We start from the raw sequence: 62199 nt of genomic DNA, 5'->3' as shown, positions 1-62199 counted from the left end.
AGGATTTTGGCCCTCACCAGCCTAAAAATAGCAGCCCGCAGCCACCCCACAACTGACACATCCAAAGATGCGCTAATTGTGGCACTTTACCCTGCTCTTCCCACTTGCCCTGTAGCGGTGGCAAGTGGTGTAATATTTGTGGGGTTTATGTTACCTTTGTATTGTCAGGTGACATCAAGCCTATGGATTAGTAATGGAGAAGCGTCTATAAGACACCTATCCATTACTAATCCTATAGTTACTTGGTAAATAGACACAGCTAGAATAAAATCATTTTTTAATCTTAATTAACCATACTAACTGCATCACCGAATCCCTCAATCTCCTGCAACAAAAATAAAATAATAAACCAACACAAATACTTCCTGTCCGCCGTAGTTCATTACCGAGTGTCTCACGATGAGTCCAGCTCTGCTACATCTGGATGTCTTTGGCTGAATGGTGACATTATGCCACCATCCAGCCTGACATCCAGACACAGCGGAGCTTGTAGATGACCACCGGACATAACTCGGTCTACGGCAGTAACGTACAAGGCATTTCTCGCGGTCAGCTGAGCTCATCGCGAGAACTGCAGTGGATGCGAACTTCTGGCTGAAGCAAAGTAAGGCATTATTAAATTAGTACACATGCGTAGTAAGCTGCGTTTCCACACTTACTACGCATGTGACTATAAAGATAATGCAGTTTTACCGCATGTAATGATAGTCTATGGGAAATTTATGCTGCGGAGACTGAGCATCTCCACTACATAAATGGACATGCTGCGGTTTGGAAAGACCCTCCGCATGTTCGCCTACGCAGGGCTGCCGCATGCGTCTCTGAACGCATAGTGGAGATGGGATTTCTTGAAATCCAACCCATTATGCTGTAACATCTGGACGCTGCAGATGAACACAGCGTCAAACCCGCAGCGTTTACTGACCGTGGAACCATACCCTCAATATTGTACATATTTTGCTTGAAAATCAACTCTTAATAAACATCAGAGCAGTCACACAAGGGAGAAGCTATTTTTATGTTCAGAATGTTGGAAATGGTTTAACCTCTTTCTGACTTTGGACGGGATAGTACGTCCAAGGTCAGATCCCCTGCTTTGATGTAGGCTCCGGCGGTGAGCCCGCATCAAAGCCGGGACATGTCAGCTGTTTTGAACAGCTGACATGTGACCGCAATAGTGATGGGTGGAATCGCGATCCACCCGCCACTATTAATTAGTTATATGCCGCTGTCAAACGCTGACAGCGGCATTTAACTGGGGCTTCCGGCCATTGGACCGGAAATCAGTGCATCACTGACCCCCGTCACAAGATCTGGCATCAGCGATGTGTCGGTATAGTAACCAGATGTTTCCATGAGACCTCTATGGTTGCTGATGCCGGCTTGCTGTGGCTCATAGCAAGCCTGTAATTCAGCTCGCTGATGATCGTTCCCATGTAGCTGAGCCGATCCAGTTGTGCCAGCTTCTAGCCTCCCATGCAGGCTATTGAACCATGGCAAAAGTAAAAAAATAGTGAAAAAAATAAAAAAAATCTAAAAGTTTAAATCAGCCCCCTTTTGCGCCATTCAAAATAAAACAAAAAAAAAATCAAACCTACACATATTTGGTATCGCTGAGTTCAGAATCTCCCGATCTATCAATAAAAAAAGGATTAACCTGATCGCTAAATGGCGTAGCGAGAAAAATAACAGAATTCCTTTTTTTGTCACCGCGACATTTCATTAAAAAGAAATAACGGGCGATCAAAAGAACGTATCTGCACCAAAATGGTATCATTAAAAATGTCAGCTCGCCGAGCAAAAAATAAGCATTCAACAGACTCCAGATCATGAAAAATGGAGACGCTACGGGTATTGGAAAATTGCACAATTTTTTTTAATTTTTTTTTTTTTTAGCAAAGTTTGGAATTTTTTTTCACCACTTAGGCTAGGGTCACATTGCGTTATGTGACCGCGTTTAACGGACTACGTTACACCGCGGCATAACGCGGTGTTAACGTAGTCCGTTAACGCCGCCATAGCCTGTAATGGTGAGCGCGTCGCTAGCGCCCGCCCACATTGGGCGGGCGCTAGCGATGTCGCGTCATTTGAGTGACGGACCTCGGACGCTGCTTGCAGCGTCCGCGGCGCGCCCGAGGTCCGTTCCTCGCTAGTGCAGATCGGGGATCTGCGCTAGGGGGGACACCGAACGCGGACCCTAGGGAAGCATTGCGTTAGCGCAACCCGCTAGCGCTATGCGCTTAACGGATTGCCCTAACGCAATGTGACCCTAGCCTTAGATAAAAGAGAACCTAGACATATTTGGTGTCTATGAACTCATAATGACCTGGAGAATCATAATGGCAGGTCAGTTTTTGCATTTAGTGAACCTAGTAAAAAAGCCAAACAAAAAACAAGTGTGGCATTGCACTTTTTGTGCAATTTCACCGCACTTGGAATTTTTTTCCCGTTTTCTAGTAGACGACATGGTAAAACCAATGATGTCGTTCAAAAGTACAATTCGTCCTGCAAAAAATAAGCCTTCAAATCGCCATATTGATGGAAAAATAAAAAAGTTATGACTCTGGGAACGAGGGGAGCAGAAAACAAACACGGAAAAATGGAAATCCCAAGGTCATGAAGGGGTTAACCAACAACAACCCCTTGTCATTCCTCATGTTTGGCCTCGTTAAAATAAAAACACTCATCTCTTCCTTGCCGGCGCTATTCCAGTGGTGTCAGGACTCACATTCCCGAGGCTCACTGAGGGTGTTGGAAAATAGAGGATGTCCCAATAATAAAACTTAATTTTTAATAATTAGTTTAAAACCAGAAAAACAACTTATAAATAACCAAAAAAGTGCTCATGTGAACCAGTGCTCAAAAAATAAAAATTGGTTGGATCTCACCAATAGTAGCAGAGTAGTATGCCTCTCCAATAATAGCGGACGTGTAGTCACAGGGGTACGCCTCTCTGTATCCTCAATTAGGGGTCCGCACTTCAAACATAGGGATAGGGACTGGGGGTAGGGATACTTCTCTCCTTCCCTGTTAAACCCATTCAAACTCCTGTCCTCACAAGGACAGGCCCCAAGTGGTCCCTAACTATGGACCCCACCAACAAATGGCTCGTTTCATATCCAGTAGCAGAGACTCATCAGAGGAGCGCAATTGCCATCAAGGCATTGACAACAGTCCAATACAAAGTCCATTAATAGGCAGAGCCCTGCAGTGGCAAGGTGCCCATAGGCCACGGTCAGCCGCCCGTGTTGACGGTACAAATCCTTAGCCCCACTCAGCCGGTGTGTCCTTATATAATAATACATCCCCAATTATGCTCTGCCCCTACACCTGGGGGCTCATAATTGCCACACACCTACATGTGTACCCAGCGTTGGTCTCAACATGAGAGGGAGGGGATTACCACCAAGAGTACTCACACACCACGTCGGCGCCATGCTTCGCCGCCCAACTCACGTGTGCGCGGCTTGCACTCCAAGCTATGGAACGCTTACCAACCGGAAGTGTCATTGCCATCTTGTATGTTTCACGTCCGGTCATGTTTAACCATCTATCGCATCTTCTATGCGTTCCAACCCTGGAGCGCACCTTTGCCAAGAACGGCTGTGCAGTGCTGCACCCATCGCCGCTAAAGGATGGACGCATATATTAGACAACGTGGTATTATTATATCCAGAAAGTACCCTGTTGCTTCCGAGATATTGGAAAAATATACCTCCAAGTTGGGGATAAATATCCGCATTATTACACATGTATATAAACCGTGTACCACAAGATAATATTCAAAAGTCCTAAGCTGACAAAGGGGCGCGGCTAGGGATATGTGTATGTATAACCACAGCGCCGGGACCGGAAAGTGAAAGCACAGCACAGCGGTGACGTCACCGCTCTGCTGTTAGGGCCGGCACTCAGTCAGTGCGGGAAGCGGATGCCGGGGGACGTGAAGGTGAGTATGTACTGTTTGTTTTTTTTACTTTTACGATGGTAACCAGGGTAAACATCGGGTTACTAAGCGCGGCCCTGCGCTTAGCAACCCGATGGTTACCCGGGGACCTCGGCATCGTTGGTCGCTGGAGAGCGGTCTGTGTGACAGCTCTCTTAGAGGAAACAGGCAAGATTGAGCTGATCATTCAACCCCCGAGGGTGACAGGAGTCCAGGGTAAATATCCATTTTGCCTCTCTTTGCGAGAGTAACCTGTCCAGATCTCCTCCCCTCGGGGGTATATTGATTTTGTCTATACCCATGAACTGCATCACTTTCATGTCTCCCCCATGCATACCATTGACATGCCTGGCAATGGGGGTATCCCTGTGATTACGTATATCCCCCAAATGTTCTCCTACCAGTCTCCTAAATTCCCTAATGGTCTTTCCAATATAGGTCATACCACATACACAAATGGCTTTGTAAATTATACCTGTGGTTTTACAAATAATAAACTCATTTATTGTAAATGTTTCTCGTGTGTTTTCATTGAATTATTCCTTCCCCCCTTGAATAGAAGCGCAAGCAGTGCATGTGCCACATTTAAAGCATCCCTCTGTTTTTTGGGGTTGCCAGGTCTCCTTTCTAGGTGTACTGAAATGGCTGTGTACGAGCCCATCACCTAATGTTTTACATTTGCGGTAGGTAATCTGAGGCTCCTCCCCCACAGCATCCCTGAGGTCCTCATCCATCCTCAAAATCCCCCAATGACGTTTCAGAATTTGTTTCACTGAAGATGCCCCATTATTGAAAGCAGATATTGATCTCACTTTCTTTTCTGTCCCCCCTTCCCTTGTAGAAGGTGTTAGAAGCGATCCCCTACATTGTCTCTTGGCAAATTGAAAAGCTCTCCTCAATACCCAATCTGGATAACCTTTACATAAAAATCTCTGTCTAAGGTCATCAGCCTTCCTTTTGAAATCCCCCTGGTTGGAACAGTTCCTTCTCAATCTAAGGTACTGTAGCTTAGGAACACCCTTCCTAAGGGGGTAGGGATGCTGGCTGTCCCATCTGAGTAATGAGTTGGTTGCCGTGGGTTTTTTATAGATGGTAGTTTGTAAATTTCCACCACTCTCCATTTTCCTAATCATGATATCCAAGAAGGGTAATTCAACCTCCTGTATCTCGAAGGTGAATCTCTATCCAATCTCATTATGATTCAAGGAAGTAACAAATTTACCAAAAGTCTCCTTGGTGCCTCTCCATAATACAAAAATGTCATCAATATATCTGACCCATAGGTCAACAGATGCTGTAAATTCTTCATGGATCTCTGAGAAGGCAATCTTGTCCTCCCACCAGCCCAGGAACAAGTTGGCATTAGTTGGCGCACATGGGCTACCCATGGCAGTGCCCCTGAGCTGGTGGAGGACCTTGCCATCAAAGCAGAAGTAGTTATTCCTGAGTACAAAATTAAGGAGGGTTATAATCAACTCGTTATGGGCCAGATATTGGCGACCCCTAGTATCAAGGAAGTGTTGAACTCCTCGAATCCCCTAATCATGTGGGATTGAGGAGTAAAGGGCCTCAACGTCAATACTTGCCAGTAGGGTGTTTGAATCTAGTGAAATCCCTTCAAGCCTCTGGAGGAGGTCCATCGTGTCTCTTATATAGGATGGAAGTGAGGTGAAAAACGGTCTTAAGACACTGTCAATATACGTGCCTATATTCTGTCCGATACTCCCAATCCCAGACACGATGGGCCTCCCCCTCAGAGGATCCAATCCCTTATGAATCTTCAGTAAGGCGTAGAAGGTGACCATCACCGGATGCTGGGGAAGGAGAAATGAATACTCATCATCACTAATCAATTTGTCCTTCTTAGCCTTTAACATTATAGGAGCCAGGTCACTCAGACATTTGTTGGCTGGGTTATACGTCATTCGAGCATATGTGATCTGATCATTGAGGAGTGCATAACACATTTCCTTATACAGTGGGGCAAAAAAGTATTTAGTCAGTCAGCAATAGTGCAAGTTCCACCACTTAAAAAGATGAGAGGCGTCTGTAATTTACATCATAGGTAGACCTCAACTATGGGAGACAAACTGAGAAAAAAAAAATCCAGAAAATCACATTGTCTGTTTTTTTTATCATTTTATTTGCATTTTATGGTGGAAAATAAGTATTTGGTCAGAAACAAAATTTCATCTCAATACTTTGTAATATATCCTTTGTTGGCAATGACAGAGGTCAAACGTTTTCTGTAAGTCTTCACAAGGTTGCCACACACTGTTGTTGGTATGTTGGCCCATTCCTCCATGCAGATCTCCTCTAGAGCAGTGATGTTTTTGGCTTTTTGCTTGGCAACACGGACTTTCAACTCCCTCCAAAGGTTTTCTATAGGGTTGAGATCTGGAGACTGGCTAGGCCACTCCAGGACCTTGAAATGCTTCTTACGAAGCCACTCCTTCGTTGCCCTGGCGGTGTGCTTTGGATCATTGTCATGTTGAAAGACCCAGCCATGTTTCATCTTCAATGCCCTTGCTGATGGAAGGAGGTTTGCACTCAAAATCTCACGATACATGGCCCCATTCATTCTTTCATGTACCCGGATCAGTCGTCCTGGCCCCTTTGCAGAGAAACAGCCCCAAAGCATGATGTTTCCACCACCATGCTTTACAGTAGGTATGGTGTTTGATGGATGCAACTCAGTATTCTTTTTCCTCCAAACACGACAAGTTGTGTTTCTACCAAACAGTTCCAGTTTGGTTTCATCCGACCATAGGACATTCTCCCAAAACTCCTCTGGATCATCCAAATGCTCTCTAGCAAACTTCAGACGGGCCCGGACATGTACTGGCTTAAGCAGTGGGACACGTCTGGCACTGCAGGATCTGAGTCCATGGTGGCGTAGTGTGTTACTTATGGTAGGCCTTGTTACATTGGTCCCAGCTCTCTGCAGTTCATTCACTAGGTCCCCCCGCGTGGTTCTGGGATTTTTGCTCACCGTTCTTGTCATCATTCTGACCCCACGGGGTGGGATTTTGCGTGGAGCCCCAGATCGAGGGAGATTATCAGTGGTCTTGTATGTCTTCCATTTTCTAATTATTGCTCCCACTGTTGATTTCTTCACTCCAAGCTGGTTGGCTATTGCAGATTCAGTCTTCCCAGCCTGGTGCAGGGCTACAATTTTGTTTCTGGTGTCCTTTGACAGCTCTTTGGTCTTCACCATAGTGGAGTTTGGAGTCAGACTGTTTGAGGGTGTGCACAGGTGTCTTTTTATACTGATAACAAGTTTAAACAGGTGCCATTACTACAGGTAATGAGTGGAGGAAAGAGGAGACTCTTAAAGAAGAAGTTACAGGTCTGTGAGAGCCAGAAATCTTGATTGTTTGTTTCTGACCAAATACTTATTTTCCACCATAAAATGCAAATAAAATGATAAAAAAACAGACAATGTGATTTTCAGTTTTTTTTTTTCTCAGTTTGTCTCCCATAGTTGAGGTCTACCTATGATGTAAATTACAGACGCCTCTCATCTTTTTAAGTGGTGGAACTTGCACTATTGCTGACTGACTAAATACTTTTTTGCCTCACTGTACTTCTCTATTCCCATAACCACGATATTCCCCCCTTTATCCGAGGGTTTCAGGACAATATTTTTGTCTGTTTCTAAAGTCCTAAGGGCATTCATCTGTCCTTACTTAAATTGTGCCTCGATTGATTTTGGGCCTGTTCCTTAATATCGTTTGTGCACAAATTCATAAACACATCTATAGCTGATAGATCTCCTCCAGCCGGTGCCATTTTTTTACTCTGATTTTTTAGATAAGTAAAGGGACCACACCCATTATTTGCCTCTGGTATATTATCCAGACCTGCCAGTAACTGTACATCTTGCAGCATATCAGGAGAGATGTTATATTCCTGACATGTCTTTTTGTCCCGTTGTTTGTAAAACTTATGCCATCTGAGTTTCCTGACAAATTTAGATCTTTGATCATATCAAATAGAATGAAATCCGTGCTAGGCACAAAGGACAGTCCCTTATAAAGAACTGCCATCTCGATGGTAGTAAGTTGCCTTAAGGCCTAAGGGACTGTCCTTTGTTGCCAGGCATGTCAATGGTATGAAAAAAACAAGAGTATTCAGCTCACCCATGAAAGTCCAAAAGCTGTGGTTATAGCATCCGAGCAGGGAAAAGACATCTCCGCTGTAACGTGGATGACGCACCAAACAAAGCAAGATTTCCAGCTCCAGGACGTAAATATAAAAATATTGTATCTTAATTCCATAATTTGCTATTTTAAATTATGGAATAAAGATACAATATTTTTATATTTACGTCCTGGAGCTGGAAATCTTGCTTTGTTTGGTATGTCAATGGTATGCATGGGGGAGACATGAAAGTGAAGGAACTTTTTTTCAGGAGATTGCACCTGAGGGAATATTTCAATGATATGGAGGATTCAGAAAACACTCGGACTGAAGGAAAAAGGATCCTACCATCTAAGAAGAGGTCAGACTGAACACCTGCACCTGGATGCAACCCTCATTTGGATAAATATATAGACTCCTTCAGACATTTTATAAAATCCACCATCATAGACACTAACAGGAGACAAGCATCCAACATCAGTGCCCAGGAGAGAAAGGCCATACAGTCTCTAAAAACCAACAAAGAAAACATAATTAAACCTGCTGACAAGGAAGGTGCAATAGTCGTGATGAACACATCAGACTATATGAAGGAAGCAAACAGACAACTTATGGACACACGCTACTACAAAAAAATTGGAGTCGGCTCCTACATAGGACTATTACAAGGAACTAAACAAGTTAGTATCTTGTCTGCCCGACAAATCCATAAGAGCCGATGACCTGATACCAGGAAGTCCAAGAACAGGAACATTCTACATGCTTCCCAAAATCCACAAATCTGGAAATCCAGGAAGACCAATTATTTCATGTGTGGGCACCCTTACTGAGCAGGTATCTGGATGGGTAGAGGTTATTCTTAAACCCCTGGAAAGGATATACCCAGCTTCATTCAGGACACAACTGACCTATTGAATAAACTATCAGCAATAGGTCCTCTACCAGAAGGAACCATCCTGGCCACCATGGATGTGGAATCTTTGTACTCCAGTATCCCACACCAGGATGGATTAAATGCCTGCAAATTCTTCCTGGAAAACACAGGGACTGATGCGGATTCTGTGGTGAAACTAATAAAATTCATCCTCTCCCACAATTACTTTGAATTTGACGACAAGATATATCTACAGAAGACTGGCTTGAAAGCGACTTTTTGTCCTCAGGTCCCATCAGGCCCCTGGTCTACTACCGCCACATGATAATTTATTCATCTGGACGAAGTCTGAGCCACAGCTAAAGACGTTCCATGAACAGTAAAAATAATATTTTAACAATATTTATACCTGCGCTAAACTTAAAGTACACTAGTCCACATTCACAATGGTAATTTACTTGTTTGATGTGGAATTTGTTAGAGGTTTTGCTTGTGGGCGTATGTACCGGATCAGGGATTGATCGTGGGAAGGGACTGGAGAGGGAAACAGTAAGAATTGTAAAATAAGGTCACAGATACTTAGTAACTCATGTGTCACTTGATTAATACAAAGATTAAAAAAATACCATATAAAATGGTTCGTGCACTATATAGGACTACTACCGATCCGTACGTCCTAAAACACTCATGTGAAGATTAAAAGCTAACACCCTGCAAGTGCGTTTAAATGAAAGGTGCGTGCTTCTCCACTTAATAAAATAAGCTGCAGAGTCCAATACCTGTAATGCTGGCGCTTATAGGAGAAAAGGAGAAACAATGTCCGTATATCCTTGGCGATATTAATGAAATAGGTAAAGCAGTTTTACTTAGCTTAGCTGGATGGGTGCTTTCCTTGTTGCTTCTTAGGCGGCTTATGCAGGCGCCGTCCCGGCCGGTGACGAGCGCTTGCGCGCCTGTGTTCTGTGGATCTCGTGTAGTGCTTCGCAGGACTCTGGTATTGGACTCTGCAGCTTATTTTATTAAGTGGAGAAGCACGCACCTTTCATTTAAACGCACTTGCAGGGTGTTAGCTTTTAATCTTCACATGAGTGTTTTAGGACGTACGGATCGGTAGTAGTCCTATATAGTGCACGAACCATTTTATATGGTATTTTTTTAATCTTTGTATTAATCAAGTGACACATGAGTTACAAAGTATCTGTGACCTTATTTTACAATTCTTACTGTTTCCCTCTCCAGTCCCTTCCCATGATCAATCCCTGATCCGGTACATACGCCCACAAGCAAAACCTCTAACAAATTCCACATCAAACAGGTAAATTACCATTGTGAATGTGGACTAGTGTACTTTAAGTTTAGCGCAGGTATAAATATTGTTAAAATATTATTTTTACTGTTCCCTTTCTTTCTCCTTCTGTGTGGCAAGGAGCAATACCCGCAGCTATCCCCATCCATCCCACGAGCGCCGCTACCTCACATATACGTTCCATGAACAGTTTAATCAATTTCTTCCCACCATCAACTTAACACTCAACTACTCCTGTACAGAAACTTACTTTTTGGACACCATCATTAAGCTGCAGAACAATGAAATAGAAACATCCCTGTATCAGAAGCCAATCGACCATCCAACATACCTTAAATGGGACAGTTTCCATCCAAAACACACAAAAATCTCTACTGTCTACAGCCAAGCCATCAGATGCAATCGTATATATTCCAACCCCATGGATAGAGATGAACACCTTGGTCGCCTTAGAAAGACCTTTTTGAATCAGGGCTACCATCCAAGAACAATTGAAAACCAGATTACAAGAGCCACCAGAATATCAAAGAATCACCTGCTACATTACAAAGCTAAGGAGGAAAATAATCGGGTACCTCAAGTAGTTACCTACAATCCAAATCTGGAGGTGCTAAGGGGAGCTGCATGGAAATTACAACCTTTACTACAAAAAGATGCCTGATTGCAATCCATTTTTCCAGACCCCCCACTACTGTGTTTTAGGCAGCCCCCAAATCCAAGAAACATCATTGTCAAAAGCTCCCTGTCCTGTCCAACAGCTGCAGGTACCTTTCCTTGTAATCAGAAATGTAAAACCTGTCCATTTATGATGACCACGGACAATATAAAGATCCCCAATTCACATCAGGACTACAAGATCCCAGGTACTTTCAGCTGCGTCACTTCTAATGTGGTGTACCTAATTATTTGTACTAAATGTACAACTGGGGATCTGTATGTGGGGGAGACAGGGCAGAAACTGAGAACAAGGATGAATTCTAACCGCCATACAATAAGAGAAAAAAGAATGGATTTACCCGTGGCAATACATTTCTGTCTACCGGATCATAACATTATGGACATGAAATTACTTGTATTAAAAGGTAGCTTCAAATCTAAGAGACAGAAGAATATGGGAATATAAACTGATGATGACCTTTGACACTCTTAGTGCAGGAATGAATGTGTCGCATGGATTTATGTCTTTTTACATCAAATAAGGAACTAAGGAATTTGCCCCTCAGACCATGTGGGGTCATCAAAACAGAACCAGACCCCAATCAGAGGACAAGAAAACATTCCTTATCTAAGAACTGGTCCAATATTTATGGACATAACTGTTTATCCCTCATGGTAATTCTGCTTCATGTCACCTGTCTTATCCATGTTTTTTTCTCTGTGATGTTTTGTTCATAAATATGTGATTCTCCAGAATTTCTTTTAATCTATGCCTGATGAAGAGACGTATGTAGTCTCGAAAGCTTGCAATTTGTTACCATCTTTTCAGTTAGCCATTAAAAGGTATCAACCACTGAGGACTCTCAATTCTAAATATTTTTCTAAGTGACATCCAGACACCCCTTCTTGATGACCTCACGTGGGCCGGGTGGTGGGATGTTTTCAGCCCTTCAGGATTTTATAAAATTCCCAACATTAACAATATCTTCCCTCCTGGAGACCACAGAAGTTCAAGATCGCCGCTATGTTTTTTATCACAATTTTACCTTTCCATATAGATAGTAAACATGACATGGCTGGAGTCAGCGATCTGAGCACTACTGATTTGGGGCTTATAGGCAGGTGTTGCTGTATGGATTTTAATGTTTTCTATAACAGTCTTATAGTCAAAAACACTATGGTAAGTTGTAAAGTAATTTCCCTTTCTCATTTAATTATACGACTGTCTGTTATATCTTTTTGTACAATTTGTCAATAACCTATAATATGATTTTCCAGTAATTCATTTTTCACACTCTAGGTATGATAATGGATTCTCTCTGTGTGGCATTTTCCAGCAGTGTCGGCACTTGTATCCCTGAGGTTCATGTGAGGTTGTTACATCATGTAAAACCTGCCCCCAATCAGCACTGGCGTCACCATCCCCACCTTCAGACAAATCAAACATCACGAGGAAGTCAGAGAGCAGCCGCCGCCCTGGCTGCCAGTTGATATTCCATTCATCCAAAGGCGGGAACAGTACAGCCGGCAGTGATTGGGAGCAGGGCTCGTGTGATGTAACAACCTCAGTGAGCCTCGGGAATGTGAGTCAGGACACCGCTGGAACGGCGCCGGCACAGAAGAGGAGTGTTTTTATTTTAATGAGGCCAAGCATGAGGAATGACGGGGTTGTTGTTGGTTAACCCCTTCATGACCTTGGGATTTTCCGTTTTTCCTTGTTCGTTTTCCGCTCCCCTCCTTCCCAGAGCCATAACTTTTTTATTTTTCCATCAATATGGCGATGTGAGGGCTTATTTTTTGCGGGACGAATTGGACTTTTGAACTAAATTATTGGTTTTACCATGTCGTGTACTAGAAAATGGGAAAAAAATTCCAAGTGTTGTGAAATTGCAAAAAAATGCAATGCCACACTTGTTTTCTGTTTGGCTTTTTTACTAGGTTCACTAAATGCAAAAACTGACCTGCCATTATGATTCTCCAGGTCATTATGATTTCATAGACACCAAACATGTCTAGATTCTCTTTCATCTAAGTGGTGAAAAAAATTCCAAACTTTGCTAAAAAAAAATTTTAAAAAAATTGCGCAATTTTCTAATACCCGTAGCATTTCCATTTTTCGTGATCTGGGGTCGGTTAGTTTTTTGTTCACCAAGCTGACATTTTTAATGATACCATTTTGGTGCAGTTATGTTCTTTTGATCGCCCGTTATTGCATTTTAATTAAATGTTGCGGTGACAAAAAAAAGTAATTCTGGTGTTTCTAATATGCTTCTCGCTACGCCGTTTAGCGATCAGGTTAATCCTTTTTTTTATTGATAGATCGGGCGATTCTGAACTCGGCGATACCAAATATGTGTAGGTTTGATTTTTTTTTTTCTTTTTATTTTGAATGGTGCGAAAGGGGGCCGATTTAACCCCTTAAGCCCCGAGGGTGGTTTGCACATTAATGACCGGGCAAATTTTTACAATTCTGACCACTGTCCCTTTATGAGGTTATAACTCTGGAACGCTTCAACAGATCTTATCGATTCTGACATTGTTTTCTCGAGACATATTGCACTTCATGATAGTGGTAAAATTTCTTCGATATAACTTGCGTTTATTTGTGAAAAAAATGGAAATTTGGTGAAAATTTTGAAAATTTCGCAATTTTCCAACTTTGAATTTTTATGCCCTTAAATCACAGAGATATGTCACGCAAAATACTTAATAAGTAACATTTCCCACATGTCTACTTTACATCAGCACAATTTTGGAACCAAAATTTTTTTTTGTTAGGGAGTTATAAGGGTTAAAAGTTGACCAGAAATTTCTCATTTTTACAACACCATTTTTTTAGGGACCACATCTCATTTGAAGTCATTTTGAGGGGTCTATATGATAGGAAATACCCAAGTGTGACACCATTCTAAAAACTGCACCCCTCAAGGTGCTCAAAACCACATTCAGGAAGTTTATTAGCCCTTCAGGTGTTTCACAGGAATTTTTGGAATGTTTAAATAAAAATGAACATTTAACTTTTTTTCCACACAAAATTTATTTTAGCTCCAATTTTTTGTTTTTTACCAAGGGTAACAGGAGAAAATGGACCCCAAAAGTTGTTGTACAATTTGTCCTGAGTACGCTGATACCCCAAGCACTGTTTGGGCGCATGGCAGAGCTCGGAATGGAAGGAGCGCCATTTGACTTTTCAATGCAAAATTGACTGGAATTGAGATGGGACGCCATGTTGCGTTTGGAGAGCCCCTGATGTGCGTAAACATTGAAACCCTCACAAGTGACACCATTTTGGAAAGTAGACCCCTTAAGGAACTTATCTAGATGTGTGGTGAGCACTTTGACCCACCAAGTGCTTCACAGAAGTTTATAATGCAGAGCCATAAAAATAAAAAATCATATTTTTTCACAAAAATGATCTTTTTGCCCCCAATTTTTATTTTCCCAAGGGTAAGAGAAGAAATTAGACCACAAAAGTTGTTGTGCAATTTGTCCGGAGTACAACGATACCCCATATGTGGGGATAAACGACTGTTTGGGTGCATGGCAGAGCTCGGAAGGGAAGGAGCGCCGTTAGACTTTTCAATGCAAAATTGACTGGATTTGAGATGGGACACCATGTCGCGTTTGGAGAGCCCCTGATGTGCCTAAACATTAAAAAAAAAACACAAGTAACACCATTTTGGAAAGTAGACCCCCTAAGGAACTTATCTAGATGTGTTTTGAGAGCTTTGAACCCCCAAGTGTTTCACTACAGTTTATAACGCAGAGCCGTGAAAATAAAAATTCTTTTTTTTTTCACAAAAATGATTTTTTAGCCCCCAGTTTTGTATTTTCACAAGGGTAACAGGATAAATTGGACCCCAATAGTTGTTGTCCAATTTGTTCTGAATACGCTGATACCCCATAAGTGGGGGGGAACCACTGTTTGGGCGCATGGCAGAGCTTGGAAGGGAAGGAGCTCCATTTGGAATGCAGACTTAGATGGATTGGTCTGCAGGCGTCACGTTGCATTTGCAGAGCCCCTGATTTACCCAAACAGTACAAACCCCGCACAAGTGACCCCATATTGGAAACTAGACCTCCCAAGGAACTTATCTAGATGTGTTGTGAGAACTTTGAACCCCCAAGTGTTTCACTACACTTTACAGCGCAGAGCCGTGAAAATAAAAAATCTTTTTTTTCCCACAAAAACGATTTTTAGCCCCCCAAATTTTTATTTTCTCAAGGATAACAAGAGAACTTGGACCCCAAAAGTTGTTATCCAATTTGTCCCGAGTACGCTGATACCCCATATGTTGGGGTAAACCCCTGTTTGGGTGCACGGGAGAGCTCGGAAGGGAAGGAGCACTGTTTTACTTTTTCAACGCAGAATTGGCTGAAATTGAGATTGGACGCCATGTCGCGTTTGGAGAGCCCCTGATGTGCCTGAACAGTGGAAACTCCCCAATTCTACCTGAAACCCTAATCCAAACACACCCCTAACCCTAATCCCAATGGTAACCCTAACCACACCCTTAACCCTGACACACCCCTAACTCTAATCCCGACCCTAATCCCAACCGTAAATGTAATCCAAACCCTAACCCTGACTTTAGCCCCAACCCTAACCCTATTTTTAGCCCCAACCCTAGCCCTGACTTTAGCCCCAAACCTAGCCCCAACCCTAGCCCTAACCCTAGCCCTAACCTTAGCCCTAACCCTAGCCCTAATCCTAATGGGAAAATGGAAATAAATACATTTTTTTAATTTAATTATTTTTCCCTAACTAAGGGGGTGATGAAGGGGGGTTTGATTTACTTTTATAGCGTTTTTTATATCGAATTTTTATGATTGGCAGCTGTCACACACTAAAAGACGCTTTTTTATAGCAAAAAAGTTTTTGCGTCTCCACATTTTGAGAGCTATAATTTTTCCATATTTTAGTCCACAGAGTCATATGAGGTCTTGTTTTTTGCGGGACGAGTTGACGTTTTTATTGGTAACATTTTCGGACACATGACAGTTTTTGATCACTTTTTATTCTGATTTTTGTGAGGCAGAATGACCAAAAACCAGCTATTCATGAATTTCTTTTGGGGGAGGCGTTTATACTGTTCCACGTTTGGTAAAATTGATAAAGCAGTTTTATTCTTCGGGTCAGTACGATTACAGCGATATCTCATTTATATCATTTTTTTATGTTTTGGCGCTTTTATACGATAAAAGCTATTTTATAGAAAAAATAATTATTTTGGCATCGCTTTATTCTGAGGACTATAACTTTTTTATTTTTTTGCTTTTGATGTTGTATGGTGGCTTGTTTTTTCAGGACAAGATGACGTTTTCAGCGGTATCATGGTTATTAATATCCATATTTTTGATCGCGTGTTATTCCACTTTTTGTTCGGCGGTATAATAATAAAGCGTTGTTTTTTGCCTCGTGTTTTTTTGTTTTTTTTTGCGGTGTTCACTGAAAGGGTTAACGTCACAGATCGCTGATCTGACAGTTTGCACAGCACTCTGTCAGATCAGCGATCTGACTTACAGCACTGCAGGCTTACCAGAGCCTGGTCTGCACCCGGAAGTAATCCCTGCAGGACCCGGATGCAGCCCCGCGGCCATTTTGGATCCGGGGCCTGCAGGAATAGGAGGTAAGAGACCCTCGGAGCAACGCGATCACATCGCGTTGCTCCGGGGGTCTCAGGGAAGCACGCAGGGAGCCCCCTCCCTGCGCAATGCTTCCCTATACCGCCGGAACACTGCGATCATGATTGATCGCAGTGTGCCGGGGGTTAATGTGCCGGGGGCGGTCCCCCAGTGAGCGCTGCTGATCGCGCTGGACGTACTATCCTGTCACTGGGAATTAAGTCCCAGGTCACCTTGACTGGATAGTACGTCCAATGGGATTAAGGGGTTAAACTTTTAGATTTTTTTTATTTTTTTTTCACTATTTTTTTACTTTTGCCATGCTTCAATAGCCTGTATGGGAGGCTAGAAGCTGGCACAACGTGATCGGCTCAGCTACATGGGAACGATCATCAGATTGCTCCTATGTAGCTGAATTACAGGCTTGCTATGAGCGCCAACCACAGGGTGGCGCTCACAGCAAGCTGGCATTAGCAACCATAGAGGTCTCAAGGAGATGTCTGGTTACTATGCCGACACACAGGGCCGTATTTGCCACTAGGCACGTGAGGGCACGTGCCTAGGGCGGGGAGGCGGCACCTGAGCAAGGTTTGTTGTTTTTTTTTTAAAAGCCAGGTCACCACCTGAGCCATGCATACAGGGGGGAATATGAGCCATGCATACAGGAGGGGGGAATATGAGCCATGCATACAGGAAGGGAGTCATTATACAGTATTAAGCATCATGTGGGATCATTATACAGTATGGAGAACTGTGTGGCCATTATACAGTATGGAGCATCATGTGTGGCCAATGGCCATTATACAGTATGGAGCATCATGTGTGGCCATTATACAGTATGGAGCATTATGTGTGGCCATTATACAGTATTGAGCATTATGTGGGATCATTATACAGTATGGAGAACTGTGTGTGGCCATTATACAGTATGGAGCACTATGTGTGGCCATTATACAGTATAAGCACTATGTGTGGCCATTATACAGTATGAAGCACTATGTGTGGCCATTATACAGTATGGAGCACTGTGTGGCCATTATGCATTATGGAGCATCATGTGTGGCCATTATACAGTATTGAGCATCATGTGTGGCCATTATACAGTATGGAGCATCATGTGTGCTGGCCATTATACAGTATTGAGCATCACGTGTGGCCATTATACAGTATGGAGCATCATGTGTGGCCATTATACAGTATGGAGCATCATGTGTTGCCATTATACAGTACTGAGCATCATGTGTGGCTATTATACAGTATGGAGCACTGTGGCCATATTTTTTTGTTTATAATTATTGTATATAAAACAGTGTGATCAGCAGTGCTAAATGGCTGTGGTTGGGACGTGGATATGGGTGTGACTAGTTGTGAAATGGGTGTGGTCAGAGGCGTGGCCTAAAATTTGCCACGGCGCACTACGCGCGCCGCAAACTTTATACCTCCTTCCCTTTTTCAAAAGTTAGGAGGTATGGTACCGCATTTGTTGTGAACTCTATTTTTGGGCTCCCTCTAGTGGTCACAAGCGGTACTGTGTAGTGTTGTCTTTCTGCAGGTTGGCAGCATCAGCTGGTTCGTTATCCTTGGTTGGTTTCCTATTTAGCTCACCTGGATACTCAGTTCCTTGCCTGCTCTCAATGTATTCAGTGCTCTTCAGATTCCTTGTGACTACCTTGCTCCCAGTCTCTCCAAGTCAAGCTAAGTTTTTGTTTGTTTATTTTTTGATCATCAGCATTTATCATGTTTCTTGTCCAGCTTGCTAAAATGTGATTTCCTCGCTTGCTGGTTGCTCTAGGGGACTGAGTTTCTCCCCCCACACCGTTAGTTGGTGCGGGGGTTCTTGAAATCTCAGTGTGGATATTTTGTAAGGGTTTTTTACTGACCGCACAGACCCCTTTACTATTTTCTGCTATCTAGTATTAGTGGGCCTCATTTGCTGAATCTGCTTTCACCCCTGTGTATGTGCCTTCCTCTTACCTCACCGTTATTATCTGTTGGGGGCTTCTATATCTTTGGGGATTATTTCTCTGGAGGCAAGAGAGGTCTTTCTTTCTCTCTAGGGGTAGTTAGTTCCTCAGGCTGGCTCGAGACGTCTAGGATTTTCAGGCACATTCACCGGCTACTTCTAGTGTGTTTGGATAGGTTCAGATTTGCGGTCAGTCCAGTTTGCCACCTCCCTAGAGCTTGTCTATGTTTGTTACTTAGCTAGAGTCATTTGTGATCCTCAACCACTAAGGATCATAACAGTAGAGCAGGCCTAAAAGTGTTTCATGCATCGCAGAAGTGGGATAAAAAGAAGACCTGAGTACATTTTTATTTTTTTTTTCTCTCCTCCTGCTTTTCCTTTGCTGCAGTCTGTGTAGCTTCTTTCATCCCCTTGAACTCTGGGTGGTTTTGAGCTCAGCTGCAGACATGAATGTTCAGACTCTGATTTCTAGTGTGGATCATCTTACTGCACGGGTGCAAAGTATTCAGGATTTTGTTATTCATAGCCCTATGTCAGAACCAAAGATACCCATTCCTGAGTTGTTTTCTGGAGATAGATCTAGGTTTCTAAATTTTTTAGAATAATTGTAAGTTATTTCTATCTCTGAGACCTCGTTCCTCTGGTGATTCCGCTCAGCAAGTTAAAATTGTTATCTCCTTGTTGCGTGGCGACCCTCAAGATTGGGCTTTCTCTCTGGCGCCAGGAGATCCTGCATTGCTTAATGTAGATGCATTTTTTCTGGCTCTTGGACTGCTTTATGAGGAGCCTAATCTTGAGAATCAGGCAGAAAAAGAGTTGCTGGCTATCTCTCAAGGTCAGGATGAAGCAGAAGTGTATTGTCAAAAATTTCGGAAATGGTCGGTGCTTACTCAATGGAATGAGTGTGCCCTGGCTGCAAATTTCAGAGAAGGTCTTTCTGAGGCCGCTAAGAATGTTATGGTGGGGTTTCCCACCCCTACAAGTCTGAGTGATTCTATGGCTTTAGCCATTCAGGTTGATCGGCGTTTGCGGGAGCGCAAATCTGCTCATCCTTTGGCGGTATTTTCGGAACAGAGACCTGAGTCTATGCAATGTGATCGAACTCTGACCAGAATAGAGCGACAAAGTCATAGACGTCAAAATGGGTTGTGCTTTTACTGTGGTGATTCTACTCATGTTATCTCAGCATGCTCTAAACGCTTAAAAAAAATCGCTAAACCTTTCACCATTGGTACTATACAGCCTAAATTTATTTTGTCTGTTACTTTGATTTGTTCTTTGTCGTCCTACCCGGTTATGGCTTTTGTGGATTCAGGTGCTGCCCTGAATCTGATGGATTTGTCGTTTGCCAGGCGCTGTGGTTTTGTCCTGGAGCCTTTGGAATTTCCTATTCCTCTGAGGGGAATTGATGCTACGCCATTGGCTGAGAATAAGCCTCAGTATTGGACGCCAGTGACCATGTGCATGACTCCCGTACATCAGGAGGTGATTCGCTTCCTTGTTCTGCATAATTTGCATGATGTTGTCGTTTTGGGTCTGCCATGGCTGCAAGCTCATAATCCAGTCCTAGATTGGAAAGCAATGACTGTGTCAAGTTGGGGTTGTCAGGGAATTCATGGCGATGCTCCGTTGGTGTCTATTGCTTCTTCCACTCCTTCTGAGGTCCCTGAGTTTTTGTCTGACTACCAGGATGTATTTGATGAGCCCAAGTCCAGTGCCCTGCCCCCTCATAGGGATTGTGACTGTGCTATAAATTTAATTCCTGGTAGTAAATTCCCTAAGGGATGACTTTTTAATTTGTCTATACCAGAGCATGCCGCGATGCGGAGTTATATAAAGGAGTCTTTGGAAAAGGGACATATTCGCCCATCCTCTTCCCCTCTTGGTGCAGGATTTTTTTTTGTGGCCAAGAAGGACGGTTCTTTGAGACCTTGTATAGATTATCGTCTTCTGAATAAAATCACAGTCAAATTTCAGTATCCTTTACCACTATTGTCTGATTTGTTTGCTCGGATTAAGGGTGCCAGTTGGTTCACCAAGATAGATCTCCGTGGTGCGTATAACCTTGTGCGCATTAAGCAGGGAGATGAATGGAAAACAGCATTTAATACGCCTGAAGGCCATTTTGAGTACTTGGTGATGCCTTTTGGACTCTCTAATGCTCCTTCTGTGTTTCAGTCCTTCATGCATGACATTTTCCGAGAATATCTGGATAAATTTATGATTGTTTATCTGGATGACATTTTGGTCTTTTCTGATGATTGGGAGTCCCATGTGAAGCAGGTCAGGATGGTGTTTCAGGTCCTGCGTGCTAATGCTTTATTTGTGAAGGGCTCAAAATGCCTCTTCGGAGTACAGAAGGTCTCCTTTTTGGGTTTTATTTTTTCTCCTTCTACTGTGGAGATGGACCCAGTCAAGGTCCAGGCTATTCATGACTGGACTCAGCCCACGTCTGTTAAGATTCTTCAGAAGTTCTTGGGTTTTGCTAATTTTTACCGTCGTTTCATCGCTAATTTTTCTAGCGTGGTTAAACCTTTGACGGATTTGAGTAAGAAGGGTTCTGATGTGACTAATTGGTCTCCTGCGGCCATGGAGGCCTTTCGGGAGCTGAAGCACCGGTTTTCTTCAGCTCCAGTCTTATGTCAGCCAGATGTCTCTCTCCCCTTCCAGGTTGAGGTTGATGCTTCTGAGATTGGAGCAGGGGCTGTTTTGTCGCAGAGAAGCTCTGATGACTCTGTGATGAAGCCATGTGCTTTCTTTTCAAGAAAGTTTTCGCCTGCCGAGCGGAATTATGATGTTGGTAATCGGGAGTTGTTGGCTATGAAGTGGGCATTTGAGGAGTGGCGACATTGGCTCGAAGGACCTAAACATCGTGTGGTGGTCTTGACTGATCACAAAAATCTGATTTACCTTGAATCTGCCAAGCGCCTGAATCCTAGACATGCTCGTTGGTCGTTGTTTTTCTCCCGTTTCAACTTCATGGTCTCATACCTGCCTGGTTCGAAGAACGTGAAAGCTGATGCACTTTCTAGGAGTTTTGTGCCTGACTCTCCGGGAGTTTCTGAGCCGGCTGGTATTCTCAGAGAGGGAGTGATTTTGTCTGCCATTTCCCCAGATTTGCGACGAGTGCTGCAGAAATTTCAGGCGGATAGACCTGACCGTTGTCCACCAGAGAGACTGTTTGTCCCGGATAGATGGACCAGCAGAGTTATTTCCGAGGTTCATTCTTCGGTGTTGGCGGGTCATCCTGGGATTTTTGGTACCAGAGATTTGGTGGCTAGGTCCTTCTGGTGGCCTTCCTTGTCGCGGGATGTGCGTTCCTTTGTGCAGTCTTGTGGGATTTGTGCTCGGGCTAAGCCTTGCTGTTCTCGTGCCAGCGGTTTGCTTTTGCCTTTGCCTATTCCAAAAAGGCCTTGGACGCACATTTCCATGGATTTTATTTCGGATCTTCCTGTATCTCAGAAAATGTCTGTCATCTGGGTGGTGTGTGATCGTTTTTCCAAGATGGTCCATTTGGTGCCCTTGCCTAAGTTGCCTTCTTCCTCCGATTTGGTTCCTCTATTTTTTCAGAATGTGGTTCGCTTGCACGGCATTCCTGAGAATATTGTGTCTGATAGAGGATCCCAGTTTGTGTCCAGGTTTTGGCGGACTTTTTGTGCTAAGATGGGCATTGATTTGTCTTTTTCGTCGGCCTTCCATCCTCAGACTAATGGCCAAACCGAGCGAACTAATCAGACGTTGGAAACTTATTTGAGATGTTTTGTTTCTGCTGATCAGGATGATTGGGTGACTTTTTTGCCATTGGCCGAGTTTGCCCTTAATAATCGGGCTAGTTCTGCTACTTTGGTTTCGCCTTTTTTCTGCAATTCTGGTTTCCATCCTCGTTTTTCCTCGGGTCAGGTTGAGCCTTCTGACTGTCCTGGGGTGGATTCTGTGGTGGATAGGTTGCAGCAGATTTGGAACCATGTGGTGGACAATTTGAGGTTGTCACAGGAGAAGGATCAGCGCTTTGCCAACCGCCGCCGCGGTGTGGGTCCCCGACTTCGTGTTTGGGATTTGGTGTGGCTGTCTTCTCGGTATGTTCCTATGAAGGTCTCCTCTCCTAAATTCAAGCCTCGCTTCATCGGTCCTTATAAGATCTTGGAAATCCTTAACCCGGTGTCTTTTCGTTTGGATCTCCCAGCATCGTTTGCCATTCATAATGTGTTCCATAGGTCTTTGTTGCGGAGGTATGTGGTACCTGTGGTTCCTTCTGTTGAGCCTCCTGCTCCGGTGCTGGTCGAGGGCGAATTGGAGTACGTGGTGGAGAAGATTTTGGATTCTCGTATCTCTAGACGGAGGCTTCAGTATTTGGTGAAGTGGAAGGGCTATGGTCAGGAGGATAATTCCTCGGTTGTCGCCTCTGATGTTCATGCGGATGATTTGGTTCGTGCCTTCCACGCGGCTCATCCTGATCGCCCTGGGGGTCTTGATGAGGGTTCGGTGACCCCTCCTCAAGGGGGGGTACTGTTGTGAACTCTATTTTTGGGCTCCCTCTAGTGGTCACAAGCGGTACTGTGTAGTGTTGTCTTTCTGCAGGTTGGCAGCATCAGCTGGTTCGTTATCCTTGGTTGGTTTCCTATTTAGCTCACCTGGATACTCAGTTCCTTGCCTGCTCTCAATGTATTCAGTGCTCTTCAGATTCCTTGTGACTACCTTGCTCCCAGTCTCTCCAAGTCAAGCTAAGTATTTGTTTGTTTATTTTTTGATCATCAGCATTTATCATGTTTCTTGTCCAGCTTGCTAAAATGTGATTTCCTCGCTTGCTGGTTTCTCTAGGGGACTGAGTTTCTCCCCCCACACTGTTAGTTGGTGCGGGGGTTCTTGAAATCTCAGTGTGGATATTTTGTAAGGGTTTTTTACTGACCGCACAGACCCCTTTACTATTTTCTGCTATCTAGTATTAGTGGGCCTCATTTGCTGAATCTGCTTTCACCCCTGTGTATGTGCCTTCCTCTTACCTCACCGTTATTATCTGTTGGGGGCTTCTATATCTTTGGGGATTATTTCTCTGGAGGCAAGAGAGGTCTTTCTTTCTCTCTAGGGGTAGTTAGTTCCTCAGGCTGGCTCGAGACATCTAGGATTTTCAGGCACGTTCACTGGCTACTTCTAGTGTGCTTGGATAGGTTCAGATTTGCGGTCAGTCCAGTTTGCCACCTCCCTAGAGCTTGTCTATGTTTGTTACTTAGCTGGAGTCATTTGTGATCCTCAACCACTAAGGATCATAACACGCATTTGCCAGATCATGGCAAGTGCCGCAAATCCCATAAGGAATGAATGAGGCCGAACGCAGTGTTGCCGTAAGTGATCCATTACACGGCAGATGCAGAAAAACTGCCCGATCTGCTGCAAAAGGCGACTTTTACATCAGCGATTCTTGCCAAAGTCACTGCCGATAGTGTCATACTCACCAAAGGGGGAGGCAGCACTAAAAGTGCCTAGGGCAGCAGAAACTCTAAATACGGCCCTGACGACACATCGCTGACGCCGGATCATGTGACGGGGGTCGGCGATGCACTCATTTCCGGCCCGATGGCCGGAAACGCTGGTTAAATGCCGCTGTCAGCGTTTGACAGCAGCATATAACTAATTAATAGCGGCGGGTGAATCGCGATTTCACCCGTCACTATTGCGGGCACATGTCAGCTGTTCAAAACAGCTGACATGTCCCGGCTTTGATGCAGGTTCACCACCGGAGCCCACATCAAAGCAGGGGATCTGACCTTGGACGTACTATCCCATCCAAGGAAAGAGGTTAAACCATTTCCAACATTCTGAACATAAAAAAAAGCTTCTCCCTTGTGTGACTGCTCTGATGTTTATTAAGTTGATTTTCAATCAAAATATGTACAACATTGAGGGTATGTTTCCACGGTCAGAAAACGCTGCGGGTTTGACGTTCATCCGCAGCGTCCAGATGTTAAAGCATAATGGGTGGGATTTCAAGAAATCCCATCTCCACTATGCGTTCAGAGACACCTGCGGAAGCGAACACGCGGAGGGTCTTTCCAGACCGCAGCATGTCCATTTATGTAGCGGAGACACTCAGTCTCTGCAGCATAAATTTCCCATAGACTATCATTACATGCAGTAATACTGCATTATCTTTATAGTCACATGTGTAGTAAGTGTGGAAACGCAGCTTACTACGCATGTGTACTAATATAAATAATGTATTACCTTGCTTCAGCCGGAAGTTCGCATCCACTGCAGTTCTCACAATGAGCTCAGCTGACCGCGAGAACTGCCTTGTAAGTTACTGCCGTTGACAGAGTTATCTCCAGTGGTCATCTACAAGCTCCGCTGTGTCTGGATGTCAGGCTGGATGGTGGTATAATGTCACCATTCAGCCAAAGGCATCCAGATATAGCAGAGCTGGACTCATCGTGAGACACTCGGTAATGGACTACGGCAGACAGGAAGTATTTGTGTTGGTTTATTTTATTTTTGTTGCAGGAGATTGAGGGATTTGGGGATTAGGTGATGCAGTAAGTATGGTTAATTAAGATTAATAAAGGATTTTATTCTGGCTGTGTCTTTATTTACCATGTAACGATAGGATTAGTAATGGATAGGTGTATTATAGACGCTTCTCCATTACTAATCCATAATCCATCACCTGACAATACAAAGGTAACATAAACCCCACAAATATTACCCCACTTGCCACTGCTACAGGGCAAGTGGGAATAGCCGGGTAAAGTGCCACAATTAGCGCATCTTTGGATGTGCCAGTTGTGGGGTGGCTGTGGGCTGCTATTTTTAGGCTGGTGAAGGCCAAAATCCATGGGCCTCACAAGCCTGAGAATACCAGGCCGCAGCTGTCTGCTTTTTCCTTGCCTGGTTAACAAAAATAGGGGGACCCCACACAGTTTTTTATTTTTGGAGGGGATCCCACTATTTGTGCTAACCATCCAAGGTAAGCAGACTGCTACGGCCTGATAATATCAAGCTGGTAAGGTTCATGGATATTGGATCCCTACCTGTCTCAAATATCAGTCCCAGTAGTCTGCTTTACTCTGGCTGGATAACAAATATGGGGGACCCAGACCATTTTTTTTCAATTATTTATTTATTAAAAAGGAAAGGACCTCTCTGTGCTTTGCTTCACTTCCTGTGTCATGTACTTCTGGCTGTGTCAGGAGATTCACCATTATATAAATTAGTACACATGCGTAGTAAACTGCGTTCGCGTACTTAATACGCATGTCACTAGGAAGATGTTGTGGTTTTACCGCATCTGATGACAGTGAATGGGTAGTTTACCCAGCGGAGAAGGAGCGTCTCCACTACATAAATTGACATGCTGCAGTCTGGAAAGACGTGCTGCATGTCCGTCTCTGCGGGTGAGCAGTGGGCGTCGGTGCACGCATAGTTGACCTGGGATTTCTTGAAATCTCATCCACTATGCTGTAAGCCTAAGTTCACATTTGCGGTCAGCGCCGCAGCGTCGGGCGCCGCAGCGGCGCCGCATGCGTCATGCGCCGCAGCGGCGCCGCATGCGTCATGCGCCCCTATATTTAACATGGGGGCGCATGGACATGCGTTGTGCTGCGTTTAGCGCCGCATGGCCGCAAGCGTTGGACGCAAGAAACGCATCAAGTTGCATTTTTTTTGCGTCCAACTTGCGGCCAAAAACGACGCATGCGGCGCAAAACGCAGCGTTTTAGCGTGCGTTTTGCCGCGTTTTTGTTTGCGTTGTGCGCTGCGGCGCCGACGCTGCGGCGCACAACGCAAATGTGAACGTAGCCTAACAGCTGGATGCTGCTGGTTGGACACTGCGGATGATGCAGGTTCCAACCCGCAGCGTATACTGACCGTGGGAACATATCCCAATATATCTGCAAACAGGAAATCACTTTTTTTCCTTCCTAGAAGCCAACTTTCAATTAGCTTTATTCCAAATTACACAAAAAAACGCATGCAATTAAAAAATCCATCAAAAACACATGTAAAAACGTAGGTAAAAAATGCAGGTGACCAGCCAGTGACCTCAGGTGCAGATTTTACCTGCATCAAATACGGAGCAAATATGGAGCCATTTGTGAGATGGAGATATAAAAAAGGATTCTTCCCTATGAGACTTTTATTGTGACTAAGAAGAGATATTTTCTTCACAAAACATTAACCACATTCTGAACATAAAAAGTCTTCTCCTCTGTGTGGGTGCTTTGGTGACCAAGAAGAAATGATTTATTTACAAAACATTTCCCACATTCTGAACATGAAAAAGACTTCTTCCCTGTGTGAGATTTCTGATGTTTGAGAAGACGCGATTTATCTGGAAAACATTTCCCACATTCTGAACATGAAAAAGGCTTCTCCCCTGTGTGAGTTCTTTGATGTCCATCAAGATGCGATTTACGGTTAAAACATTTCCCACATTCTGAACATGAAAAAGGCTTCTCCCCTGTGTGAGTTCGCTGATGTTTGAGAAGACTTGATTTCTCTGTAAAACATTTCCCACATTCTGAACATGAAAATGGCTTCTCCCCTGTGTGAGTTCTTTGGTGTCCATCAAGAATCGTTTTAAGGTTAAAACATTTCCCACATTCTGAACATGAAAAAGGCTTCTCCCCTGTGTGAATTCTTTGGTGTCTATCAAGATGCGATTCACGGTTAAAACATTTCCCACATTCTGAACATGTAAAAGGCTTCTCCCCTGTGTGAGTTAGCAGATGTGTGATAAGATGTGTTGTAGTTTTAAAACAATTCCCACATTCTGAACATGAAAAAGGCTTCTCCCCTGTGTGAATTCTTTGGTGTCTATCAAGATGCGATTTACGGTTAAAACATTTCCCACATTCTGAACATGAAAAAGGCTTCTCCCCTGTGTGAGTTAGCTGATGTGTGATAAGATGTGTTGTAGTTTTAAAACATTTCCCACATTCTGAACATGAAAAAGGCTTCTCCCCTGTGTGAATTCTCTGATGTTTGAGAAGACTTGATTTCTCTGTAAAACATTTCCCACATTCTGAACAAGAAAATCGCTTCTCTTCTGTGTGAGTTCGCTGGCAACAAACCAGATGTGATTTCTCATTAAAACATTTCCCACACTTGGAACAAGAATAGTTATTCTCTACTGTGTCAATTTTTTGTTGTTTAACAAAGGATTTTTTGAAAGGAAAACTCTCTCCATATTCTAAACTTGAAAATGATTTTTTTGCTTTATGACCAGTTGGTTTTTGAATGCTTATTTTGTGACTTTGATTTTCCTTAGTAGTCTGTAATGAATCAGAAGACAGGACCTGTTTGAAAGGATCAGATGAGAGATCATCGCTGTGAAGGGATGTTGGTGTATCTGGAGTAATGGCATTTACTTTAATTGTATCCTGTGGAATCTCTAGATCATCTGATTTAAAAATTGAAGATGTCAGCTGTCCTTCTGGTCTCCTGGTACAGTCATCTGCCAAGAATAAAATCAAACAAATTTTGAATAAAATATCCTTGACTTATATGTTTCAACATTTCTAGTTAACTTGCTATTTTACAGACAGTTTATGTAACATATTGATTTACCAAGACAATGACAGCTCACAGGCTTATAGAAAACCTCATAAGATGCACGAGTAGATCATGGTGCTCCACTGTTTGTTCACTCTGCTTCCCAAATATCGAATAAAAAGCCACCAAACTGTATTGCAGGCAAAAATAATACCAATAAAAACTCTAGTCATCTGAAATAAAGTCCTCACTCGGGTCCATCATCGGTCAGTGGAAAAACAGGTTTCCACATTATTAGTGGCTCAAAGTCTTTTGAAAAGCAACATGGCTTCAATAAACCAATCCAGCAATATCAGCGCTGCTGGAAGGTGCCAGGTGCTTATTCTCCTCTGGTTCAGTCCTCTGTGCTCAGCTCCTGGCTTCTGTATTAATTACCTGTTGTGACCCTGACCCGTTTACTGACTACTCTTGCATCTTCTGATTAGGTATTTTCTCTGCCTTCCTGGTTCTGACCCGGCAACCTGAATATTCTTCTTCCCATCTCATGCAACAGAACAGCAGGTAACAACGTGGCACAAGCCTAGGGGTCTCTGTGTAAGTCCAAATCCATGTATATCCTTTAAAGGATGATGAGCAAGGCAATTTCCTTGGATACGAAGAGCAAGGGAATCCCTGGGATATGGAAAACGGAGTAGATAGCACCAATCCTGTTAGTAGTAGCCATCTTTTGAGCTGCCAGGTGACCATGAACAGCGCCCCCAATCTATTTTGAGGGGAGAGAAGGGCCCAGAAGGGGTCGGCTCTCTGGTGCCACCACTTGCCTCAAGTCAGGGAACTACACTGAGGGCAAATAGTCACCGGAAAGGCTTCCCTTATAGGTACGAGATAGTGAGGCGCTCCCAATGAGGGGGAATATATATATCACCAGTTCAGGCTGGGGATACATGTCTAAACCTCCCGGCCATCACTGCCAGCGTTCCTCACTAAAACAATATGGTATTCTGCCACCACTTCCTCATTTAAAATAAGCCCCGTCCGACAGCAGGCTTAGATCGGGTCGGGAACCAACCCTGGGGTAGCGTATAATATAACCAATGGAACGTGCGGACGTGGAGATTCGTGGAGCGAGATAAAAGAGCAGCCCAAGATTAATTTTATATTTATTCACCGAAGAAGCGCACTAGAAAATACAGCTATACATACAAGAGCAAATATTTACAGTCAGGAGTGTAGTACAAGGATAGGGTATAGATAGGTTGCAATTACCGTGTTATGTAGCATGTGACTAAAGGGAGGCGCTGCTGGATCACAGGTCCAAATCTTATCTGCCTTATATCTCCTAGGCTGCTACCTCACACACCTACTCCCACACCCTGAGTGGTGCAGCCTCTCTCCTCCCATGTCTGAGAATATTATTTTCGGCCAAGGGTCAGAGTATAACCGACAAAGATTGGTCTCATAGTGAGGCTATAAAAAGCCTACCAGACCCAGAAAGATGCCATCTGAGTTAACCCTGCAACTACCTGACCCGAGAACCCAGTAAACCATGACAACCTTAACCCGTTGGGCCCTATCCTATATCCCTGATTGTAATGACCAAAAGCTGTCATCAAGTAAAAGTCTGACTGATTTAACAAGTTCAGTGTCCCCTGGATTGTTTGCTGTGGAAGTTCTGGAAGATAGGAACATATAGTCAGTGGAGGCCTATGGGCCACAAGTAAGTGTGATGCACCCCACACACAGCAGCACTCCGGTACTGGGAGGTGCCAGAATGTGCATAGGCAGCAACTTGCCCACAACTTCCTCTCTCAGTCACCTTACACAAGCATGGTACATGTGTGAGCTTGCCAAACTTCAGAATCTCCACCAGGTTACACCCATTATCACACATCACCATAGCAGGTTGTAGGGTCTGCGGAGAGAGCCACAGAGCTGTCTGGTCTGTTATTCCTTTCAATAACTCTGCAGCGGTGTGCGGTTTGTCTCCTAGTCAAATTAGCTTCAGCAGAGTCTGTTTCCGCTGTGCTAAGGCAGTGCTGCAGAGATACCAGCTTCAGGCTGATGTGGAGAACGTACTCTGAGATAGCAAATCAACGATGATAGATGAGCAGTAGGGGCTGCAGGAACTGAAGTAGGAAGTGGAGGAAATCCTGATAGAAGTAGGGCCAGCAATCATCTGTATCTGTAGCACATGTACCATGCCAGGGTGGGACTTGGGCCCAGCCTCTACAATATTCACTCAGTGCGCCATCAGGGAAATGTAGCACCCTGAGCACAAGTGATTGTCCATGTGTTGGTCGTTAAGTGGACAATCACAGTAACCATGTGTAACAACTCTGCCGGCATCACTGCATGGCCTTCCATTCCCCACCTGCCTGTTACATCAACTCGCTCACCCAGTGCCATGCTGTGAGATCTGTCTGCTGCCGGCTCCATACTATGTGCTCCATGGCCTCCTACTCTGTGTACAGTTCCTGTCTGTGTGCATAGGGGGGCAGCGCCAGCAACTCCGGATTCTTATTGAGACTGTGTGCACCTCCCTAAGGTGTCCCTGGCCAATAGCCTTGAGGCCTCTGATACTTAAGGCATCCTCACCCATTGGAGGATGCCTGAGCAAACTATTTCCCTCAGTTAGCATTTGCTACTGAGCTGCCAGGTCTTGTCTGTTTCCTGTCTCTTAGGGCTGCAATTTGCAGTCCTTTATCTGTGTTCCGTTTGTGTCCTTGTGTAGCCACCCAGCGGGGCTTCGTACCCTGGCCTATGTCTGCCACCCAGGGGGGGTCGTACCCTGGCTTGTGTCCATGTCTCTGTGCCTTGACTAGACTAAAGGTACCGTCACACTAAACGATATCGCTAGCGATCCGTGACGTTGCAGCGTCCTGGCTAGCGATATCGTTTAGTTTGACACGCAGCAGCGATCAGGATCCTGCTGTGATGTCGCTGGTCGCTGAATAAAGTCCAGAACTTTATTTGGTCGTCCGATCGCCGTGTATCGTTGTGTTTGACACCAAAAGCAACGATACCAGCGATGTTTTACACTGGTAACCAGGGTAAACATCGGGTTACTAAGCGCAGGGCCGCGCTTAGTAACCCGATGTTTACCCTGGTTACCAGCGTAAAAGTAAAAAAAACAAACAGTACATGCTCACCTGCGCGTCTCCCAGCGTCCGCTTCCTGCTCTGACTGAGATCCGGCCCTAAAGTGAAAGTGAAAGCACAGCGGTGACGTCACCGCTGTGCTGTTAGGGCCGGAGCTCAGTCAGTGTCAGGAAGCAGAGGCTGGGAGACGCGCAGGTGAGCATGTACTGTTTGTTTTTTTTACTTTTACGTTGGTAACCAGGGTAAACATCGGGTTACTAAGCGCGGCCCTGCGCTTAGCAACCCGATGTTTACCCTGGTTACCCGGGGACCTCGGCATCGTTGGTCGCTGGAGAGCGGTCTGTGTGACAGCTCCCCAGCGATCAAACAGCGACGCTGCAGCGATCGGCATCGTTGTCGCTATCGCTGCAGCGTCGCTTAATGTGACGGTACCTTAAGACAAAGTCACGAACAGGACATGTTCCTGTGTCCGTTTATATCCCTGTCTTGGTTTGCTTTCTCTGCTGTGCATACTCTGTGTCTTGTATCTTGTGTCTTGTACTCTGCTCTCTGTATCTAGCTTTGCTCTGCTTTTGGCTCCACTCCCTGCGACCTTGCTTTGCTCTGCATTCGGTGACCTTGCTCTGCACTCTGTGGTTTTGCTCTCGGGTCTGCACGCTGTGTCTTGCTCTGCACTCTGACTTTGCTCTGCTCTCAGCTCTGCACTCTGTGGCCCTGCTCTGCGGGTCCGCTCAGCTCTCGCTCTGCGGCTCTGCTTCTTGTGGTTCTACCTTGCTCCGCTCCTTGTGGTTCTACCTGGCTCTGCTCCTTGCGGTTCTACTGCTCCCGCTGTTGGCTCAACCTCCTGCGTTTCTGAGCTTGGTTCCACCTCCTGCGTTTGTGCTTGGCTCCGCCTCCTGCGTTTCTGTGCTTGGCTCCGCCTCCTGCTTTTCTGTTCTTGGCTCTAGCTCTTGTGCTTCCGCTTTGCATCCGCTCTTGTGGTCTTTCTCTACCTATTCATTAGTCCTCCTGTCTGAACAGGTTCTTACCTGTTTTACATACCTGCCTGCAGACCGGTCACTACCGGTTCTTCCAGTGTACTAGCCTTGTCCGCCTGTCCTGCCAGAGAGCCACCCGTACCTGCCTGCCAGAAAGCCAGACGTGCCCGCCTGCCAGTGTCTCTGTTGTACCAGTAAGCCTGCCTGTGTCCCAGCCGTGCCCGCTTGACTGTTTATGTTCCGTTCCCCGGTGGGATCAGCAGCCACAGCCAGACACCACCCTGGAGTGGTACCCCGGTAGCTTCCTGCTACACAAGTCTGACCTCACCATCAGAGGCTCCAGCGAAGAACTTGGAAGCTACTTAGTTACGCCCCTTTCAGGGTAGTCTGGTCTGTGGTCCAGTGGGGCCACAACCCCTCATGCCCGCGCCAACCAGTCTGGGAGCGAGTGTGACACCATGCTAATAAGGTCACATGTGTGAACAGTGGACACATGCTGGTATAACACGGGGACTCCAAATAGGGGTACAAATAGTGGCGGCTGGGGACTGAGCAGCGACGGACCAAATGTGTACACCTATAGCAGGCAATAATTTAAAAAATGTATTTCTAACTAAGGAAATGTCTCACAAACCTAGTTCTATAGTATATATGACAATAGTCAGTTTTGGAACAACCAAATTTGTAAAGCTGTTTTGGAGTAAACATATTTGGGTAATTGTACCAGTCCAAGTGTTTATTTTTATTTTAAAACACCGTAATATTACAAAAAGCACATTAAACTTGTATAGATGACTAATTGAATCCTCAAATTTCTTTTTTACAGCGTTACATACCAACATGTTACAAGAACCTCGTTTTACAGGTTATGAATGAATCTTTGAATCCATAGAAAGTTTTGGAACTTTCTTTGCAGTTTTATATACCATAGAAATGTAACAGAAAACACCTAATGCTTTATGGATGACTAATTGAATCCGGACAAAGGCAGGGCGTCCACACAGGCGCAGTCAGCTAGACTGCATATGAGGACAGAGGACGGGAGCACTCACTGCGCCTGCCCAAGGCAAGACAAAAGAGCGCAGGCGCCGGCTGATTTCAAAACAGCGCTGAGGAGGCGGCGTCTGGCGCCCAGAAGACTTGAGTGACGGCTGTGTGGCGACTGCAGCAGTGGGGGAAAGGCCTGCCTCCAGGACTGAAGAAAGGTATTTAGGACAAATTACAAAACGGATTATTTCTGCAGTTACAGCACCAATAAATAAAAGAGCCACCTTGTCAGAATGCAGCATTAGTGCTGCACAAGGTGGCTCTTTTAGTTTCAAACGCCTGGGGGGAGGTGACAGGTTCCCTTTGAATCCAGAAATAGTTTTCAATGCTTTTTGTAGTTATATACCACCGTAATGTAACAAAAGAGGTGTTCCACTGTATTTGAATAATTGAATCCAGAATTTATTTTTTATTTTTTTTTAGTAAATATTTTGTAGTAGTAATTGATGTACTTCTACAGTCATAAAGGCTTTGCAGAAAGTGCAAAGCAAGGAAAACATAAGGAAGGTAATCCATAAACCACTGAGAGACAACAAGTGGCGAGCCTCATTCAAATATTTTTAAAATGTATTGCTGTACTCTATATTCAAATTGCCTCTTCTGAGAAAAAGAGGACTTAAACTCTATAGCACCACCTGTTGGAAGTAGCGATCCTACAAGTCACAATCAACCCTTTAACGAGTCGTGCAATATGACTTAGGATAAAAGCCAAATCAGTATCTCAATTCGCAGACATGGTGTTTCGGGCTGTTGGCCCTCGTCAGTGCGAAGCATGAGAACTGATTTGGCTAAGTGAGAGGCTCTGGACTGGGGTCTAAGGGGTAAGTAACGTTCGTTTCTCCTTATGGAGAGTGACATACCAGCTGGCTTGTCAAGCTGAACCAAATCTTATTTAACAAGGGAAAGTATAAAAAAAAAAAACACTGCTGTGGTCTTCACAATCCTGTTGCAATAGGACAAGTTGAACTGCAAAATAAGTGCTAGGAATAGCCCTAAAGTAATTTCGTAACAGGCTTCTAAAGGCAGGCTTCAAGTCATGTAAATATAGAAAAAAGCCTTTCATCAATGAGAAGCAAAGGAGAGCCAGGCTGAAGTTTGCCAAAGACCATAAGTATTGGACCACAGAGGACTGGAGTAAGGTTATCTTCTCTGATGAGTCTAATTTTCAGCTTTGCCCAACACCTGGTCGTCTAATGGTTAGACGGAGAGCTGGAGAGGCGTACAAGCCACAGAGTCTTGCACCCACTGTGAAATTTTGTGGAGGATCGGTGATGATCTGGGGATGCTTCTGCAAGTCTGGAATTGGGCAGGGTAATGTTTGCGAAGGACGTATGATTCAAGCCACATACAAGGTTATCCTTGAAAAACACTTGCTTCCTTCAGCTCAGGCAATGTTTCCCAACTCTGAGGACTGCTTTTTCCAGCAAAACAATGCCCCTTGCCCCACAGCAAGGTCAATTAATGTGTGGATGAAGGAGCATCACATCAAGACCCTGTCATGGCCAGCCCACTCTCCAGACCTGAACCCCATTTAAATCCTCTGGAATGTAATGAAGAGGAAGATGGATAGTAACAAGCCATCAACTACTTAAATTATTGTGCCAGGAGTGGCATAAGGTCATCCAAAAGCAGTGTGAAAGACTGGTGGAAAGCATGCCAAGACGCATGAAAGCTGTGATTAAAATTCATTGTTTGGTTATTCCACCAAATAATGATTTCTGAACTCTTCTCTAGTTGAAACTTGAGTATTGTTGTTTCTAAATGAATAAGAACTTGTTTTCTTTGCAACATTTGAGGACTGAAAGCACTGTTTCTTTTTTATTATTTTGACGATTTCTCATTTGCTGCAAATAAATACAAAATTTTTAGCTTTGAACTTCAGAGACATGTCAGTAGTTTATAGAATAAAACAACAATGTACATTTTACTCAAAAATATACAGTACAGACCAAAAGTTTGGACACCACCTCATTTAACCCCTTCCCGACATGTGACGGAATAGTACGTCACATGTCGGGACCCCCGCTTTGATGTGCGCTCCGGCGGTGAGCGCACATCAAAGTCGCGACATGTCAGCTGTTTTTTACAGCTGACATGTGCGCGCAATAGCGGCGGGTGAAATCGCGATCACCCGCCGCTATTAACTAGTTAAATGCCGCTGTCAAACTCAGACAGCGGCATTTAACTACCGCATCCGGCCGTGCGGCCGGATATGAGCGCATCGCCGACCCCCGTCACATGATCGGAGGTCGGCGATGCTTGTACATTGTAACCATAGAGGTCCTGGAGACCTCTATGGTTACTGATCGCCGGTGGCTGTGAGCGCCCCCCTGTGGTCGGCGCTCACAGCACACCTGCATTTTAGCTACATAACAGCGATCTGATGATCGCTGTTATGTAGCAGAGCCGATCGGGCTGTGCCTGCTTCTAGCCTCCCATGGAGGCTATAGAAGCATGGTAAAAGTTAAAAAAAAAAGTAAAAAAAAATGTGAAAAAAATAAAAAAAATATAAAAGTTTAAATCACCCCCCTTTCGCCCCAATCAAAATAAATCAATAAAAAAAAAAACCCAACCTACACATATTTGGTATCGCCGCGTTCAGAATCGCCCGATCTATCAATAAAAAAAAAGCATTAACCTGATCGCTAAACGGCGTAATGAAAAAAAAAATCGAAACGCCAGATTTACGTTTTTTTGGTCGCCACGACATTGCATTAAAATGCAATAACGGGCGATCAAAAGAACGTATCTGCACCAAAATGCTATCATTAAAAATGCCAGCTCGGCACGCAAAAAATAAGCCCTCACCCGACCCCAGATCACGAAAAATGGAGACGCTACGGGTATCGGAAAATGGCGCAATTTTATTTATTTATTTTTTTGCAAAGTTTGGAATTTTTTTTCACCACTTAGGTAAAAAAGAACCTAGTCATGTTAGGTGTCTATGAACTCGTACTGACCTGGAGAATCATAATGGCAGGTCAGTTTTAGCATTTAGTGAACCTAGCAAAATAGGCAAGCAAAAAACAAGTGTGGGATTGCACTTTTTTTGCAATTTCACTGCACTTGGAATTTTTTTCCCGTTTTCTAGTACACGACATGGTAAAACCAATGATGTCGTTCAAAAGTACAACTCGTCCCGCAAAAAATAAGCCCTCACATGGCCAAATTGACAGAAAAATAAAAAAGTTATGGCTCTGGGAAGGAGGGGAGCGAAAAACGAAAACGGAAAAACGGAAAAAGCTCCGGGGGTGAAGGGGTTAAAGATTTTTCTGAATTTTCATGGCTATGAAAATTGTACATTCACACTGAAGGCATCAAAACTATGAATTAACACATGTGGAATTATATACTTAACAAAAAAGCGTGAAACAACTGAAATTATGTCTTATATTCTAGGTTCTTCAAAGTAGCCACCTTTTGCTTTGATGACTGCTTTGCACACTCTTGGCATTCTCTTGATGAGCTTCAAGAGGTAGTCACCGGGAATGGTCTTCCAACAATCTTGAAGGAGTTCCCAGAGATGCTTAGCACTTGTTGGCCCTTTTGCCTTCACTCTGCGGTCCAGCTCACACCAAACCATCTCGATTGGGTTCAGGTCTGGTGGCTGTGGAGGCCAGGTCATCTGGCGTAGCACCCCATCACTCTCCTTCTTGGTCAAATAGCCTGTACACAGCCTGGAGGTGTGTTTGGGGTCATTGTCCTGTTGAAAAATAAATGATGGCCCAACTAAACGCAAACCAGATAGAATAGTATGCCGCTGCAAGATGCTGTGGTAGCCATGCTGGTTCAGTATGCCTTCAATTTTGAATAAATCCCCAACAGTGTCACCAGTAAAGTACCCCCAAACCATCACATCTCCTCCATGCTTCACAGTGGGAACCAGGCATGTAGAGTCCATCTGTTCACCTTTTCTGCATCGCACAAAGACATGGTGGTTGGAACCAAAGATCTCAAATTTTTACTCATCAGACCAAAGCACAGATTTCCACTGGTCTAATGTCCATTGTTTGTGTTCTTTAGCCCAAACAAGTCTCTTCTGCTTGTTGCCTGTCCTTAGCAGTGGTTTCCTAGCAGCTATTTTCCATGAAGGCCTGCTGCACAAAGTCTTCTCTTAACAGTTGCTGTAGAGATGTGTCTGCTGCTAGAACTCTGTGTGGAATTGACCTGGTCTCTAATCTGAGCTGCTGTTAACCTGCGATTTCTGAAGCTGGTGGCTCGGATAAACATCCTCAGAAGCAGAGGTGACTCTTGCTCTTCCTTTCCTGGGGCAGTCCTCATGTGAGCCAGTTTCTTTGTAGCGCTTGATGGTTTTTGCCATTGCACTTGGGGATACTTTCAAATTTTGCCCAATTTTTCGGACTGACTGACCTTCATTTCTTAAACTAATGATGGCCACTCATTTTTCTTTACTTAGAATTTGTATTATGGCAAGAAAAAGCAGCTAACAGTCTATTCAGTAGGACTATCAGCTGTGTATCCACCAGACTTCTGCACAACACAACACAACCTAATGGTCCCAACTCCATTTATAAGGCAAGAAATCCCACTTATTAAACCTGACAGAGCACACCTGTGAAATGAAAACCATTCCCGGTGACTACTTCTTGAAGCTCATCAAGAGAATACCAAGAGTGTGCAAGGCAGTCATCAAAGCAAAAGGTGGCTACTTTGAAGAACCTACAATATAAGACATTTTCAGTTGTTTCACACTTTTTTGTTAAGTATATAATTCCACATGTGTTAATTCATAGTTCTGATGCCTTCAGTGTGAATGTACAATTTTCATAGTCATGAAAACACAGAAAAATCTTTAAACGAGAAGGTGTGTCCAAACTTTTGGTCTGTACTGCACCTATAAAGAGAAAAATCAGACAAACTGAAAATTTTGAAGTGGTCTCTTAATTTTTGCCAGAGCTGTATCTGATACAAACTTCAAAGCAGAAGATTAGCCCTTAGAAGGGCTGTTAGTATGATGGTTCAGCTTCAGCACCAGTATCTACACTACAGGACTCAGAGTTGTTGTACTGCGCACTCACATGCCTGGACAAGCACTCTCTCCCTCCAATAACAACTGTCACAGAGCTCTGCAATGGTGTCACTGTGCCGAGCCTGACGCAGTCTACCATTTTAACAACCCCCTGATGTCACACAGCAAGGAATGAGAGTAATGCCACTACTAAGATGGCTACAGCATTACAGTGACCCGCAGGCAATCCCCACATGCTTGTTGGCTGTGTAACAGGTGCCACACACACGGGGTGGGGAATAGAGTTTGAAATCGAGCACCGGCTAATGTTTGCCGAGTAACAAGCACATCCGAGCACCCAGATAATCAAGTGATATCCGAGTATCATAGAGCACGGTCGCTCATACCTAATCGGGATTCTAGGAAACCAACAGCATCATTACCCTCCGCTTTCTCTTAGAAGATCATCATAATATTTTTCTTCAAGTGATTTTCTAACTTGTCAGCACGTTCTATGTACACTGTTATTTGGCTTTGTAGTTTACAGATCTGGGCAGGTAACGGTCAACGTCTCCTAATCCCAGGAAGTAGGTGGATCCTCCAGGTTGTAAGTTCAATAGGAAAGGGCTTTCACTAGTGTTGAGCGATACCTTCCGATATTCAAAAGTATCGGTATCGGATTGGATCGGCCGATATCCAAAACATATCGGATATCGCCGATACCGATACCCGATACCAATACAAGTCAATGGGACACAAATATCAGAACGTAAATAAGCCCTTTCTGTCCTGCCACATCCTGTTCCGGAGGGGGGGGGAAGAGTGTGGGCGGAAACTGAGTGTCTGTGTGTGCGGGCGGGGTCTGTAGGTGCCTGCCGGGGCTCTGTATGCGGGCTGCCCGGGCTCTATACGACATGGGGGGTCACTGTGCGGCGTGGGGGGGGTCTCTGTGCGGTGTGCTGGGGCTCTGTGCGGTGTGCAGGCATCATCCGATGGGACTACAAGTCCCATCGGGCTATGCCTGCTACACTGACAGTGATTGACACATTAGCCAATGATGGGACAGTAGTAGTCCCATCATCCGGCTAATGTGTTGAATGTAAAAAAAAAACCAAAATGCTACGTACATGCTACATACATGCTACATACATGCTACATACATGCTACATACATGCTACATACATGCTACATACATGCTACATACATGCTACATACATGCTACATACATGCTACATACATGCTACATACATGCTACATACATGCTACATACATGCTACATACATGCTACATACATGCTACATACATGCTACATACATGCTACATACATGCTACATACATGCTACATACATGCTACATACATGCTACATACATGCTACATACATGCTACATACATGCTACATACATGCTACATACATGCTACATACATGCTACATACATGCTACATACATGCTACATACATGCTACATACATGCTACATACATGCTACATACATGCTACATACATGCTACATACATGCTACATACATGCTACATACATGCTACATACATGCTACATACATGCTACATACATGCTACATACATGCTACATACATGCTACATACATGCTACATACATGCTACATACATGCTACATACATGCTACATACATGCTACATACATGCTACATACATGCTACATACATGCTACATACATGCTACATACATGCTACATACTGCATACATACTACATACATACTACATACATACAGTACATATATATAATAAACCGTATACTACCTATCCGCCGTAGTCCAATTAATAACAAGTGTCCCACGACGATCTCCCCTATAGAACAGTGACATCGGGTGATGTCACCGCTCTATAGGACCCTCAGTGACACACTGACAGGAGACAATGGCTCCTGCAGTGTATCACTGAGGTTACTAAAGTTCAAAGTCTTACTTTATGGCAAAAAGCTGCGTGGGAAAATTTCTCATAAAGCAATGCCATAAAGTGAGACTAGGGACTTTTTTTTTTTTTTTTTACAGCGGCAGAGGAATACAGTGGCGGAAGGATTGTGTTCCTGGGGCCCCTAGAGAGCAGTTGCAACAGCTGTTGCTGCCGTTCTCCACGGGAGATCGTCGTGGGACTCTCGTGGATTTCTGCGGACAGCGAGTATATTGGTTGTTTGTTTTTTTTCATATTTTTTACAGGTTGACACTGGCTTCAGGGAACAAAGTGACAAGTAATGGTGAGTATGTAATCTATGTTTAATGTACTGTATGTCTATATGTATGTAATGTATGAATGTACTGTATGTAGCATGTATGTATGTATGTATGTATGTATGTATATAGCATGTATGTATGTATATAGCATGTATGTATGTAGCATGTATGTAGTTTTTTTTTTTTTTTTTACATTCAACACATTAGCCGGATGATGGGACTACTACTGTCCCATCATTGGCTAATGTGTCAATCACTGTCATTGTAGCAGGCAGAGCCCGATGGGACTTGTAGTCCCATCGGACGATGCCTGCACAGACACAAAGACCCCCGGCAGGCCGTACAGACCCCCCCGGCAGGCTGTACAGACCCCCCCCCGGCAGGCCGTACAGACCCCCCCCCGGCAGGCCGTACAGACCCCCCCCGGCAGGCCGTACAGACCCCCCCCCCGGCAGGCCGTATAGATCCCCCGGCAGGCCGTACAGACCCCCCGGTAAGCCGCACAGACCCCCCCGGCAAGCCGCACAGACCCCAGAGAGGCCGTACAGACCCCCCCGGCAGGCCCGCACAGACCACCCACGGTCCCGCACAGACCCCGCCCGCACAGAGACACGCAGTCTCCGCCCTCACACCTTATAGTGCATTTTTGCACTGTGGGAACTTCCGATTCCGATATCGCAAAAATATTGGAACTCGGTATCGGAATTCCGATACAGCGAATACCGGACGATACCCGATATTTGCAGTATCGGAATGCTCAACACTAGCTTTCACACATTCACAAAATCATTTCAACATTTTCGGATGGAGGAGAAGGTTCTACTCTAGAGGCAAAATGGTGATCACACGATCGTGATACGACCAAACTACACGACTAATTTTTCAAAATTTAAATAGGCTGCAATCCACGTCATGGGAGAGTCCCAATAGTTTGGGAAAAGTTGCAGGACTGCTGGACGGGGTTAGCAGACTGTTCCGGATAAAATGCACTCTCCTCCGTGTTAGGAGGGGACGGAAGGATGGGATGGGGATCTGTTAGGTGTGTTTTCTGTTGTTTGGGGGGAGGGGTTGGGGGGAAATATTTGCATGCTGTACATTACCATGGTTACTGTGGTTGTGACTTCGGCTGCAACTGGATGAAAAAATGCAGCATAAAGTGTTCTGTGGAGGGAAGATGTCTGGAAGAATGAGAATTGTGAGTTGGAACGTTAGGGGTTTGGCGTCTGGAGTTAAGCAGCAAGATGTGTTTAAATTTCTGAATGATGCCAAGACGTCAGTGATCTGTCTGCAGGAGACTCATAAGGTGAAGGAGAGAACGCATTTTCTGACTAAAAGATGGGTACAGGTGGGATACCATGCCACATAATCAGCATACTCTAGGGGGGTCAGCATCCTCATCTGTGCTGGGGTTCCTTTTGAGTATCACAAAGTGGTTATAGATCAGTCGGGTAGATTCGTATGTCTGATGTGGCTGGTTTGAATTTATTTTCCACCACCATATTGTGGAAAGGTGATTGACAGTTCTGGAGATAATGGAGGAGACACCGGGGATACCGTTTTTGATAATAGGGGACTTTAACAATATTCCGGACACACATTGGGATAGGGGGAGATGAGAGACGCTGAAGTCGGGTGGTAACTGTACACCATATGGTGCCGTCTTGAGGGAGACCGCTCTGCATGATTTATGGAGGATTTCTCATCCTGGGGTGTACAAATATTCCTGTTTTTCGTCCTCCTTCGCTTCTTTGTCAAGAATAGATCTGGCCTTGGGCAATATACCGATGTTGGGCCTTGTTGGGGAGGTAACATATATGGCTAGAACAATATCGGATCATTCCCCCATGAGTGTGATACTTGAGGGAGTGGGATCCTTGCCTGCTAGGTGTGCATGTGGAGGCTGAACCCGTTTTGGCTACATCTTATTGACTTGGATGGACATATAGTGGGAGACATTAAGGAATATTTTAAAATTAATGCTGGGACGGCTTCGGTATTGACGGTATGGGAAGCTATGAAGGCTTATTTCAGAGGGCTCTGCGTTAAAGAGATATCCCGAGTCAAGGTAGAAACGGGCAGGAAGCACAGGGAAGGTTGAAGGTGGCGCAGAATAGAGTATAAAGAAGCAAGAAAAACAGCAGCAGCACTCCAAATGTTGGTGAAAAAACAACCTTAGCCCTTTATTGCATTATAAAAATCATGGACAAGGTATTGCGGGTAAACAAGTGCAGATTATGCAGGCAAATGAAACAGGACGACTGTCATGATCTCTGCAGGCAGAGATCATAGCAAGCCTATAGAGGGACAAGCTCTCGGAAGATGGAACTATACTGACCATGAACTAAGCCTGCCGCGCAACTAGAAATAGCCAGGTAGCATTTCCTATTTATCGCTAGATGCCCAGCTCTGGCCTAAGACCTAAATAGCTAGCAGAGGGAAATATAAGGCCTGGCTCACCTCTAGAGAAATATTCCAAAGAAGACAGTAGCCCCCCACATATAATGACGGTGAGTTCAGATGAAACAACAAACGCAGCAGGAAAATAGTCTTAGCAAATTTGAGGTCCGCTTACTAGATAGCAGAAGACAGATAGTATACTTTCATGGTCAGCAGAAAAACACTAACAAAACACCATCCAGAGATTACCTTAAACTCTGGCATTAACTCATAACGCCAGAGTAGCAATCCCTGATCAACGAGAGCTTTCCAGACACAGTAACAAAACTTCAGCTGTGAACTGGAACAAATAGGCAAAACAAAACATGGACAAAAGTCCAACTTATCTAGTAGTTGTCTAGAAGCAGGAACAAGCACTGAGAGGCATCAGATAACATTGTTGACCGGCAAGAAACCACCAGAGAAATGAGCTTAAATAGCGACACCCACTACTGATGGAACCAGGTGAAACAGGAAAGAGGATGACAAGTCCAATTCCACAAGCGGCCACCGGGGGAGCCCAGAATCCAAATTCACAACAGTACCCCCCCCTCAAGGAGGGGGCACCGAACCCTCACCAGATCCACCAGGGCGACCAGGATGAGCCCTATGGAAGGCACGAACAAGATCAGAAGCATGAACATCAGATGCATTGACCCAAGAATTATCCTCCTGGCCGTAACCCTTCCAGTTGACCAGATACTGGAGTTTCCGTCTGGAAACACGAGAGTCCAAAATTTTCTCCACAACGTACTCCAACTCACCCTCAACCAACACCGGAGCAGGAGGCTCAACTGAAGGTACAACAGGTACCTCATACCTGCGCAATAACGACCGATGAAAAACGTTATGAATGGAAAAGGACGCAGGGAGGTCCAAACGGAAAGAAACAGGATTAAGAATCTCCAATATTCTATAAGGGCCGATGAACCGAGGTTTAAACTTAGGAGAAGAGACCCTCATAGGGACAAAACGAGAAGACAACCACACTAAATCTCCAACACAAAGCCGAGAACCAACACGACGATGACGGTTGGCAAAACGCTGAGTCTTCTCCTGGGACAACTTCAAATTGTCCATAACCTGCCCCCAGATGTGATGCAATCTCTCCACCACCGCATCCACTCCAGGACAATCCGAGGATTCCACCTGACCGGAGGAAAATCGAGGGTGAAACCCCGAATTACAGAAAAACGGGGACACCAAGGTGGAAGAACTGGCCCGATTATTGAGGGCGAACTCTGCCAATGGCAAAAAAGCAACCCAATCATCCTGGTCAGCAGAGACAAAACACCTCAGATATGTCTCAAGGGTCTGATTAGTCCGCTCGGTCTGGCCATTAGTCTGAGGGTGAAAAGCAGATGAAAAAGACAAATCTATGCCCATCCTAGCACAGAATGCCCGCCAAAATCTAGACACAAATTGGGTACCTCTGTCAGAAACAATATTCTCAGGAATACCGTGCAATCGGACAACATTCTGAAAAAACAGAGGAACCAACTCAGAAGAAGAAGGCAACTTGGGCAGAGGAACCAAATGGACCATTTTAGAGAAACGGTCACAGACCACCCAGATGACAGACATCTTCTGGGAAACAGGCAGATCTGAAATAAAATCCATCGAGATGTGTGTCCAAGGCCTCTTAGGAATAGGCAAGGGCAACAGCAGTCCGCTAGCCCGAGAACTACAAGACTTGGCCCGAGCACAAACGTCACATGACTGCACAAAGACTCGCACATCTCGTGACAGGGAAGGCCACCAGAAGGATCTTGCCACCAAATCCCTGGTACCAAAAATTCCGGGATGACCTGCCAATGCAGAAGAATGTACCTCAGAGATGACTCTGCTGGTCCAATCATCCGGAACAAACAGTCTATCAGGCGGACAACGATCCGGTCTATCCGCCTGAAACTCTTGCAAGGACCGCCGCAGATCAGGAGAAACGGCCGACAAAATTACTCCCTCCCTAAGGATACCTGTGGGTTCAGAATTACCAGGAGAGTCCGGGTCAAAACTCCTAGAAAGGGCATCTGCCTTAACATTCTTAGAACCCGGTAGGTATGACACCACAAAATTAAAGCGAGAAAAAAAATAAAGACCAGCGCGCCTGTCTAGGATTCAGGCGTCTGGCAGTCTCAAGATAAATCAAATTTTTGTGGTCAGTCAATACCACCACCTGATGCCTAGCCCCCTCGAGCCAATGGCGCCACTCCTCAAACGCCCACTTCATGGCCAAAAGCTCCCGATTCCCAACATCATAATTCCGCTCTGCGGGCGAAAATTTGCGAGAAAAGAAGGCACAAGGCCTAATGACGGAGCAGTCGGAACCTTTCTGCGACAACACTGCCCCAGCTCCGATCTCCGAAGCGTCAACCTCAACCTGAAAAGGCAGATTCACATCAGGCTGACGCAACACAGGGGCAGAGGCAAAACGGCGCTTAAGCTCCTGAAAGGCCTCTACAGCATGAGGGGACCAATTAGCAACATCAGCGCCTTGTCTGGTCAAATCAGTCAGTGGTTTAACGACATCCGAAAAACCAGCAATAAATCGGCGGTAAAAGTTGGCAAAGCCCAAAAATCTCTGAAGACCCTTAAGAGAGGAGGGCTGAGTCCAGTCACAAATAGCTTGCACCTTGACGGGATCCATCTCAATGGAAGAGGGAGAAAAAATATACCCCAAAAAGGAAATTTTCTGGACCCCAAAAACGCACTTAGACCCCTTCACACATAAAGAATTAGACCGCAGAACCTGAAAAACTCTCCTGACCTGCTGGACATGAGAGTCCCAGTCATCAGAAAAAATCAGAATATCATCCAGATATATTATCATAAATTTATCCAGAAAATCGCGGAAAATATCATGCATAAAAGACTGGAAAACTGAAGGGGCATTAGAAAGACCAAAAGGCATGACCAAATACTCAAAGTGGCCCTCGGGCGTATTAAATGCGGTCTTCCACTCATCCCCCTGCCTGATCCGCACCAAATTATACGCCCCACGAAGATCAATCTTAGAGAACCACTTAGCACCCTCTATACGAGCAAACAAATCAGTAAGCAATGGCAATGGGTATTGATACTTAACAGTGATCTTATTCAGAAGCCGATAATCAATACATGGTCTCAAAGAGCCGTCTTTTTTTGAGACAAAGAAAAACCCAGCTCCCAAGGGAGAAGAAGATGGACGAATATGTCCCTTTTCCAAAGACTCCTTTATATATTCCCGCATAGCAGCATGTTCCGGCACAGACAAATTAAACAAACGACCCTTTGGATATTTACAACCCGGTATCAAATCTATGGCACAATCGCACTCACGGTGCGGAGGTAACGACCCAAGCTTGGGTTCGTCAAAGACGTCTTGATAATCAGAGAGGAACTCAGGGACTTCAGAGGGAATGGACGACGAAATAGAAACCAAAGGTACGTCCCCATGAATACCCTTACATCCCCAGCTCAACACAGACATTGCTCTCCAGTCCAAGACTGGGTTGTGAGACTGCAACCATGGCAATCCCAGTACCAAATCGTCATGTAAATTATACAGCACCAGGAAACGAATAATCTCCTGGTGATCCGGATTGATACGCATGGTTACTTGTGTCCAGTATTGTGGTTTATTATTAGCCAATGGGGTGGAGTCAATCCCCTTCAGAGGAATAAGAGTCTCCAAAGGCTCTAAATCAAAACCACAACGATTGGCAAAGGACCAATCCATAAGACTCAGAGCGGCGCCAGAGTCAACATAGGCGTCCGTGGCAATGGATGACAAAGAGCAAATCAGGGTTACAGACAAAATAAACTTAGACTGAATGGTGCCAATGGAAACAGACTTATCAAGCTTCTTTGTACGCCTAGAGCATGCTGATATAACATGAGCAGAATCCCCACAATAGAAACACAATCCATTCTTCCGTCTAAAATTCTGTCGCTCGCTCCTGGACAGAATTCTATCACACTGCATACTTTCTGGCGTCTTTTCCATAGACACCGCCAGATGGTGCACCGGTTTGCGCTCCCGCAGACGCCTATCAATCTGAATAGCCATTGTCATGGACTCATTCAGACCTGCAGGCAAAGGGAACCCCACCATAACATCCTTAACGGCATCAGAGAGACCCTCTCTGAAAGTTGCCGCCAAGGCGCACTCATTCCACTGAGTAAGCACAGACCATTTACGGAATTTTTGGCAGAAAACTTCAGCTTCGTCTTGCCCCTGAGATAGTGCCATCAAAGTTTTTTCTGCCTGAAGTTCCAAATGAGGTTCCTCATAAAGCAAGCCCAAGGCCAGAAAAAACGCATCCACATCGCGTAACGCAGGATCCCCTGCTGGCAATGAGAAGGCCCAATCTTGAGGGTCACCCCTGAGCAAGGAAATCACAATCCTAACCTGCTGAGCAGGGTCTCCAGCTGAACGAGACTTCAGGGACAAATAAAGCTTACAATTATTTCGGAAATTCTGGAAGCTAGCTCTATTCCCTGTGAAGAACTCCGGCAAAGGAATTCTCGGCTCAGATACCGGAGCATGTACCACAAAATCTTGTAAATTTTGTACTTTCGTGATGAGATTATTCAAACCCGCAGTTACACTCTGGAGATCCATTATTGTCAGGTGCACACAGAGCATACAGAGATTAGGAGGAGAGAGAGAAAAAAGACTGCAGCAAGGCAGACTGGAGGAAAAAAAAAAAAAAAAAAAAAAAAAATTCCAGCAGACTTCTTATAACTCTCCTTTCTCAACCTGGGTCTTTAACACTTTATGGGCCGGTCAAACTGTCATGATCTCTGCAGGCAGAGATCATAGCAAGCCTATAGAGGGACAAGCTCTCGGAAGATGGAACTATACTGACCATGAACTAAGCCTGCCGCGCAACTAGAAATAGCCAGGTAGCATTTCCTATTTATCGCTAGATGCCCAGCTCTGGCCTAAGACCTAAATAGCTAGCAGAGGGAAATATAAGGCCTGGCTCACCTCTAGAGAAATATTCCAAAGAAGACAGTAGCCCCCCACATATAATGACGGTGAGTTCAGATGAAACAACAAACGCAGCAGGAAAATAGTCTTAGCAAATTTGAGGTCCGCTTACTAGATAGCAGAAGACAGATAGTATACTTTCATGGTCAGCAGAAAAACACTAACAAAACACCATCCAGAGATTACCTTAAACTCTGGCATTAACTCATAACGCCAGAGTAGCAATCCCTGATCAACGAGAGCTTTCCAGACACAGTAACAAAACTTCAGCTGTGAACTGGAACAAATAGGCAAAACAAAACATGGACAAAAGTCCAACTTATCTAGTAGTTGTCTAGAAGCAGGAACAAGCACTGAGAGGCATCAGATAACATTGTTGACCGGCAAGAAACCACCAGAGAAATGAGCTTAAATAGCGACACCCACTACTGATGGAACCAGGTGAAACAGGAAAGAGGATGACAAGTCCAATTCCACAAGCGGCCACCGGGGGAGCCCAGAATCCAAATTCACAACAGACGACGGCCGTTTCGCGCAATAAGCACTTCCACGGGTCCACAGGTCCAGTGTAAATGCAGAATAGAGTATGTCAGATGGCAATGAAAAAGGCGGAAAGTAGGAGAATGTTTCAAACTGCTAGATATTTTGAGGAGGGGGACAAGGCGGGCCATCTGCTTTCTAGAATAGTGGGGGCTCTGAGAGTCTCCACACATATAGTTGCTTTGAAGGGAAGGTATGGGAAGGACCATACTGGTTGCAAAGCAATTTTGGAGATGACGACGGAGTATTACTCGGGTACAGCCAACGATGGAGGAGGTGGATGGTTTCTTGGCAGAGGTACAGCTCCCCAGACTCTCTGAGGCAGATCGGGGTCTTCTTGAGGAGCCGTCTAATTTGGAGGAGCTTGACGCCGCATTGGCCTCTATGCCCAATGATAAAGCCCCAGGGGTGGATGGGATTCCAGGGGAGGTGTATAAAAAATATAAAGAGGTATTGCTTCACGCATTGTTGGAGGTGTATGGTGCTGGTCTGGTGGAGGGGGAGTTGCCGCGGTCCATGCGTGAGGCAATAATTGTAGTGTTGCTGAAACAGGGTAAGGATCCGGATTCTCCCTATTTCGTTATTAACGATAGATATTAAAATCTTGGCCAAGATATTGGCTAATCGTCTTAACAAGGTGATAACGACACTAATACATCGGGACCAATCCGGATTTATGCCCAAATAGTTCTACTACATGTAACCTTAGACAATTGTTTCTCAATATGCACGTAAAGGCGGACAATATGGGTCGGAGGGTGGTGGGATCTTTAGATGCCGCCAAGGCATTTGATAGTGCGGAGTGGCGGTATTTGTGGGCGGTCATGAAGGCTATGGGTTTTGGCGAGAGATTTATAAGTTGGGTGCAATTGTTATATGCGTCTCCAAGAGCCAGGATAAGGGTAAATGGGCTCTTGTCAGGGGATTTCCATTTATATAGGGGAACCCGGCAGGGGTGCCCTTTGTCTCCTCTGCTGTTTGCAATTGCTGTTGAGCCCTTGGTGGAGGTGATACGGAGGGATAGGGACATAAAGGGATTTCGATACAGAAACTATGAAGAAAAGATTGCCCTGTACACGGACGACGTGTTACTGATCTTGGAAGATGAGCAGGAGTCTCTGGCGGCCGTTATGAACAGTATTAATAAATTTGAGGCTCTTTCCGGTCTATTAACTCGGATACGTCTGTGCTGTTGCCCATGGTCAGATGGTTTTATAGGATAACGGGATTGGGGGTGGGAGGGGGGGGGGTCTGGCTATGGGGTAAGGGTCCCGTTTTCATAAAATGAAAATGTATTAATTAGATTTGTATTCATTGTACCTGTCTGGAAATTGTGTCAGACTGTGTACTGGCGTGTCATATGCTTTAATAAAAACTAAATGATTTAAAAGAACTAGACAACTGATAAAGTAGCCACAGCCGGTGACTGAGAGGAATCTGTGACTTCTCTGTATTTAGTGGTCACTACTCACCTGGGTAGTCATATGAAGGAATCTCCTCTTTACACCGCTCATCATCCCTCACACATATCTCTGTAGTATTAATATGGGTCAGATCTTCACCCTGAAACAAATATTGTAAAAGTCACAGACAGATGGAGAAGTCACATCTATGAAGAGCTCTAATCCTGCCATCTCCACCGTTCTCATTACACAAGTATAAAACATATAATACTGGGGGATAAAACAAGACTGAGCACAAGACCTTCACAGCCATCTACACATCATAGGGGAGATCTCATGACACCTTCTCTCCATCTACCTGATGATCCTGAGGAACATTGGGATCTTCCTGTTTACAGTCCTCTGGAAGAAGAGGACGGGGACATCTCTCTGGTGTTGTCCTCTTACTGGATAGATCTGGAGGAAACACATACAGGGACTGAATTCATTCTTTACATACAGATAATTATAAACTGTGTGTATTTAGTCCAGTCTATTACCTGGAGATGTGAGGGGCTGGGGAACCTCCATCATGACATCCTTGTAAAGGTCTCTGTGTCCTTCTAAATACTCCCACTCCTCCATGGAGAAATAGACGGAGACATCCTGACACCTTATAGGAACCTGACACATACAATGATATCGTCATCCCCCCGATCCCTTCATAGCATTACTGTATAATGTCCCAGCATTCCCAGCAGTGTCACCTCTCCAGTCAGCAGCTCAACCATCTTGTAGGTGAGTTCTAGGATCTTCTGGTCATTGATGTCCTCATGTATCAGGTGAGGTGGAGGCCATGTGATCAGGGGTCTTCCCCATTCCTCAGACACAGGGTCCTGACAGCGCTCACTAGAGGTCTTCTTCACTACTGTGTAATCCTGGTTATGGAGAGACACATGAATAAATCTCACTACAGACATTGCCAGAGTCCTCACCTCTCCAGTTCTGTCCATCTGTTATTCCCATAGATAGGAATGATGTAATGTGACGTCATCACAATCTCTCACCTCTCCAGTAAGACGGAAGAGGATCTCTAGGGTGAGGTGTAATATTCTCTCGCCCATCTGGTCCCTGTCCATATCCATCCTTGATGATTAATTTAGAAAAATTGTCTCAGTATACAAGATGTCCACTGAGAGGATCTGACACTGTAGGGAAATGAATAGGAAGAAAGTGAGCCAATGTAACATCATAAAGAGTGACAAAAAGGGGAAACATATCAGGAGATAGAACGTGTAGATGTCGTATTCTCTAGTCTTGTATGGACTGGAACACAAGTTGAATTGCTGACTAAGACATCTCCTCCATGTTCCCAATCACTGGCTAAGTTGGCCATTGCATCAGCAACTTATTGGCTGTAGAAATCATAAGTTTGTTGGGACTGAGCAGGATGTGCTGCAAAAGACTGGAGAAGATGGAGGTCTGCAGAGACCAGCTGTGACTGTGAAAAGTCATCATGTCATCTAGACAAGATGTAGATGGAAAGAAAGGCGACCAGAGAAGATGTAATCCATAAGATACCTGGATGTAAATGATCATTGTATGGTCCACAGTGTGATGATGGCTGTTAAAAACAACTCCATGTATCTCCTTACCATTTTTAAGAACACACTGGGAGTTGTAAGGTTGTAAATTCATGCGATACAATGGTTTATGGTGCTGAAATGATATTACATTTATTTGTTATACTAAGCTTAGTTCTTGTATTCAAGTACTCTTGGTTCGGGTCATGTATTCATAAACCTGTGGTGGTTCTGGTGACGTAGTCAAGTACTGATTGAGGTTCTGGTGATGTATCAATTTAATGATGATGGTTATGGTGGTGTAGTCAAGTACTGATGGTGGGTCTGTTCATGTATTCATGTACTGATGGTGGTTCAGATAATTACCTCGATATTTAGCCAGCTCTCTGCCTCAGACTAGTGCAAATTGTAGCTTCTTGCTCACTGGTGTATGTTTGCCTTGTTTCACTGTGCTCTATTCTGTTGCTGCCTGACCTGGGACCGTGCTCTGAATCTGTGCGTTTTAACCCTATGCTTCATCCGCTATCTTACTGGTATTTTGACCACTGGACACTGAACTGACGATTTTTTTTTTTTATGACCTGTCTATGACGTACTCTCCTGATCTTGGACCTTTTGATCATCCAGCCTTGCGGGTTGTCCATGAGGAGTGACTAGCGTCACACATATACAGTGTATGGGGGATGGAGGTATTGTTGGAACATTATACTGTGTGGGGGAATGGCTGTACTGTGAGAACCATAGTGACCTATGATGCTTCGATCTCAGAACAAGGCTCCATAGGTTGTACTATGATGGTGAACAAAAGATTTTCTCTTGTCTATATTCATTTAATTCGCTCTTTACAGGTTTTTCAGGTTGACATTTTTGGACTATGTTGGATTTCGTGAACTCCTGAAAACCAGCATGGCTTTTTAATTTTTTTTTCAATAATTTGGTGAACTAGGGGGTAGCGGAGGTGTTTTTTAAAAATGAAATATTTTTCTGAGTGTTTTTTTCTTTCAGCTTACTGGATTAGTAATGGGGGTGTCTGACAGATGTCTCTCCAACACTAACCCCTAGGATTGATGCCAGCTGACATAAATTCCCCAAAATATTACCCCGATTGCCAACGCACCAATGCAATCGAAAAGAGCCAGGCAAAGTGGCAGAATTAAACTTGGGAACCAGCTATAACAGCTGTAACATCACTGTTCACACCACACAGAGACCCCAATCAGTATTGAAGGGGTTAATGTCCTCACCCAATAATGGAGAATCACCACATACTTCCACCCGCAGAGCCGCACTCCACAGAGAATAATGGAGCCTCCAGCACCGACCTGCACCCGCAGAGCCGCACTCCACATAGAGAATAATGGGGCCTCCAGCACCGACCTCCACCCGCAGAGCCGCACTCCACATAGAGAATAATGGAGCCTCCAGCACCGACCTCCACCCGCAGAGCCGCACTCCACATAGAGAATAATGGGGCCTCCAGCACCGACCTCCACCCGCAGAGCCGCACTCCACATAGAGAATAATGGAGCCTCCAGCACCGACCTCCACCCGCAGAGCCGCACTCCACATAGAGAATAATGGAGCCTCCAGCACCGACCTCCACCCACAGAGCCGCACTCCCCATAGAGAATAATGGGGCCTCCAGCACCTACCTCCACCCGCAGAGCCGCACTCCACATAGAGAATAATGGAGCCTCCAGCACCGACCTCCACCCGCAGAGCCGCACTCCACATAGAGAATAATGGAGCCTCCAGCACCTACCTCCACCCGCAGAGCCGCACTCCACATAGAGAATAATGGAGCCTCCAGCACCGACCTCCACCCGCAGAGCCGCACTCCACATAGAGAATAATGGAGCCTCCAGCACCGACCTCCACCCGCAGAGCCGCACTCCACATAGAGAATAATGGAGCCTCCAGCACCGACCTCCACCCACAGAGCCGCACTCCACATAGAGAATAATGCAGCCTCCAGCACCGACCTCCACCCGCAGAGCCGCACTCCACAGAGAATAATGGAGCCTCCAGCACTGACCTCCACCCGCAGAGCCGCACTCCACAATGGCTGTTTTGTGAGCACAGGACCTGTGATGAGGTCACACTAGGGGAGGAGTCAAGGGTCACATGATCAGGGCCCTCAGTGTATGCAGGACTCTTCTGTGCTGGTTGTCATGGTGCTGGATGAGCGGAAGTTTATGTGTGGGGTCAGGAGGGTTTTATGGTGTGTATGTTGCAGAGCCGCATGTGTACGAGGTGTACGGAGCGGAGCCATGTGTATACGAGGTGTACGGTGCTGAGCCGTATATATACGAGGTGTATAGAGCAGAGCAGTGTGTGTCCGGGGGGGGGGGGGGAACGGAGTGGAGCCGTGTGTATGAGGTGTACTGAGCGGAGCCGTGGGTGTGTGAGGTGTATGTGGCACCCCAGGTGTTGGGGTACCACAGTAGTGCTGCCTTACTCTCGGGGAGGGTAGTGCTATGCCTGGAAACAAGAGGAGTTCCTTTGACAGGTAAACCACATAACCAACACCTTCTGAATCCAGGCCAGGATTCCCTGGATAAAGATCCTGGTTTGGAGGAGGAGCTAGACAGTTGGTCCCAGGAGACCAGTTCAGTCTGGAGGAGACAGGAAAGGAGCAGAGGAGAAATTGAGGGCTCAAGGAGGCGACGATTAGGCCTCTAAGAACCGGAGCGCAGAAACCGGGCACCGGCAGTCCGAGGTTGTGGATAGTTGTAAGATCCACAGCAGAGCCGGAGGGCAGAGGACTATAGGTATAATGCCCAAACCATTTCTGAGGCACAGCAGCAGATAGAGCCTGGAGTTACTGTGTCAGAGACCCCGAAGAGAACAGCTCAAGCTGCCTGCCATGCATGTTCTGTCCCAGGACAGGAGAGAGAAAGTACTTTACCAGCAAACCACAGGTACGAGAAACCCAGCACATAGTGGAAGGCTCCCAAATTGACCTGCAATGGGGATTTCCACTTGTTTTTGGGATGCCTGGACTCCTTTTGTACTTGTGGCTGGTACTCTGGACTGTGGCCTGCTACCCCCAGTAAACCAGGTAAAGACTTTGCAACTTTGTGTCCTCCACTTATTCGTCGGCATACACCATCCTTGCCACACACCTGGGGACCCCGCTTCACCTGTGGGAAGTGTTACCATCTTTCTGTAACAACATCACCCCAGAGGACTCCTTTAAGAAGCATCGGTCCCTATTGACCAAGAACCACAGGTGGCATCACGAACAATAGACTTTATCCACAATTCCCCTTAAAAGACCTTTCCCCTTTAATTGGGGGCCCAAGGCCACAGACTCAGTCGCAGCCACAGTGACATCCCCGGTACCGAGTACCCCACGGCCAAGGCAGGCGACTCAACTTGACGTCACGAACAGGATCTGCCAACCCAGTGAACTGGGTCATGTGCGCCTAAGAGACTATGATCTATTGTGAGACTACTGGACTGAGACATTGCGGCAAAAATCGCCATTGCCACGCCGCGTGGAGCGTGAGAAGAAAGGACATACCTTCATGGGCGGAGCAATCAAGAAGAGAGCGAAGAGGAAGCTGGTGCCGTGCTGCGAGAAGAGCCGCAAGTGAAAACACGGTACAGCAGAGGCGGAAGTGGAGATAGCGGGCAGCAACACCGCAAGTGAGGACGTCGAGCAGGGGAGCCATGAGTGCGGACGTCGTGCCACAAAGCCCTGGATGGAAGACCAGGAGAGGTGCCCAACTGTGCAGAGGAGGAACCGTTGCGGACATTGCGCAAGAGAGATGCCGGGCCTCTACAAGGTAGGCATGAGGGAGATGCTATCTCTGACCCAGGAGGGGAATTGGCAGTGGACGCAGTCGCAAGCCCGGAGATGCCCTAAGACCTCAGGGTGGATGCAGCCACCAGGCACATGGTACCCCCGGGCCCCGCCGCAGGCCTAATACTGCCACCAGACCTCGCAGCTTCTACCAGCAAGCCGGACCCCACTGCAGCTACAGCGCCCATCATGCCGCTGTCCATGCCCTATATTCCTGGAGCAGCCTGGCTTCAACAATATTCCGGGGAGTCCCATACATTAAGTGACTTTAAGGAAAGGCTCTGCAGCCTATTTGAGGTATATCCCCTGACCGAGCATCAGAAGATCAACATTCTAACTTGACAATTGATAGGCGCAGCCCTATGAGAAGTGAAATCCTGGCCAAATATGGAAAAAGAACTGTGCAGCAGATATTTGCCAGACTTAAAACCACCTTTGACACCCGTACCGCTGCAGAAATCAAAATAAAATTTTTGGGGGGCAAGCAAACAACACTGGATAGCATACAGGACTATGCCCTTAATCTGCAAGAGGCACTACAAGCCATCAAACAGGTTGGGCCTAACAGTATACAGGACGGGGATAAACTCTTAAAGGAACAGTTCATCGAGGGTCTTCTGTCCAGCACCCACAGGATACAGCTGCGCATCCTGGCCTCACAAAACCCTGACCTGGACTTTGAGCAATTTAAGGACAGGGCCACCCATGTGCTGCATGAACCTTAGCCCAGCCGTACAGTGCCCTCTAGGCATCCAGCCCTCATGTACCACCAGGAGGTGGAACCCTTCCACCAGGTCCCAGTAGAGGCTGACGCACTGATCCTGGATGATGATTCCTCAGCAGGACTGCGCCTCCAGGTCCAGAATAGAAGAGTCATTAGCTGCTTTAAAATCTGCTATCTACTTTTCCACTTTGGATCTCACCAGTGGGTACTGGCAGGTTCCTGTGGCAGAGGCAGATAAGGAAAAGACAGCCTTCACAACACTGATGTGTCTCTCTGAATTTAACTACATGCCATTCAGACTGTGCAACGCACTGGGAACATTTCAGAGGATGATGGCATGCTGTCTCATGCACAAGAATTTCGAAACAGTCTTGCTGTACCTGGACGATGTCATCGTCTTCTCCAAGACTTATGAGGACCACCTGAAGCACCTGGCTTAGGTGTTTGATGCTCTGTCCAACTTTGGCCTGAAGGTAAAATCATCCAAATGCCACCTGTGAAAGCCCAAAGTGCAGTACCTGGGCCATGTGGTAAGCGCCGAAGGAGTGGCACCAGATCCTGACAAGGTCACTGTGATCAGGGACTGGCCGAAGCCCAGCAACATCCATGAAGTCCGGCAGTTCCTCGGTTTGGTAGGCTACTACAGAAGATTTCTCAAAGTCTTCACTAAGATAGCCACACCACTGCAAGACCTGTTAGTGGGCCAATCCTAGAAAACCAAGGGTAAGAATACCCCGTTTGACTTGAACGACATGCTGTAGAGATCCTTCACTCAGTTGAAGTTGGCTCTCATGGAAGATGAGGTACTGGCCTACCCTTAATATGACCAACCGTTTGTGCTGTACACAGATGCCAGCAACGTGGGACTGGGAGCCGTGTTGTCCCAGGTACAGAAAGGCAAAGAAACGGTAATTGCCTACATCAGCAGGAAACTTCGTCCCACTGAAAGGAACCCCAAGAACTACAGTTCCTTTTAGATGGAGTTCCTCTCTATCATATGGGAGGTATCAAAGCGGTTCAAGCATTACCTGACCTCAGCAAGATTCACGGTCAACAACCCGCTGATCCACCTGGAGACAGCAAAACTAGGTCCTTTGGAGCAGCGATGGATGGCCCACGTTGTCCAAATATGAGTTCACCATCAAGTACCGTGCAGGGTATAAGAATGCCGATGCGTTGTCCAGGATGCCCAACTTACCAGAGATGGGAGAAGATTCAGAAGAACTCAAAGAGATAGAGTTACCAGCTCTCCATCGCCCCGGGGCAACTCAGTATTCCCATTATGTGAGGAACAGGCGTTATGACAAGCAAGAAGCTACGCTGAACTCATTGCCTCATCATGGATGGGCGGAAACTGTTATGGTTCTCAATGGCAAGAGAACATAGCCCAGCATACATAGGAACTAGCTCTTGGAAGGATGGAAACTTAAACTGACCATGAACTAAACCTGCCGCACAACTAACAGTAGCCGGGTAGCGTAGCCTGCGTTTTATCCCTAGACGCCCAGCGCCGGCCGGAGGACTAACTAATCCTGGCAGAGGAAAATATAGTCCTGGCTCACCTCTAGAGAAATTTCCCCGAAAGGCAGACAGAGGCCCCCACATATATTGGCGGTGATTTAAGATGAAAATGACAAACGTAGTATGAAAATAGGTTTAGCAAAATCGAGGTCCGCTTACTAGATAGCAGGAAGACAGAAAGGGTACTTTCATGGTCAGCTGAAAACCCTATCAATACACCATCCTGAAATTACTTTAAGACTCTAGTATTAACTCATAACATCAGAGTGGCAATTTCAGATCACAAGAGCTTTCCAGACACAGAAACGAAACTGCAGCTGTGAACTGGAACAAAATGCAAAAAACAAACAAGGACAAAAGTCCGACTTAGCTGGAAGTTGTCTGGTAGCAGGAACATGCACAGAAAGGCTTCTGATTACAATGTTGACCGGCATGGAAGTGACAGAGGAGCAAGGTTAAATAGCGACTCCCACATCCTGATGGGAACAGGTGAACAGAGGGGATGATGCACACAAGTTCAATTCCACCAGTGGCCACCGGGGGAGCCCAAAATCCAATTTCACAACAGTACCCCCCCCTCAAGGAGGGGGCACCGAACCCTCACCAGAACCACCAGGGCGATCAGGATGAGCACTATGAAAGGCACGGACCAGATCGGAGGCATGAACATCAGAGGCAGTCACCCAAGAATTATCCTCCTGACCGTATCCCTTCCATTTGACCAGATACTGGAGTTTCCGTCTGGAAACACGGGAGTCCAAGATTTTTTCCACAACGTACTCCAACTCGCCCTCAACCAACACCGGAGCAGGAGGCTCAACGGAAGGCACAACCGGTACCTCATACCTGCGCAACAATGACCGATGAAAAACATTATGAATAGAAAAAGATGCAGGGAGGTCCAAACGAAAGGACACAGGGTTAAGAATCTCCAATATCTTGTACGGGCCGATGAACCGAGGCTTAAACTTAGGAGAAGAAACCCTCATAGGGACAAAACGAGAAGACAACCACACCAAGTCCCCGACACAAAGCCGAGGACCAACCCGACGCCGGCGGTTGGCAAAAAGCTGAGTCTTCTCCTGGGACAACTTCAAATTGTCCACCACCTGCCCCCAAATCTGATGCAACCTCTCCACCACAGCATCCACTCCAGGACAATCCGAAGATTCCACCTGACCGGAGGAAAATCGAGGATGAAACCCCGAATTACAGAAAAAAGGAGACACCAAGGTGGCAGAGCTGGCCCGATTATTGAGGGCAAACTCCGCTAAAGGCAAAAAAGCAACCCAATCATCCTGATCTGCAGACACAAAACACCTCAAATATGTCTCCAAAGTCTGATTCGTCCGCTCGGTCTGGCCATTAGTCTGAGGATGGAAAGCAGACGAGAAAGACAAATCTATGCCCATCCTAGCACAGAATGCCCGCCAAAATCTAGACACGAATTGGGTTCCTCTGTCAGAAACGATATTCTCCGGAATACCATGCAAACGAACCACATTTTGAAAAAACAGAGGAACCAACTCGGAAGAAGAAGGCAACTTAGGCAGGGGAACCAATCAGCAACATCAGCACCCTTCTTAGTCAAATCAGTCAATGGTTTAACAACATCAGAAAAACCAGCAATAAATCGACGATAAAAGTTAGCAAAGCCCAAAAATTTCTGAAGACTCTTAAGAGAAGAGGGTTGCGTCCAATCACAAATAGCCCGAACCTTGACAGGATCCATCTCGATGGAAGAGGGGGAAAAAATGTATCCCAAGAAGGAAATCTTTTGAACCCCAAAAACGCACTTAGAACCCTTCACACACAAGGAATTAGACCGCAAAACCTGAAAAACCCTCCTGACCTGCTGGACATGAGAGTCCCAGTCATCCGAAAAAATCAGAATATCATCCAGATACACGATCATAAATTTATCCAAATAATCACGGAAAATGTCATGCATAAAGGACTGAAAGACTGAAGGGGCATTTGAAAGGCCAAAAGGCATCACCAAATACTCAAAGTGGCCCTCGGGCGTATTAAATGCGGTTTTCCACTCATCCCCCTGCTTAATTCGCACCAAATTATACGCCCCACGGAGATCTATCTTAGAGAACCACTTGGCCCCCTTTATGCGAGCAAACAAATCAGTCAGCAGTGGCAACGGATATTGATATTTAACCGTGATTTTATTCAAAAGCCGATAATCAATACACGGCCTCAAAGAGCCATCTTTCTTAGACACAAAGAAAAAAAACGGCTCCTAAGGGAGATGACGAAGGACGAATATGTCCCTTTTCCAAGGACTCCTTTATATATTCTCGCATAGCAGCATGTTCAGGCACAGACAGATTAAATAAACGACCCTTAGGGTATTTACTACCCGGAATCAAATCTATGGCACAATCGCACTCCCGGTGCGGAGGTAATGAACCAAGCTTAGGTTCTTCAAAAACGTCACGATAGTCAGACAAGAATTCAGGAATCTCAGAGGGAATAGATGACGAAATGGAAACCAAAGGTACGTCCCCATGCATCCCCTTACATCCCCAGCTTAACACAGACATAGCGTTCCAGTCGAGGACTGGGTTATGAGATTGCAGCCATGGCAATCCAAGCACCAACACATCATGTAGATTATACAGCACAAGAAAGCGAATAATCTCCTGATGATCCGGATTAATTCGCATAGTTACTTGTGTCCAGTATTGTGGTTTATTACTAGCCAATGGGGTGGAGTCAATCCCCTTCAGAGGTATAGGAGTTTCAAGAGGCTCTAAATCATACCCACAGCGTTTGGCAAAGGACCAATCCATAAGACTCAAAGCGGCGCCAGAGTCGACATAGGCATCCGCGGTAATAGATGATAAAGAACAAATCAGGGTCACAGATAGAATAAACTTAGACTGAAAAGTGCCAATTGAAACTGACTTATCAAGCTTCTTAGTACGCTTAGAGCATGCTGATATAACATGAGTTGAATCACCACAATAAAAGCACAACCCATTTTTTCGTCTAAAATTCTGCCGTTCGCTTCTGGACAGAATTCTATCACATTGCATATTCTCTGGCGTCTTCTCAGTAGACACCGCCAAATGGTGCACAGGTTTGCGCTCCCGCAGACGTCTATCGATCTGGATAGCCATTGTCATGGACTCATTCAGACCCGCAGGCACAGGGAACCCCACCATAACATCCTTAACGGCATCAGAGAGACCCTCTCTGAAATTCGCCGCCAGGGCGCACTCATTCCACTGAGTAAGCACAGACCATTTACGGAATTTTTGGCAGTATATTTCAACTTCATCTTGCCCCTGAGATAGGGACATCAAGGCTTTTTCCGCCTGAAGCTCTAAATGAGGTTCCTCATAAAGCAACCCCAAGGCCAGAAAAAACGCATCCACATTGAGCAACGCAGGATCCCCTGGAGCCAATGCAAAAGCCCAATCTTGAGGGTCGCCCCGGAGCAAGGAAATCACAATCCTGACCTGCTGAGCAGGATCTCCAGCAGAGCGAGATTTCAGGGACAAAAACAACTTGCAATTATTTTTGAAATTTTGAAAGCAAGATCTATTCCCCGAGAAAAATTCAGGCAAAGGAATTCTAGGTTCAGATATAGGAACATGAACAACAAAATCTTGTAAATTTTGAACTTTCGTGGTGAGATTATTCAAACCTGCAGCTAAACTCTGAATATCCATTTTAACCCCTTCCCGACCCATGACGCCACGTAGGCGTCATGAAAACCCGTGCCTTCCCGACCCATGACGCCTATGTGGCGTCATGGAATGATCGCATCCCTGCAGATCGGGTGAAGGGGTTAATTCCTATTTTACCCGATCTGCAGGGAGAGGGGGAGTTGTACTTCAGCCTAGGGGGGGTGGCTTTTCCCCCACGTGGCTACGATCGCTCTGATTGGCTGTTGAAAGTGCAACAGCCAATCAGAGCAATTTGCAATATTTCACCTATGAAAATGGTGAAATATTGCAATCCAGCCATGGCCGATGCTGCAATAGCATCTGCCATGGCTGGAAATCATGTACTGGCCCCCCCCACCGCCCCCGATCTCCTCCCCAGTCCTCCGTTTTTGTCCGGTGCCCCCTCCGTTCCCCTGTCCGCTCCCCCGTGCTCCTGTCCGCTCCCCCGTGCTCCTGTCCGCTCCCCCGGTCCTCCGATCCCCTCCCCTGTGCTCCGATCCACCCCCCCACCACCCCCTCATACTTACCGAGCCTCCCGAAGTCGGTCCGTCTTCTCCCTGGGCGCCGCCATCTTCCAAAATGGCGGGCGCATGCTCAGTACGCCCGCCGGCCGGCAGATTCATTACAAGTACATTTTGATCGCTGTGGTAGGTTCTATCACAGCGATCAAAATAAAAAAATAATAAATAACACCCCCCCCTTTATCACCCCCATAGGGACAATAATAAAATAAAGAAAAATTTTTTATTTTTTTTTCCACTAGGGTTAGGGTTAGAACTAGGGTTAGAACTAGGGTTAGGGGTAGGGTTAGGGTTAGGGGTAGGGTTAGGGGTAGGGTTAGGGTTATGGCATGTGCACACAGCGGATCGGCCGCGGATCCGCAGCGGATCGGCCGCGGATCCGCAGCGGATCGGCAGCGGATCCTCAGCGGATCGGCCGCGGATCCGCAGCGGATCGGCCGCGCATCCGCAGCGGATCGGCCGCGGATCCGCAGCGGATCGGCAGCGGATCGGCCGCGGATACCCGCGGATCGGCAGCGGATCCGCAGCGGATACCCGCGGATCGGCAGCGGATCCTCAGCGGATCCGCAGCGGATACCCGCGGATCCGCAGCGGATCCACAGCGGATACCCGCGGATCCTCAGCGGATCCGCAGCGGATACCCGCGGATCCGCAGCGGATCCGCAGCGGATCGGCCGCGGATCGGCCGCGGATCGGCCGCGGATCCGCAGCGGATCGGCCGCGTATTGGCAGCG

General features: G+C 45.6%; 1 protein-coding gene across 1 annotated transcript; it reads right to left on the bottom strand.

Moving 5' to 3' along the window:
• Window positions 1-26294: 26294 nt before the first annotated feature.
• LOC143768070 (uncharacterized) lies at window positions 26295-53250 on the bottom strand. Its single transcript, XM_077256750.1, has 7 exons — window positions 52968-53250; window positions 50690-50830; window positions 50390-50560; window positions 50183-50306; window positions 50002-50099; window positions 49713-49803; window positions 26295-27956 (listed from the first exon to the last, which is right to left on the bottom strand). The coding sequence occupies exons 2-7, from the start codon at window positions 50765-50767 to the stop codon at window positions 26665-26667; spliced, it is 1854 nt and encodes a 617-aa protein (XP_077112865.1). The 5' UTR covers window positions 50768-50830; window positions 52968-53250; the 3' UTR covers window positions 26295-26664.
• Window positions 53251-62199: the final 8949 nt, after the last annotated feature.

Source organism: Ranitomeya variabilis, chromosome 4 (genome assembly GCF_051348905.1).
Source record: "Ranitomeya variabilis isolate aRanVar5 chromosome 4, aRanVar5.hap1, whole genome shotgun sequence".
Lineage (NCBI taxonomy): Eukaryota > Metazoa > Chordata > Amphibia > Anura > Dendrobatidae > Ranitomeya > Ranitomeya variabilis.
Note: the sequence above shows the minus strand (reverse complement) of the source record. Positions and strands in the feature narration are given on the sequence as shown.

Bases quoted from the DNA above. Each gene is read 5' to 3' on its own strand.
- LOC143768070 (XM_077256750.1), bottom strand. From the start codon at position 50,767: ATGGATATGGACAGGGACCAGATGGGCGAGAGAATATTACACCTCACC. The intron at 50,561-50,689 runs GTGAGAGATTGT...CTCCATAACCAG, and splicing joins TCTTCCGTCTTACTGGAGAG to GATTACACAGTAGTGAAGAA. The intron at 50,307-50,389 runs GTGACACTGCTG...TGTATGTGTCAG, and splicing joins TTGAGCTGCTGACTGGAGAG to GTTCCTATAAGGTGTCAGGA.